General features: G+C 41.4%; 1 protein-coding gene across 1 annotated transcript; it reads left to right on the top strand.

Moving 5' to 3' along the window:
* Positions 1-261: 261 nt before the first annotated feature.
* On the top strand, positions 262-50553 carry smarcc1.L (SWI/SNF related, matrix associated, actin dependent regulator of chromatin, subfamily c, member 1 L homeolog). The gene is given in 29 exon segments (NM_001086863.1): positions 262-778; positions 10272-10391; positions 13314-13399; positions 18300-18381; positions 19316-19408; positions 19526-19595; positions 20865-20934; positions 21987-22062; positions 22416-22541; positions 24825-24937; positions 25273-25397; positions 25818-25877; positions 26295-26332; positions 26587-26708; positions 27528-27599; positions 28228-28341; positions 28423-28576; positions 28678-28791; positions 28905-28964; positions 37134-37392; positions 39285-39446; positions 41299-41369; positions 42669-42780; positions 45009-45148; positions 45773-45907; positions 47066-47354; positions 48805-48951; positions 50306-50316; positions 50319-50553. Coding segments are annotated over 29 exon segments (3681 nt in total). The 5' UTR covers positions 262-277; the 3' UTR covers positions 50478-50553.
* Positions 50554-57882: the final 7329 nt, after the last annotated feature.

Here is a 57882-nt window from a genome sequence, read left to right as displayed (position 1 = left end):
CTGTGGGTCTCGGCATTGTGTGCGGAAGGCGTGGTCAATTAATATGTGGGCGCATCGAAAGGATCGAAATAAAGAGAGTGGGCGTGAAAGAAAGCTATGGGCGTGGTTAACATAAGATTTAGTGCTGTGAGCGACAGGCCTGTTCCCTTGAACATAGCGGAAGAGTGGGCGTGTCTGAGTTGGGGGGTGGGTCCGCAGCGCCGTGTGTTGGGGGAGGGGCTGATCCCGCGCTTGGCCGCAGTTTTCGCCTGAGAGGCGAGTGAGGGGAGTTGTAGCCATGAAACAAAGGCAGGTGGGCCTGGGTCTTCCCGGGGGCTGCAACGGCAGCAATAACGGAGAGGGAAGCGGCGGCAGATTATCCAGCGCGGGTTCGAGGCACAGGAGGAGGCGCCGCCGCGGAGGAGGAGGAGCGGCGGGCGGGGAACGAGAGGACGGAAGCCCGGCGGCTGCAGCACGGGAGCAAATCCAGTCCAGCCGTCAGTACCCGGGGAGCCGCACCAGGGAAGAGACCCGCAGGGAGGCCGAGGAAGAAGACGAGGAGGACGGAGAGGAGGAGGAAGACGAAGGGGACGAGGAAGAGGAGGAGTGTGAGGGAGATTTGCCCGGAGAGGAGGAGGAGGAAGCCAGTCGGGACGCGGACTCCATGGCGGCGGGGGCCTCGGCTCTGAGTCTGGCCCGTAAGAAGGACGGGGGTCCTGCCAGTAAGTTCTGGGACAGCCCCGAAACCGTCTCTCAGCTGGACTCGGTGCGAGTGTGGATCGGCAAACACTATAAGAAGGTGAGGCCTAGTACTAACCGGGGGGAGGGGCTGCACCAGCGACTGTTCCGGCCTTTTCCTCTCAGCGCTGCTCGGCCACGGGGTCATGGGTCATTCACACACTGCTCCTTGCCGGCCACCGTACCCGGGCCTTCTGCTTTCTGCCCTCTACATACAGCAGCTGGGCAATAACTGGGCCCTATACATGCAGCAACTGGGCAACTACTGGGCCTGTACATACAGCAGCTGGGCTTAGTCACACTCAAGGGTTAATGTGGCCTGGGCCTGACACTCCAGCTCTTTGTACTGGGGACACTCGTATATACTGGTCATTCTGTGTGAATGGGAGAGTGTTTGTAAACAATGGGACAGAGCGTGGCACAGGGTGTTGATACCAGACTCTCAGGATGTAACATGTGGCCACTGGCATCCAGGATTCCTCTAGGCAATTTACTGGCTTCTTTGCAACGTTGGGGGAACTTGTAACATTGTAACTAGCCTTGCCACCTTTTCTGGAAAAGAATAGTCTTTCCTATATACTTAACTTTTTTTCCCCTCATAATAACACTGGCATCAACCATCATTTTTACCTGGAAACTTCAAAGGAGGCGGGTACAAGCCTGGGACCCATGAAGTTGTAAAGCCGGAGTCAGATGGTAAAATGTTAAAAAAAAAAAAAAAAAAAAAAAAAAAAAAAAAAAAGCTTACATTTGATTTTTCCAAAAATTAAGAACCAAGGCCTGACACATTTCGTGTCTACCAGGGACACTTAGCGTGTATGAAATGTTCAATGTTCAGACTATGACTATTTAAAAGAGAAATAGCCAATGGGAAGCAAGTAGGCAGTGCTACTAAATGTGTCACTCAAATAAAACATTCAAATCCTAGAACACCCGTGTGTCTAATGAATCCCATGAATTTGAATTTTTTTTTTTTTAGTGACATGTTTAGTAGCACTGCCTACTTGCTAACCATTGGCTATTTTTCTTTTAAATAGTGTGTATGCAATGTTCAGCCTATGCCTAAGTGTCCCTGGTAGACACAAACGCGTCAGGCCTTAGTTTTTTGGAAAAATACAATTTAAGCTTTTTTAATCTATGCCATCTGACTCTGGCTTTAGTACTTTGTGGGTCCCAGGCTTGTGTCAGCCTCTTTTGAAGTCTCCTGGTATTTGCTCCCTTTGCTGAAGGTCTGGGGTGTGTGCACCCAGGCCCACCATGTACAGCTGTAAGATCATTCAACACATCTAAACAAAGCTTATACTGGTTACATATTTGTAAAGCTTGTGTATTTTACATCATTTTTACCTGCCAGGCCAGTAAAACACCAACAAGTTGCAACCCTAATTGTAATTAGGCTTGAGCTAAGGGATATTTGCAATCAAATAATATGGATTTGTTTACTGAGGTCCTGTAAGTCGGGGACCCTTGTCAGAACACATGGTAAAGGTCAGTACAGGATTTAAACAATTGCTTTCAGACCTCCATAACCAAATTCCAGGCAACGTTTCACTGCATAGAAATAAACATATTATTTAAAAGTTGTCTTTCACACAATCACTTTCATTGAAAAACCAGACTCCGTTTCTCCATAAGGGGCATTGCCCACAGTTGTGCACACCAATGCTGGTTACCTGACATTGATACAGTGTGGGTTCCTAGCCAATATCTAGATCAGTGCCATTCAGCTTATTACACGTAGTGGGCTAATTATTTCTCATGTAGCAAGGTTTAAGGGCCATATTAAAGTAAAATCATAACTATGGGGGGGTTGTGGATGCACACCTGAGGCCAATTTCAAAAAGTTTAAAGCCCTGTCTTAATAATTCAAGTAAATATACAAGTGCATGTAATTTTAAGACATGTTTTTTTTGTTACAAAGTTATGATCATAATATTGATAAGCCACCATACCACGTCAAGGTAAAACCCCACATGGTGGTCCCTAACTTATTTATCTTTAGTCATAGTAAAAAAGGAATATTACCTCTCTGTGTAGTAACAATTCTTTATGTAAACATCTCCTGTGCTTTGGTTTCAAACTCGGTGCTAAATCCTCCCGCCACCAACTGCTGAGCGGCTTTTAAGAGGGAGAGACTGCCTTAACCAACGCCCATTTTAGAAAAGTAGAAGTCAGGTGTTGTAGTTAAAAACAAAGTAGAGTGATATGTGCAGTTGCACAATAGTGTGTATACATGTGTAAGTGAAATGTGAAGGTGTGTATGGTAGTGATAAGGGAAAGTGTATGTGTATTTGGGAGTATGTAAGTAAGCATAGAATGAAAGAGTGTAAAGGAGAACTAAATGAATGACACAATAAGTGTGTGTGTGTGTGTACATACACAGAGAGGTAATATACCTTTTTTACTATGACTAAAGATAAATAAGTTAGGGACCACCATGTGGGGTTTTACCTTGACGTGTTATGGTGGCTTATCAATATTATGATTATAACTTTGTAACAAAAAAACCCTGTTTCAAAATTACATGCACTTGCATATTTACTTGAATTATTTAGACAGGGCTTTAAACTTTTTGAAATTGGCCTCAGGTGTGCATCCACAGCCCCCCCCATAGTAAAGTAAAATCATGCCAAAGTAGATAGGGGGACTACAAGAAACTGTCCATATGGACTTATAATTATGTGCTGTCATTTCATACTACATGTTTATATTACAGAGCTGTTGTAAAGGTTACTCTTGGCTTGTTTATGAGTCATTCTCACTGTCTATTCAATTGCAGGATTTTATATGTAGCTATAATAAGGAAACGTAGACGGCAAAGCAGAATTTGGGGTTCACGTTGTTTGCTAATCATACTATTGTAATACATGCCTTAAAAGGGTCATGTAACTTTGTTTTATCACTCACATCACTCTCGTTGTTTAGCCCACAATAAACGTCACCTTCTTACCCTTTCTTCTTTAGGGTGGTGGCACACGCTGCTATTCAGGGAGATTAGTTGCCCAGCGACCAATCTCCTCTTCTTCGGGCGACTAATCTCCCTGAAATGCCTTCCCACCAGCTAGAATGTGAATTGCCGGCAGGATGGCACTCTGATAGATTTGGCTTTCCGAAGTCGCTGGAAGTTTCTTCGTGAAGCAACTTTAGAAAATGAAGCCCTTAAAGGAACAATAACATCAAAAAATGAAAGCGTTTTAAAGTAATACAAATATAAAGCAGTGTTACCCTGCACTGGTAAAACTGCTGTTTGCTTCTGAAACACTATTATAGTTTCTATAAATAATCTGCTGTGTAGCCATGGGGGCAGCCATTCAGAGGTTACACATCAGATAGCAGATAAGCTCTGTAGAACATAATGGTTTATCTGATATCCATTAATTAACCTGTACCATATAGCCTTTTTTAAATTTCTGCCATTGCTACACAGCAGCTTGTTTTTGTGAACTACAGTAGTGTTTTTGAAGCAAACACACCAGTTTTACCAGTGCAAGGCAACCATACATGATATTTTTATTACTTTAAAACAATTTTTTGGTGTTACTGTTCCTTTAAAAGGATCACAGCTTTACTGGGAGACCCTGTGGGCATATTTTGTGAGCAAAGTAGGGATGCACCGGATTAACTATTTTGGATTCTGCCGAACCCCTGAATCGCCAAAGAATTGACTGAATCTGAATCATAATTTGCATATGCAAATTAGGGGTGGCAAGGGGAAAACATTCTTACTTGTTTTGTGACAAAATCACCCGATTTCCCTACCCGCCTCTAATTTACATATGTAAATTCCGATTCGGTTCACCTGGACAAAAGGATTCGGCCAAATTCGTATCCTGCTGAAAAAGGCTGAATCCTGGATTCGGTGCATCCCTAGAGCAAAGGCTGGAGCTGGTGCTAGTAAGGTTGTTGGGAAAGCTTTCATTAACATGGTGTAAACTACAATTATTTTTAAAAATAACAAAAGTAGTTCTCGACACAATAAGCTGACTTTACATGCAAAAAAACTGTTAATTTGGATTTTCCGTTCAGCTAGGATAGGCCAAAATTAGAGACTGCAGATCCTAACCAATGTGCAGCCACATTAGACTTTCAAGAGCCATGCTTTGGTTGTAGGCTTACCATGCTGGAGAACAGAGAGATTGCTATTACTACTATGCCATCCAAGTTGCCCTTTCTATTGGAATTCATGCTCATTTTGCCCAGTTTCATGTAGAACAAAATTTGTGCTTAAAATATACAGTAGAACCCCATTATAATTTTTTTTTTTAGGGGACCAGAAAAAAATGGTGTAAAATCCGGGAAAATATAAAACCAGGGAACGAACGTGAAATCAGTGTATGTAAAATAGAGGTTTCACTGTATTACATTTTTGGAGTATTGTGCAAAATCTTTGACATAAAGTTGTTATTCGCCTTCCAATACTTTTTCCAGTCCAGTTGTTTTCAGATCGTTTGCCAGAAATAAACTTTTTTTTTTTTCCCGATAACTTTTTATTTTCTGTTTGTGACTGAAAATCAGAGGCAGAAATCCAGGTATCTGAAGAGAAGCAACAAATGATACAATTTGTGAATATTTTCCTTGGCTGTAACACAGATCAATAAGTCCGCTCTCATCATTGCACACACAATGTACAAACGTTAAAGGGCTTGTTTACCTTCCAAATTACTAAAGGATAATTTAGATCAGTCTATTTGTAATAGGGATGCACCAAATCCACTATTTTAGATTCAGCCGAACCCCCGAATCCTTAGCGAAAGATTCGGCCGAATACTGAATCCTAATTTTCCTATGCAAATCCTGCATTCGGTGCATCCCTAATTTGTGACCACATTGAAATGTGAAATGTAATTGTCATTCCTGAAGCAGCTCTCAGAAGGGCAAGGGTCACTGACTCTGTAACTGTTCTAATTTGATACATTTAGTTGATACATTTCTTATTTTTGTCCCTGCTGAGCAGAATCCCTGAGTTTCATTAAAGGCAGCTGTTAGAATTGATACAATAGTTGCACGTATACTCCCCATAGAACCTACTGAGAAATGGATCAACTAATAGAGCAAATTGTAACAGAATCTGCACCTGGAACATTGACCTGCGAGACACAAACTAGTGATGTGCGTGTTGCACTGATGTCCATAGGTCGCATGTGTTCTGGTCAATCTCACTGCTCCGTTTGGGTTAAGCCCTTCTGCTGCCCACGACCTGTTTTATAGGTCCCCGCCCCTTTTGTGCCATCATCGGTGGGCACTGTGGGTCTATAAGAGGAGGAGCAGGCAGGTGCCGGTCGAGCTTTTCTCAGCCCTCAAATCACAAACACCAGAGTCATGAACATTTAACTTTGGGAAAATCCGGGGGGGAAAAAAACAGATGGAAAGGCATTGAAAAAAAAAATCTGTATTTCTGGTGAACAATATGAAAACCAAACTGAAAAAAGTCTTTGGAAGGCAAATAACCCCTTTAAAGGAATAGTTCAGTGTGAAAATAAAAACTGTGTAAATAGATAGGCTGTGCAAAATAAAAAGTGTTTCTAATATAGTTAGTTAGCCAAAAATGTAATATATAAAGACTGGAGTGAACAGATGTCTAATAAAACAGCCAGAATCCTACTTCCTGCTTTTCAGCTCTCTAACTCTGAGTTAGTCAGCGACTTGAAGGGGGGCCACATGGGACATTTCTGTTCAGTGAGTTTGTATTTGATCCTCAGCATTCAGCTCAGATTCAAAAGCAACAGATATGACCCATGTGGCCTCCCCTCAAGTCTCTGATTGGTTACTGCCTGGTAACCAGGGCAACCAGTCAGTGTAAACCAAGAAAGCTGAAAAGTAGTGTTCTGACTGACATGTTATACATCAAATCACTCCAGCCTTTATACATTACATTTTTGCCTAACTAACTATATTAGAAACATTTTTTATTTTGCACAGCCTATCTATTTACCCAGTTTTTATTTTTACACTGAACAATTCCTTTAATAAAGGTGAAATATTTGGGATCTTCATCCAATTTATCTGCTTTACTCTTATTATTATTATTATTATTATTATTATTACATAACTAGGGGGCAGATTTATCAAGGGTCGAAGTGAATTCAAGGAATTTTTTGAAGTAAAAAAATTCGAAATTCAAAGTCATTTTTTGGATACTTCGACCATCGAATAGGATACTACGACTTCGTATTTACTTCAACTTCGATTCAAAGTAAAAATCGTTCGGCTATTTGACAATTCGATAATCAAAGTACTGTCTCTTTATAAAAACTTCGACTTCAATACTTCACCAACTTAAACCTGCCGAAGTGCTATGTTGGCCTATGGGGACCTTCTACAAACTTTTTCTAAGTCTTTACACATCGAATAAAAATCCTTCGATCGTACGCTAAAATCGTTTGATTTGAACGATTTACTCGTTCGATCAAACATTTTTTATTCGATTGTAGTATTGCCAAATTTGGTGAAAAAACGTAGAATTCGAAGTTTTGCAATTCGATGGTCGAAGTTTTTTGTACTTCGAAATTCGACCCCTGATAAATCTGCCCCTAGGTGTTGAAATGTCCTGACAGCACTAACAGTTGTACATACAGACCCGATATAAAATCACACCAATTAGAATGAATGGTTTTTGTTACCAATGTGCCGATTTTAATATGTAGTATTGTTCCTTACAATGTTACCCAATAAACATGGCTTTGTTTTTGGAAACACTTTGTACTTTTTAATATATTTTCTTTTCTAAACTACTGTTCTGAACATTTTGAAACAGTTTTTCGGTTTACACTTTTTCTCCTTTTGTTTCTTCTTGGTAATTGTGAGAGTAGGAAGATTAATCCATTCTCGTTGGTTCTTAAATCTCACCTATAATAAACGCATACTTTCCCCAAATCCAGAGATGTGCAGCGGTAAAGGTGGCCATAAATGCAGAGATCCTCTTATTTGGAAAGGTCGCCAAAGAGCGTATCTCTCCCTTATATGCCCACCTTGAGGTGGGCTATATGGGGCTGATCCGATTATGGGCCCTAGGGTCCGGCAATCCGATCACAACAATGAGAATACAGTGGGTCAGACCAATGGCCACAAAAACAAACTGACAAGATTTTTTAACCTCGGCCAGATATCAATCGGCGGGAGCTGGTCAGAGGGCCCCATACACTGCCCAATAAGCTACCGGCAGCTTATATTGACGTGATGGCTCACACTCGGCTCAATGTAGCACAGTCCTGCTGAAGAAGCAAGGGATTTTGAGAGTCTCATTCTCTGCTGCAGGAGAGCAGATTTCTCTTGCATTGTTTCAAGAGTTGGAACTAGCAGTGCAGAAGCACTTTCAACTGCAATTTCATTAACAAAATTAATTAAGGTTAATACTGAATCCAGGCTCTCTGCATTCAGGAGAATACCTGCAAAAAAATGTAGCTTTCTCGTGTCAATGCCAGGGTGGTTGCGGCAAATGGAAAAAAGTGTGTGCCAGTGGCTATGCATGGTTGTGTTTTGCCTGTGCAGACAAGCAGTCTAGGCACTAACTAGGAATATGGAGCCTGCAGAGCAGCTGGGGAGTCTCCATTGACATTTAAATGAAGGGACAATTACAGTGGGTGGCTCGTTGCCTTTGTCCATGGATATTATGTCCAAATGCCAGACTTAGACTAGTAGCCAGGAAGTCTCATAGCCAGAAATTGGTCCCCATTCTGCCTAAATCTTTGTTTCCCTGTCCTCTAGATAGAAGTGAGTTACACTAACCAAGGGCCTTTATTTGTAAAAAATAATTCTACTCCACTTCTGTTTGATCTGCTTACAGAACACAGATTGCAAAACTTTTTTTTCATGCAGACCCTTCATTATTTGTGAATCTGCGTAAGACACATTTTTCTATTTTACAAATGTTTTTATTCTGCTTATAACAATTTTACTAGTAGCAGTACAAAAGTACATTTTACAGTTGATTTTATGGTTTTTTATGTTGAAAAGGTGCATATACACCCTCTGAACTATATATGTGTGTAGAGAGAGAGAGAGAGAGAGAGACCAGGATGCCTTATGCTGAGAGTGTAATGCAGCCCTTTCCTCACTGTGTTTCATTGTAAAGTGAGGAATTCTGGGACTTGAAGTCCCTCTGCTTTCTTTAGTGGGTGGTGCACAAAAGCACAGAACTTCAGGTCCCAGAATGCACCACTGCACAATAGAACAAGATGAGGGTGGGGTTGCTTTGCAGTGAGACTCTATGGGTTGGGAACAGGTAAATATACACATTCACAATCTGTGGAATCTGGTAAGTCTGTATAAAGATAACACATTAACATTTATCTATAGAAGTTCAGACTGTGTTTATGCACATTTTTGACATAAGCCCAACTGAATGAGCTCATTTCAATTGGGCTGTATATTTTGCCTTTAAGGCCACCTGCACAAGACTTTACTAGCATGACACGTGTGATTGTTTGTTATGCTTTTCCAGTCAATCATCCACGTTGATTTGCCATTACATGGTTACAAAATGCTGTATTTTTATATCACTGAAAATACATTTGGGATTTTGCCTTTATATTGTCACGAAACTTCTAATATTTGTATTACTTACAGTGAGGGGTACATTATCCCTTATAATACATGAGTGATACTCAGAGTTCCCTGTATAACTCAGCCTGCAGCCTTGTGCCTTTATATGGTCACAGAACAACCCCTCAGTGACTTCTAATATCCTTATCATTTACAGTAGGGGGTACATTATCCCTTATAATACATGAGTGATACTCAGCGTTCCCCGTATAACTCAGTCTGCAGCCTTGTGTCTTTATATGGTCACAGAACAACCCCTCAGTGACTTCTAATATCCTTATCATTTACAGTAGGGGGTACATTATCCCTTATAATACATGAGTGATACTCAGAGTTCCCTGTATAACTCAGCCTGCAGCCTTGTGCCTTTATATGGTCACAGAACAACCCCTCAGTGACTTCTAATATCCTTATCATTTACAGTAGGGGGTACATTATCCCTTATAATACATGAGTGATACTCAGAGTTCCCTGTATAACTCAGCCTGCAGCCTTGTGTCTTTATATGGGCACAGAACCCCTTCATGACTTCTAATATACTTTATAATTTTCTGTTGGGGGTAGATAATTAGAGAAGGGCCCAGCAGGAATTTTGTTTTTTGGCAATTAACCCTTGCTTCAATTTAACTGTACTTCCAACAGATACATTCAGTATATATATATATATATATATATATTTGTTTATTTTTGTGACGCCTATCCTCCAGGGAGCAGGGCTCACCCAGCCTTGCCATGATACATCCACATCATCGCAGGTACTAAAACCGTTTTTATGTCTGTCCCGAGTAGTTCATGTGACCTCCATGTGCCCCATCCTTGTGTGATTACCGTGCTCTGGGAATCTGTATTGTTTTCTGTGTGATGCATTGGTTATCCCTGTTGTAATGCAAGTAACTTACACCAGTAACTCGTTGTCAGATGTACAAGGTCTAGTACCATTGAATGTCAGAATGTTAGTTTTGTGTGCCTAATCTTACCCCCAAGCCTAATAGCATATGCCTTCTCTGTTACAGTATGTTCAGGCTGATTCCCCTACAAACAAAGCCTTGGCTGCACTGGTATCTCAACTCCTGCAGTTCCAAGAAGATGCTTTTGGAAGACACGTTACCAACCCAGCCTTCACTAAACTACCTGTAAGTACCTCCTGCATAAGCTGCTTGATCCTGCTATCCTGAAGTCCACGATAACATGGACAAATTTACTTGCCGATTTTCACTTCAGAATGCTCCGCCTTACTTTGGGGCAGATTTATCAAGGGTCAAATGCTAAATTTGAATTTGAATTTTCGAGTTTCAAAATTCACACATTTGAATTTTTATTCCTCCACCATGGTCCTAATTTGAATATTCGCCATCTAAAGCCTGCCGAGTTCATGTACAAGTCAATGGCAGAGTTCTGTTGAGCCATTTGGAGATGTTAATAGCCTTCCTGAAATCCAAGGTGTTTTTTTTTTTTTCTGGAAAAAAAACTAAATTTGTATGAATCTAATAAGATTAAAGATTTCGAGTCAGAACTATTCGATCGAATACTAGACATTTGAATTTAATCTTAATTAACCTTCCAATCAAATTGTGATTATATTCAAATTAAAAAAAGATTCACAAGAATTCAAATTCAACCTTTGATAAATGGGCCTCTGACATCAGTCGGTAATTTGTAGTTACTACGCATAATCATCAAAATGCTAAACTTCGTATCGGCAAATGAATGCTGGCATACTTTTGCAAAAGAAAATTTGTCAGCCGAAAGTTTCTTATTGAATTTTCTCTATTGTTACTTTCTTCCAAGCGAAACTTTAAAGGGATACTGTCATGGGAAAAAAATTTTTTTTTTCAAAATTAATCAGTTAATAGTGCTGGTCCAGCAGAATTCTGCACTGAAATCCATTTCTCAAAAGAGCAAACAGACAGCTGTTATCTGGGTACCTTCCCATTGTTCTTTTGTTTGGCTAATGCGGGGGGGGAAAGGGAGGGGGTGATATCACTCCAACTTGCAGTAAAGAGTGATTGAAAGTTTATCAGAGCACAAGTCACATAACTTGGGGCAGCTGGGAAATTGACAATATGTCTAGCCCCATGTCAGATTTCAAAATTGAATATAAAAAAATCTGTTTGCTCTTTTGAGAAATGGATTTCAGTGCAGAATTCTGCTGGAGCAGCACTATTAACTGATTCATTTTGAAAAAAAATTTTTTTCCCATGACAGTATCCCTTTAACATACTTGCGCTTACCGTACGTCAATTTAAATATGGCGGTTACATACAGGTCTTATGTATTTATTAGTAATGGTGAAATATTTATTAGTAATGGTGAAATTGCTTGAAGTGGCCACTTATTATTACACATGGCCAAGGAAGCAAAATGAAGACAGAGATCCTCTATTCTGGACATGAGCCCACCCTAACAACAAACAAATGGGGCATGAGCTTCAATCTCTGAAGTGCCAATAGGAAGGGCACGACACACGTTAGTTTGTACCACTTACCCACTGCCTGTTCTCACTTATTGAGCCAAAATAAAGCCGCGTTTCAAAAGAATTGTGTAGCGACTCCTGAGGGGTGATTGGGCCAGCGCTGATCAGCAATACACAGAGACCATGAGCTTCAAATGGTTAAAAAAAAAAAAGTGTGAAAAGCGTATATTTAAAAGTTTCAGCTTGTGAACATAATCCCACATTGATATATGAAAAAACACCAGCGGTTTATTTTTTTTTATTATTTTTTTTTTTTTTTACTTCTTTTGAAATGCAGGATATGATGTCACTGACATGGGGTTATTTATCAATCAGGCGATTAAATCTCCCGAATCTGCCCGTGTGCCCCTGCCCTTACAGGGGTCACTGACCCCATCTAAAAAACAAATACTCTGTAAGGCTACGAATGTATTGTTATTGTTACTTTTTACTACTCCTCTTTCTATTAGGCTCCTTTCTAATTCATATTCCAGTGCCTGGTTGCTAGGGTAACTTGAATCCTTGCAACCAGACTGCTAAAGCTGCAAACTGCAGAGCTGCTGAATAAAAAACGAAAACTCAACCGCAAATAAAAAATAAAAACGAATTGCAAATTGTCTCAGAATATCACTCTGTACATCCTACTAAAAAATGAACAACCCCTTTAATACATTTTTGTAAATATAATTGCTGTTTCAACCTGTTTTTAAGTCTTTATATTACATTGCGGGTTTTTCGTATTACTGGCACCTTATTATATTTACCTTTGTGCCTTTGGCGCTTAAGTACAGTTTTTCACTTTTTACAAGATACTGGAGTGCTGCTAATTTTTATTGTTCATTAGAATTATATGTGATTATGCAAAACAACAAAAATACTGTTATTTGGGTGCTCAAAACCCTTTGTATTGTCAACTGGGCCACATGGATGTAAAGATACAGGGGCTCATTTATAAACACTGGGCAAATTTGCACCTGCACAGTAATCCATGGCAACCAATCACATGATTGCTTTCATTGTTCAACCTGCAGCTGACTGAAAAAAAACGAAGCGCTGATTGGTTGCTATGGGTTACTGCCCAGGTGCAAATTTGCCCACTGTTTATAAATGAGCCCCACAGTCTCTGGGGTACAGTTCATTGCTCTGTAGAATCAGATTTTGCCCAGCACTTTGGTAGAGATGTTTATTTACATTTAGGGTCGAAGTGAATTTTCGAATTAAAATATTTTTTGGCTACTTCGACCATCAAATTGGCCAAATTCGACACTGATTCGAATTGTGAAAATACTTTGAATATTCGACCACTTGAAGATCGAAGTATTGTCTCTTTAAAAAAAACTTTGACACTTCAAACCTGCCGAATTGCTATGTTAGTTTATGGGGACCTCCTAGAACCTAGAGCCAAAATTTGGCTAAGTTTTAAAAAGTCGACGTTTTTTTACTTTGAAAATCGATCGATTAAATCGTTCGATTTGTACGATCGATCTGACGATTTTACTTCGACCCTTTTGATTTAACTTCGAAATTCGACCCTTGATAAATCTGCCCCTTAGTGGTTTCTATGTGCTCATGCTCTACTCACCACTCGCTTCTCTAATTCCAGGTTAAGTGCTTCATGGATTTCAAAGCAGGTGGAGCTCTATGTCACATACTGGGGGCTGCTTACAAACACAGGAGCGATCAAGGATGGTAAGTGCTTGTGTCTCTGTATTGTCTCTTACAACTTTTGGAGGTAAAAGTAAGTGTTGCTAGACTGGGGAAGTGTTTATGTCAATGAGAGTGTCCATTAATTGAAATAGACAAAATTCTTATACAGATATGGAATCTGTTATCCAGAAACCCGTTAACCAGAAGGCTCCGAATTACAGAAAGGCCGTCTCCCATAGGCTCCAAATAATCAACATTTTTAAGAATGATTTCTCTTTTCTCAACCTTGTACTTGATCCAAACTGAGATAATTAATCCTTATTGGAAGCAAAACAAGTCTATTGTAATGTTTACATGATTTTCTTGCAAGGTATGGAAGTCCAAATTATGGAAAGATCCATTATTCGGAAACCCTCAGGTCCCAAACATTCTAGATAACAGGTCCCATACCTTTATATAGCATTGCATTGTACAGAAAAAATTTAATTGGTTTTGATATGAATACTTTTCAATAACACTCTGGGGGAATGTAATAAAAGTCACGAAGAGAAAAACAATTCGCACCAATAAGAATGAAAATCCACAACCCGCAATGTAATACTGTTCCTTAAACGATTATTGATTTGCGAATTTTAATTGCGCACTCTTAAGAAGTGCTTGAAGGTGTCGTAATCTTTTGGAGCAAACATAACGACTATTTCAGTAAGAAGTTTTATTTACATTTACTGCGCGTTGGTGCAAACAATAAACTTCGCGAAAGGTCTTCCACTGTCGAAATTGGTCGCTAAACAGTTTCCGTTTTCGCAAAAGCTATATTAAATTCGCGCAAAGCAAAATTTGTTTGCGCAAGGGCATAACTTTTCACTTTGCGAATAGTTTTTCCGCTATGGATTCCATAGACTCTGTGGAGAGACATTTGAGTAGAATATGTACCGTATATACTCGTGTATAAGCCGACCCGTGTATAAGCCGAGGTACCTAATTTACCTAAGAAAACTGGAAAAATGTATTGACTCGTGTATAAGCCTAGGGGCCCCATGTCAGATTTCAAAATGTGAATGTGTAAATGTGTAATCATGTTTTATGGCATAGAAATCTATCTAAAACGATTTAAGAGTCAGAACTATTAGCTGGACAATTGCCACTTGTTTTCCCTGTGACCTCCCACCTGTCATGGCTGCTCAGAAGATCAATGAGGTGCTGCACCTAGGAAAGCAGAAAAAAGGTACCGTACGCTCCTTCCGCGGCCCCAACACACCTCCCTCTCCCATAGCGCAGGACTGTCTGTGCCTCTCCCATAGCGCAGGACTGTCTGTGCAGGTCCAGGAGCAGATACGCTCCTTCCGCGGCTCCAACACACCTCCCTCCCCCATAGCGGCCATGGGCGCCGCCATTTTGAGAGCGAACGCCGGCAGGGAAGGACGCGCCGCCCGGAGCTCCTGGACCTGCTCCGGGCGGCGATCACACAGACAGTCCTGCGCTATGGGAGAGGGAGGTGTGTTGGGGCCGCGGAAGGAGCGTATCTGCGGCCGGTGAGGGATTGGCTACTGTTGCTACGGTATGACCCGCGTATAAGCCGAGGTCGAGTTTTTCAGCACATTTTGGGTGCTGAAAAACTCGGCTTATACGCGAGTATATACGGTAGCTTGTTTTCTGTTCTAAATTTGTAACAAAGAGCAGCTCAGAGACCAGTTCAATTAGCACGAGAATTTATTAATCAACCCTGTAGCATCCGCTTATATATCAGCCGAACCTCGATTTCTGCCTGATAATTTGCAATGACCCCTAAGCTTAGCTTCTCAACAGCTGCTCAGAGCCCACTAGGCACTTGCGTGTCACAGGAAGGCCTAACAAAATCCAAGATGGAAAACTACACAAAAAATTAAGGCCTGGATCGTTCCTGCTATAGAGCCGCTGAACCTTTAGGGTAGTGGCATACGGGACGATTAGTCGCCCGTGAATTTTTAAAAGGGAGTTTTGGTGACAAATCGATCGTCTTTCTGCAAGGGGATTTCGGTTTCTGAGTGATTTACATCCCAGTTCCTTAAATAGAGTACCAAAGAAAGTGCTACTAAGTATCCACACACCCGCAAGTTAAATAACCATAATGTATCTATACTTGAAACGTTTGAGGAGTTGCCCAGTGGAAACACTTGTATCAACTGTCTCCACCCTGCAGTCCTCCAGTTAACTGGTTCAGGTGCTTACAAAATTTGCTCACTTTAAAATCCAACTTTTATTGCTCTCATTTAAAAAACAGACCACGCTGCCTGATACACACAACGCTGAAAATCCATTTCAGAGAAGCTGGACCATGTCCATAAAAAAACACACTTTAAAAACATAGGATGAACGAGTGGGGATATTACACAGTGGTAATTCACCAGCCACAAACCATAATGGTATTCCAAAATGAATTAAATTTACTACAAGCCCAATCGCTTCAATATTCAAATTAATCTGTTTTCAGCCATTCTTGTGGCAAAGTATCATACAGATTGCCCACACCTCCCTTCCGTGTTTTCCCCCAGAAATAGCTACCTGGCTATGTTGGGAGCGTGTAGGAGCTGGTCCCCTACCGTCCACCTATGCCTCCCGACGCGTTTCACCGGTTATCCGGCTTCTTCAGGGGCATAAGTGGCTTGCCCCTGAAGAAGCCGGATAACCGGTGAAACGCGTTTTCAGCGTTGTGTGTATCAGGCAGCGTGGTCTGTTTTTTAAATGAGAGCAATAAAAGTTGAATTTTAAAGTGAGCAAATTTTGTAAGCACCTGAACCAGTTAACTGGAGGACTGCAGGGTGGAGACAGTTGATACAAGTGTTTCCACTGGGCAACTCCTCAAACGCTTCAAGTATAGAAGATTTACATCCCAGTGCAACACACTAATTTCAACACCCACACAGGAAACGGAAAAGATCTACCTCCTTAACCTTTACATACCAGAAACGCACTTTCGCAGACATTGCGTGTTGTCTGGAAATGGCGTACACACGTTCTTATATGCTATCGACATGCCGTACTACCTCTTCCTAAAATGTACATGCTAGCGCAGCTACTAGTCTCCCTTTGTGTTTTGCTGTTGTAGATTTCAATACTTCTGAGTGGGCTTGCTATTTCTAATAAATCACTCAAAAAAAAAATGGTCTCTGTGTGTTTTGGGATGACAGGCGATTTCTAGTAGCTTTGTGTGTCAAATAGCTGCCAATTTAAATTGATCTCAGTGATAAGACCAAACACTCTCAAAATCGTGGGCCACTAACCTTAGGTTGGGTCAGTAAGATCCGTATATTATGACTTTTCTAGCCATTTTCATTGTTACTGCTTAGCTCCTTTACAAGAGAAATCAACCTGTTCTGAAAAAACCCGTACCCCCCCCCCCCGATACTCCATACTTACCCCTCGCCGCAGATTCTTCCAGCGAAGTTCCACGCATCCACCTTCCGGCTCCTCTGTAAGCGAGATCGGTATTTCAGCGCATGAGCAGTTTGTCGGTTTGCAGAACTGCGCATGCGCGGAATTACACGGAAATTGCAAATCTCGCAGTCAGCTTACCGAGTACGCAGAAGATGGACGCGTGGAACTTCGCTGGAAGAATCTGCGGCGAGGGGTAAGTACGGAGCATTTCCCCGGGGGTTTAATTAGCCAGGGGGAAGGAGGGAGGGGGGTCTACCTGTGATGGGCGGTACAGGTTTTTTTTTCGGAACAGGTTTATTTCTCCTTTAAAGGGTTTGTTCACCTTCCAAACACTTTTTTCAGTTGAGTTGTTTTCATATTGTTCTCCAGAAATAGATTTTTTTTTTCAATTGCTTTTTATTTTTTTACAGTTCTTCCAAAATCTTAATGTCCCTGTCTCTGGTGTTTAGAGTCTGCGCCTGAAATACTGAGCTGCCAGACTCAAACTGTTACCATTTTGCAACATTTAGTTGATCCATTTCTCAGCAGCATCTCTGGAGTATCAGTAACTATTGTATCAATTCTAACAGCTGCCTGTAATGAAACTCAGGGATTCTGCTCAGCAGGGACAAACATAAGAAATGTATCAATTTAGAACGGTTTACAGGGTCGTCGACCCCCTTTTCACAGAGCTGCTTTTTCACTTCAATATAAGGAAAACAGTCACACATAGAAAATAAAAAGTAATTGGAAAAAGTGTTTATTTCTGGAGAGCTGTGCGAAACCGACTGAACTGAAAAAAGTGTTGGAAGGTGAACAACCCAACCCCCTTTAAAGGAGAAGTAAACCCTAAAAATGAATGTGGCTAAAAAAATCATATTTTATATAGTGAACTTATTGCACGAGGCTAAAGTTTGAGCTTGTCAATAGCAGCAATGATCCAGGACTTCAAACTTGTCACAGGGGGTCACCATCTTGGAAAGTGTCTGTGACACTCACATGCTCAGTGGGCTCTGATTGGCTGTTGAGAAGCTAAGCTTAGGGCTCGTCACTAATTATCCAGCAGAAAATGAGCTTCCCTGGCTGTAATATAAGCTGATGCTACAGGTTTGCTGATTATTAACTTCTGATGCTAATTGCACTGGTTTCTGTGCTGCCATGTAGTAATTATGTGTATTAATTACTAATCGGCCTTATATTGTGACATTTCTATTCTATGTGTACTGTATATTGTGAGTGCCTCCCTAAGCTCAGTAAGTGACAGCAGCACAGAGCATGTGCAGTGAATCAGCAGAAAAGAAGATGGGGAGCTACTGGGGCATCTTTGGAGACACAGATCTTTACTGCTAAAGGGCTGTGGTTGCCTTGGGCTGGTACAGAAGCACAAAACATCATTTACAACCTTTCTAGCTACTTCTTTAGTTAGGCTTTAGTTCTCCTTTAAGGGGCATTATAGGGATCAATTATACATTTAGTCAGGCATACATATATTGCACGACTCTATGCTGAACTGAAGGCTAACCACTTTTGCTTTTCTCTGGAACATCAGGAGAAGATTTGACTTGCAGAATCCCTCCAGGATGGATCGCAACGTAGAAATGTTTATGACCATTGAAAAAACATTGATGCAGGTAATTATGGGTTTTGTGGCATACTAGGTCACTGCTTGCTTGTTATGACTGCAATATCCGTGGCTATGCCAGTCTTGTTACAGTGCTCTGACCAATAAGGGCAGGACTTGAGTTCATCTTGCTCTCGTCACATACACTGTTGAACTTGTGGGGAGTTCTGTGTGTTTCATTGCACAGCAAAATAAGTGTTTTTCAGTCTACCTTATTGGTCTGTACCCACTAACACTGAATGCAGCATGAATTATACCTTTATATAGTTTAATTGTGTAGCTATGGGTTTTGCATAATACGTAGTGAATATTTTACGTAGTAAAATATAAGGATATTATAAGTTACTGAGGATAAAACACAAGGCCGAATGCTAAGTGCTTTTATACGGGTCGTGGAACTCCGAGGTTACTTCTAATATCCTCATATTTTCTAACAAGGGGTACTTTATTTATTATAATACACAAGTTTTAGTGAGTCATGTGACAAATGTCATCACTACTCACCGTTTATAACTGATGACATCACTTGTCAGTGTTTATAAGGATATAATTTACAGGATATTCATGACTTTTGTGTATTATATAGTGAATAAAGTACCCCTCTTGTAAATTATAAGGATATTATAAGTTACCAAGGAGTTTCATGACCATATAAAAGTACGAGGCCGAAGGGAGTGTGTTTTTATACAGGTCATGGAACTCGGAGGTAACTTCTAATATCCTCATATTTTGCAACAGGGGGTCATTTATTTATTATAATACACAAATTTCAGTGAGTCATGTGTCGGAAATGACATCACTAAGCTCCGATTATAACCAATGACAGCACTAAACACCATTTCTAATGATATAATTTACATTTTATTCATGGCTCTTGTGTATTATAATGAAAATTGGAACAAAATGTTAACGTACATGTCGTGTTTCTTATTACTTTTGCCCAGAACAACTGCTTGAGCAGGCCAACAGTCTACCTCGTTCCAGATATTGAACTGAAGTTGGCGAACAAACTGAAAGATATAGTGAAACGTCATCAGGTATTTGACCCTTTCTGGGAAATACTCAAATATTTCCCTAATGTCTAAAAATGTTTAACTTTTCTAACCAAACGTAGCCTGTATTTTTTTTTTACTAGTGTAACTATTTCTCTATAGGGAGCAGTGACAGAAGAGAAGCTAAAGGCCTCCCATCATGTGTACCCTAATCCTACCTCACTGGATGATGGTAAGTGATTATAAATGGCATTGCAAATTGAACTTCTGGAAACAGAGCACTTAAGAATTTATTTTGAATTAGTTTTCTTCTTGTCTCTATTATTAATATCCTTAGCATCTTAGCAGTCATAGATTTTAATTTTGTCTGCTCGTTCAGTGGATGAAGCCTCAAAAATAAATATGTATTTGTTCTACTGCAGAGTAATAACCATATTGTTCTGTTGGAAATTATATAAGGAATTTGGTGTCTGTTTTAAAATATAAGAACATGTGATAAAGAGCGTGGTGCTCGAAACATGTTGATGCAATAAAACACATCTGCAGCTAGCTCTGCTTTGGTCTGGATCTTCCTTCCTTTTTATTTCCTGAAATTTAAGAATATTCAAAGTCAGGATTTGCGTGACCGTATAAATGGTCACAAATGTGTTATACAGGAACTAGCAGGTGATGCCCAATATTTTCATATTTTAGTCTACAAATGTAATTGAATAGCTAAACTTAAGTGACCTCAGCAGGTTGAGGGTTTTTGTTAAGGGCTGGAATATTGCGTTGAAGGGGTTGTTCATCTTGAAGTTAACTTTTAGTATGTTATAGAATGGCCAGTTCTGAGCAACTTTACAGTTGGTCTTCAGTATTTATTTTTTATCATTTTTTAAATTATTTTCCTTCTGATTCTTTCCAGCTTTTAAATGGGGTTCACTGACCCCATCTAAAAAACAAATGCTCTGTAAGTAAATGTATTGTTATTGCTACTTTTCTTTCAATTCAGGCCTCTCCAGTTCATATTCCATATTCAAATCAATGCATGGTTGCTGGGGGAATTGGGCTCTAGCAACAAGATTGCTGAAATTGCAAACTGGAGAGCTGCTGAATACAAAACAAAAACTCAAAAACCACACATAATAAAAAAAAAAGGCCAATTGCAAATTGTTCCAGGATATCACCCTCTACTTTATACTAAAAGTGAACTGAAAGGTGTCAACTATGGGAACATATAACATCCTACCACTCGGCAAACTGTCCAATCTACAGTTCTCCATTTAGTGCAACTACTGGCTGCCTGTGCTAGTTTAAGTCCAAGTTTGTGTGATTTGTAAGTGTAATTTGTGATGTACTTGTTCAGGATATACATTACCCCTTATAATGCACCGCATCAGTATATTTAAAGACCCTCGTGGACAGCTACTACTAATAGTTTAAATGTTCTGCATTTTGAATGAAAGGCAAGCTTGACATCTGACAGATTTGGCTCTGAGACGAATGTGTTTCTAATTTTCAGATGAGTGGTTAAGACCGGTTATGAAAAAGGATAAGCAAGTTCAAGTGCACTGGGGATACTATCCTGATAGGTAATTATCATTTGTATTATTGACGCTTTCCGTTAAACCTAAACACTGTTAAATTCTCCTGTTCTTTTCTCATATTTAGAAGAAAGATTCTGTAAAAAGTCCTATAGTAGTTACAATTGGAACATTATCACCATTTCACACCAAACTAAAACATCAGAGGAATCTTGGCTGCATCTTATAAAAATTTTAATTGTGAGCCCTGCATTGCTCTTTGCTTTTATTCATCCTGTCTGCACTGGCCCGAAAAACACCTCCATCACATTCAAACACACTTTCAAAACTAAGGCACAAAACTAAGGCTCAGCCCCTATTTGATTGGTGCTGCAGATTTCACTTTCAGTGGTACCCAAACTGAGGTGCTTCCCCCACCCAGGGACTTAGAGCAGTGGTCTGGGGGGCAGCTCCAAATGCTTATTTGTTCTTTCTTAGGGATGCACCAAAACAAAGATTCGGCCTTTTTCAGCAGGATTTGGATTTGGCCAAATCCAAGTACCTGGCCGAACCCAATGCACAAATTTCCCCCCAAACATGAAATTCAAAAATTTAACGGTGTGCCTGATTATCTTTCCCCTCCCCCTTAATTTACATATGCAAATTAGGGTTCAATATTCGGCCAAAGCTTTCACAAAGGATTTGGTATTTAGCCGAATCGTAAAAAAATGTATTTTGTGCATCCCTAGTTCTTCTATGTATGCTTGAATGCCAAGCTTTAGGACAGCACTTTGGGACAAATAATTATTTACTTGGAGCTGTGGCTGAATGTACATGAATATACCTGTAACCTTGTTTTGAGCTAAGGGGGGCCCAGAGCAAAGGTCGAATCTCTTAGGGAGGCCTAGAATAAAGACTGGTAAACTTATAATTACACTTGTCTGTAATTGACCCCCCATCCCAACAGCACTAGTCTATATCATTAACTGGAGGAAATTCTGACCTCTGTGCAAAACTAGCTGTTAATACACGTGCGTGCAATGATGAGAGCAGACTTAATGATTTGTGCTGCAGCAATGGAAAATATCCACACATAGGCTCATGTTTGGCTTCTCTTTCAGCTATGATACCTGGATTCCTGCCTCTGATTTAGAAGCAGAAGTGGAAGATGCTCCCATTCCAGAAAAACCATGGAAAGTAAGTAGTAGTTTGATTTTGAACACAAAAAAATGGATTTACTGTATTTCCTCAGTGTTGGGTCCATTTGCAATTTGTTACTAATGTAGTGGTATATTTTGAGTAGACCTTTCCCTACAACCACTATAACCATGTACGCTGTGACAACAACAACAAATTTCCTGTGCAGAAGCATGTATATAAATTTTACTTTATGATGGAAATAGCCGGTACACATAGTTTTTGTAGATGTATTGAAATAAAGGGCAGTTATTAGGCTTTTAACTTAAACCTTTGCTCCAAAATAGACAATAAGGCTGCACTTTCAGCTGTCGCAATAGCTCCATATACTGGAATTAATTTTTTCCTTTCAGGTTCATGCAAAGTGGATCATGGATATGGATGTATTTAATGAATGGATGAACGAGGAAGACTATGAGGTTGATGAAAATAAGAAGGGGGCTAATTTCCGCCAAAGAATTTCATTAAAGAATGAGGAGGTAACTTTCTCCCTTTTCTGTCTCTTTATTGTTCTTAACTGTGTTATGTTTAAAATTCTAAATAAAAAACTTTAAAAAAAAAAAAAGAATGAGGAGGTAATAGGGGGGAAGCGGTTTCTCTGATTTTAACAAACTGTTTTACTTTAAATCTGTACTTAAAGGAAAACTATACCCCCCCAAACAATGTAGGTCTCTATAAAAAGATATTGCATAAAGCAGCTTATATGTAAAACCCTGCTTCATGTAAACAAACCATTTTCATAATATATTTTTCTAGTAGTATGTGCCATTGGATTATCATAAATAGAAAATTGCCATTTTAAAAAATAAGGGCCGCCCCCTGGGATCATACGATTCACTGTACTCACAAACAGACCTAACAAACTATACTTCTTTGGTCACTTGAGCCAATTAACAGACGGAGTTCTGTCTTTTGCTTCAACACCTCTTCCTGTTACAGTTAGAATTGTAGTATTTCTGGTCAGGTGATCTGAGGCAGCACAGAGACCATCACGAAATGGGGGTTCAAGGCAAGAGATGTAAAAGGGCAAGATTTACTTAAATATATATTCCAGTTTGGTGATATTCTTTAATATGCCACTTAATATGATATAAACTATCAGTTGCTTAAGTGTTCATTTTGGGGGTATAGTTTTCCTTTAAGTTTGAGAGACCTTTCCAGGTACAAGCTAATCCCCCAACTTCATCTACTGCTTAAGACAAAGTTCGTTTACAATACTTCAAGATGTAGCTCTGAAACTATCACTAAACATGTTCTGTCCCAGTTGTATTGCATTGAGTTTGAGTTATGTCAAGTGGAACGCCTGACTTCAGTGCAATATACTGCCAGCACTGTTTTATAAGCCATCTCTACTGAGATTTTTATAAAACTTTTTTACTATTAATACTGGCATACTGCACTGAAACTAGGGTTGCCACCTGGCCGGTAAAAATGATGGTTGATCCCAATGTTATTAATATGGAAAAAAGATAAATATATATATATATATATATATAGGAAGGCCAGTATTTTTTCAAGAAAAGGTGATAACCTTAACTGAAACCCTTATTTGGGCTCTTTAAACCTGATTGTCGGGCTGATTTTGTGGCTGAAGGAAGTAGTCAAAACTAGGATGGTTAAGGGTTAAACTTAGTTTGACTTTAACTTTCATCTGTTTTAATCCAGCTTCCAGGCATGAATAATGCATAGTTGAATGGATATGTCCCTCAATGTTTGAAAAAGGGGATAACAGTTTATCTATTCTGGTGAAATTCTTGTGTATGTAAACAGTAATAATTGCAGCAGTGTTTATGCTGGTTGGATTGGGGTCAGTTTAAAGGAGAACTAAAGCCTAACTAAATAAGTAGCTAGAAATGTTGTACATGATGTTTTGTGCTTCTGTACCAGCCCAAGGCAACCACAGCCCTTTAGCAGTAAAGATCTGTGTCTCCAAAGATGCCCCAGTAGCTCCCCATCTTCTTTTCTGCTGATTCACTGCACATGCTCTGTGCTGCTGTCACTTACTGAGTTTAGGGAGCCACTCACAATATACAGTACACATAGAATAGAAATGTCACAATATAAGGCTGATTAGTAATTAATACACATAATTACTACATGGCAGCACAGAAACCAGTGCAATTAGCATCAGAATTTAATAATCAGCAAACCTGTAGCATCAGCTTATATTACAGCCAGGGAAGCTCATTTTCTGATGGATAATTAGTGACGAGCCCTAAGCTTAGCTTCTCAACAGCCAATCAGAGCCCACTGAGCATGTGAGTGTCACAGACACTTTCCAAGATGGTGACCCCCTGTGACAAGTTTGAAGTCCTGGATCATTGCTGCTATTGACAAGCTGAAACTTTAGCCTCGTGCAATAAGTTCACTATATAATATATGGCATTTTTACCCATATTAATTTTTAGGGTTTAGCTCTCCTTTAAATAAGAGTTGTCCATAGAGCAGTGTGTTGCAGTAGTCTGTATGTGATTTGTTCCTCTACTTTAAATTAGTTACACAGCAGCGCACTATGTTAACCCTCTTAATATATTTGCAGATTTTAAATATATTGATCCCTGTACTTTTTTTTATTATTATTATTATTATTATTGTACTGGTGGTATATAAATGACACCCTTAGGCTATGGTACCTTTAGGCAATGAGACAAAATGAGAGGGATTCTGTTACTTGGTACGATTTTTTTTCTTGTGCTGTGTAATTTTGGTACAAAAGATTTCACGGAAATATAAATCAGTAACTTTCTTCTTTGTTACTCTAGGCTGTGCGAAGTCCAGAGAGGAAAGAGCGAAAGGCTGTTGGAAGTGCTAAAAAGAGAAAACGCTCTCCTTCTCCTCCAGCATCTGAATCTAGAAAGAAATCAGGCAAGAAAGGGTATGTATACAAGTTTACTTGCAACTAAGCTTCAAATTGAAGTTCAGTGGCAAAAACTACATGGGATCTTCCTGGCTGCAAGGTGGGATAAAGTGACAGCTGGGGAGAGAAGCAGGTGCATAGTCTGTAATTGTTCTCTTTTTTTTATTATGCTTTGCGGTCTTCTAAACCTCTTGGATTTAGTGACTGTAACTCAATCCTCTGGAAGCATTGTGCCTAATTACAGAATTGATTGTTTTGCTTGCTCTAAAAGCCCTACAGGGACTAAATGCTATTGCTTGTTTTTCCATTATTCCGATTGGTTTGTTATAAATCCTTTACTCTTATTCCATCAGTCCAGGTGGTCTGTATGGTAAGCGGCGAGGACAGAAGGAAGATGATGAGCAGGAGGATCTTACAAAGGATATGGAGGATCCAACCCCAGTCCCAAACATGGAAGAAGTGTTGCTCCCAAAGAATGGTGAGTTGTTGGCACAAATGCTGTGATAGTGTGAGGCACACATACTTGCTCCGTTGAATCTACAGGAGATGGTTTGGCTTCCAATGATTGGTTGGACACAGTTCAACTCCATGCTAAATGCTTAAAACAGAGCACTGATTTGGATTTGTCATTTTGTGTATTTATGTTTAGCTGCTTTTAACTTGGACACCATATCTTCAGATTTGCTATATGTTCTCTAGAGTTTGGCTGGAATTTTGACTCTTCTTCTCCTTGCATCATCACTGCAAGCAAATGGTTCCTTTTATCTATACTGTATGTTGCTACTTGCTGCCTGTGCTGATTGGTTGGTTTTGGGGGGGGGGAGACAAGGTTTATTTACTTTTATGAATAACTCTGAAAGGTTTGAGCTTTATTTTGACCCTTACTTTATCTTTTTAGTAAACCCAAAGAAGGACAGTGAACACACACCTGTAAAGGGAGGAGTGGTTGCAGACCTTGGTTAGTATTTTCTTCATTCTTAAAGTAGTGCTAATTTTGGTCAAGTAAATGTGTGTAAAGCCCCCCCCCCCCTTTTTATTTTTTATTTTTTTTAAATTTGAGATCAAGTGGGCCCTTTGTGCCTCTAGCAAAATCAATTATACACCTAAGATGGCTGTAGAGGTACTTTGGGGTACTTGACAATATGAGATCCATTGCTAAGTCATACCCAGGGCTCCTGCCAGGCCCAGCTCTAGTTACCAGTGCAATACTATAATTCCAGCCACGGTAACTTTCGGAGGATTTCTTGTGTAAAATGAAATTTTTCCCCTTTACTGACATTAGGGGTCACTTGCACTAAGGTGTTTAAGTTAAGATGTAGAGTTGGCACCATTACTTTATCTTGCAGCAAAATGAAACCTTTTTTTCTAATTATAGATGAACAAGAGGAAGAGACGGTTGCTGCTAGTGGAAAGGTAATGTTTCATGTTTTAGATTTCCAAAATACATTAATGTAACATAACCTAAAGTCTTTATACTTTGAGATGGCAAGAAGCACTTTAACTGGATTTAAAGAGCAGGGAGCAGTTATTTAAATGCCTGTTAATGTGAGTTTGGGATGTTTGTTCATACACACAAACATTTGTAAAAATATACTTTGGTAGTTTATATAAAGCACATTTAATATAGGGGTGCAGTCTTTGATTGTCCATTAATCTTACATTTACAGGAAGATGAGGACCCCAGCAGGGGAGATCAGAGCAGAATAATGGACAACGGTGAAGATAATGTGACAGAGCAGACAAACCACATCATCATTCCAAGCTATGCAGCATGGTTCGACTATAACGGGTAAAGCCGTAGGCCTGCTTTTTTTTCCTTCTTTTGATTTAAAACAGGCACGTCAAAATGGTGTGTTTGGATGGCCCCCTTTTCTGCTTCTTTGGGCCCCACAGACTCTCCAATACATTTTCATGTTCTACTCTTACATTGTCCTGTTTTTTGGGTGGTTTTATGTAAATTTGGGTAAAGTAATGTCCAGTATATTAACTACATTTGTGTTTATAGTTCACTTGTAATGGACTAAAAACCAAAGTTTTCTTTTCCCTTTTATATATTACTGTATTTGGATAGCCGGGGACAGTACGTTTGAGCTGCTCGGTTCAGACCTCCATGTTTGAGTTGGACAGAAGTCCCTTTTTCTTGCTTTGTTTTCAGTACGCATAAAAATGACTCCATGTAAAAGTCCTTCTGCTGGCCAGTTCATCAAGGATTGTCTCTGTGCAACCCACCTTCCAGGAAGGCAACATAATTTTCTTTAAAACGGAGCGCAGATCAACGCAAAGTGTGACGTATTGTAGGTTGATGACTGTGGCCTCTAGAGGGAGCTCTTGCTCCAGTTTGATTTTATATACATTTTTCTGGCCAGTAGAGATCAGTGGTTGTCAGACCTTCTCAGTTTTATTATCATTTATTTATATATTGCCAGCAAGTTGCGCATCACTTTACATTATTTTATAGCGAACTGGGCTCTTCAACAAACAATGGTTACAAAGCTATAGTTTGAATGTAAATTGGGTTTATATGGGAATGGCACATAATGCATGGATAGGTAGTACACAGAATCACCTAAACACTGTAGAATGAAAGTATGGTGTGTTTGTTTTTCAGCATTCACGTGATTGAGCGTCGAGCCCTTCCAGAGTTCTTCAATGGAAAGAATAAATCAAAGACACCAGAGATGTGAGTACATTACATTTATTTCATTCATGAACCCCAGTAACGTTTCTGAATTGGAATGTTGTACCCTGCCGCTGCATTTGGCAGCTTATATGTAAATCGTATATGTTTTTCTTTTCCTATGAACACATACATGCCCTAAGGAGTATAACTTAGTATGCTGTATTTGTGTGATAGTCCCTGTCCTGTAAACTGTTGGTGTTAAGTGAGTTTTAGTTCCCATACAGATTGTAATATTACAGGAGTGCCTCTTGACTTCATAACCTGCCCATTTACTAGTTGTCCTGGTGCATCAGGAGATGCTGTTTTCAGAATACAACTGCTTATCTCCTGGAAGATAGAATTACAGGATGATTGTTTGAAACAATCCTGGTTTACATGTCTGGTCAGACAGTATGGTTGAAATTGCCCAAACTGCCCTGTAAAATATGGGCATATATGCCAGCTTTAACCTTGGGCTACCTAGTATGGGATAACTTCAGGGCACAAAAATATACACTCACCCCTAACCGACTTTCATGGTCGGACACCCAGCCATGACCTAGGGCCAGTGGGGGAACACATGCTGTATCGTAACATTTTTGTTTCTGTTGTGTCTGCATGTAACTTGATGTTCCAATTACTCTTCCAGATACCTGGCCTACCGCAACTTTATAATCGACACATACCGGCTGAACCCACAGGAATATCTGACGAGCACAGCTTGCCGGAGGAACCTCAGCGGAGATGTTTGTGCAGTAATGAGGTTAGTTGAAACATTCAGGGGTATTTTTCACAGTTGGCGAATCATGTGGCAGTGCTTGATATGATTTTTGCTCTGTTTTAGGGCGCATGCCTTTCTAGAGCAGTGGGGTCTTGTCAACTACCAGGTGGATGCAGATTCCCGGCCTATGGCTATGGGCCCACCCCCAACTCCTCACTTTAACGTGCTTGCTGATACCCCCTCTGGGCTGGTGCCTCTACATATGAGGACTCCACAGGTAGGAATTTTATTGTGACCGAACTAGCCTGCCTAGAGTGCTGCTACGTGGTAGTGAACTTTGTCGAACGCAGCTCACTTGTATTTATTTTGCCAACGCAGGTACCTCCTGCCCAGCAGATGCTAAATTTCCCTGAAAAAATGAAAGAGAAACCAACAGACCTCCAAAATTTTGGCTTACGAACAGAAATCTATTCAAAGAAGACTTTAGCAAAGGTAGGAAACTTCATTGGCATATTTCTTACTTTGAGACTGGCTCAATGGAAGTGTGTGAGATTGTCTGCTTTGCAAGTCTTGATTTTTGTATATATTTTTTGTTTTGCACCTAGAGTAAATCTGCCAGTGCTGGAAGGGAGTGGACAGAACAGGAAACCCTGCTGCTCCTAGAGGTGAGTTTGGATATTGCATTAACAGTAGACATCTGAAAAACCCTTGAAACATTGGCAAACTATCACTATCATGACAAATGAAACCACGTCAATAGGGTTCATGTAATCTGTATACTTGATGAGTGTACCCTTCTATCGTACAGTGCTAAGGAATGTGTTGCCACTTCAAAATTCTGTTGGTTTTCTTCTGCAGCAGACTTGGTTAACATGCTTTGTGCTTCCCATAGGATTACTTAAGCAGTATGTTTTGAATGTAATATGATCTAGTTCACCATTCTTTCTGTTATGCCTAATATTTGAGGGTATCTGAGGCTGAAAAAAAACTTTTGTGAAAATGAAAATTTATTATAAGATCCCCATAATCCAAGGACAAGCAGTTTGACAAGCTGCAGTTTTAATAAAACAAATTCCTCTCTACCAGGCATTGTTAGTCGCATACTGGATAATTCAGATGGAAGACCGCAGTAAAAGAATAGGAAAGGTTCTTAAAGGGGAACTAAAAAAATGAAAATGTAATCATACTGATGTAAGAAACTTTCTAAATACAATTAAAAATGCTGTACTGTTTCTGAAATAATCAGGGTTACCTTCACTATCCCTCTCTCAGCATCTGTTTTTTCTCAATCTGTCTTCATTCAGGAGTTGGGTGTCTGATGAATGATCCAGTATATCTTATAGGGGGCAATTTTTGCCTAGAAGATGTATTAGAGCTCACTCTATTAAAATCACAAGAAATTCTGTCTCTCTACATGCAGGATTTGTGCAAAAAGAAATTATTTTGTTAGATTTTGTTTGTACTGGAATCAGTTGAGTGAGTTCTAATACATCTGCTAGGAAAGGGAACCCCCCTATAAGATATATTGGTTCATTCTACTGACACCCAACTGCTAAATGAAGAGAGAATGAAGAGAAACAGATGCTGAGAGAGGAATAGTGAATATAAACTTGATTATTTCAGAAATGATGTAGAATTTTTAATTGATTGTATTTAGAAACTTTCTTACTTCAGTATGATGAAGCTCTTTAAATTTTCATTTCCATGATAGTTCCCCTTTAAGAACCTTTCATGTTCTTTTACTGCTGTCTTCCATCTGACTTATCCAGTATGCTACTAACAATACTTGGTAGAGCGGAATTTGTTTTATTAAAACTGCAGGTTGTCCAACTGCTTGTCCTTGGTTTATGGGGAGCTGCTGCATTCTGCCTGATTCCCGTTTAATTTTACTCCTTTTAAAGGCTTCCATTTAATCTGTGCCCCTGCATTTTAAGGCAATGATAATTACACAATGTCCATGACAAGTCTGGGAGACAGTCCAACAATACCATTACTTCCTGTCTGATGCCCGGCTGTTGTGCTGTTGTGATGCTATAGCCAAGCAAAGGCCTACAATCTGCATAGTAACTGGGTTTGTGCAGAAGCTGAAAAGCTTTATCAGCTAATGACCCTGTCACTGAGGCTCTGACAAAAAATCCATTTGTCATGTACACCGTGCCCGGAAACCGTTATACTGGGCTACATGAAAGCAGAGATTTATGTGTGTGAATGTGTATATCATTTTTAAGCAGTGTATATACTTAGAGTGATCTAATTGGAACCATAAGACAATGAACTGCAAGTGTTTGTAAAAGAAAAACAAAACCACCAAGCAGCTGTTTTGCCTGGTTAGGGAGGAGAGGGCATATAAAATTAATTTACCAATTTTAGAGACCCCAACCAATTAACCAATGAAAACCCTAGTTCTTCTGCATGTATGAGGTGCACTGTAGTAGCATCTCCTCTTTATCCCACATACGCATTGGCATCATTCTCCCTTTCTTTTTTTTACTCAAAGAAGTTTTATTAAACAAGCACAGAAAGTAACAGAGAAAATAGACCGCCAGGTCTCAGATACAATTGTTGTGCACAAAAGGGCTTACATTCCAATACTCTGTAAAATGATAGCGTAATCCAGTACCACACTAGATGGCACACATCATACCAGCATACAACAGACTATGCATTGGGTTCGTTTCCCTCCCCACCCATACCAGTCCAATGCCGCCAAAGCACCACATATTTTAAAAGTTGACCTCTTTTGTCCAAGATGGTCCGTTCCAGTTTGGCTAAATCATCCATGGCTTTTATCCATTCCAAGTGAGTCGGGGGTAAAGGGTCCTTCCAGTGCAAAGTGATAAGCCTCCTGGCCTGGAATAAGGCTTTTGTAACAAAGTGCAAAGTACTGGTGTCCAGAGATTCTCCCAGGTCTATAGACAGTAAACAATTCCGTGCATCACCCTTTCCCCAGTCAGGTATTTTAGCGGACAACCAAGAAGTTATACCGACCCAGTACGGTTGGACATTGGGGCAGTCCCACAGTGTATGCAATAACGTAGCAACATTCACTTTACACCTTATACAGTTGGGAGTCGGGGAAAGTTTCATGACAAACAGTCGATGTACAGTATAGTAAGCTCTATGGACTAAATACAATTGCAACAACGAATGTTTATACGAATGTGCCACTATCTTGGGGGTGCCCAGTACCCACTCCCATTGATCATCATGAATAGTACCCAGGTCCCCTTCCCAAGCATCCCTAGCCTTGAGATCTGTGTCAACATATACTGGCTTGCTTAGTTGCTTATATAATGTAGATATTTTCCTTTTGTGAGTAGTTTCCAAGAGAGCATCAACTGTTGGGGAGTTAGCAATCACTATTCCTTTGTCATGGAAAAGTCTAGTCAAAATTACATTCAGCCTATGGTGAGTCAGCCATTGCGTGCTAGGGAGGCCCCTTTCCTCCATCAGACGTGGCATTGATATAATTTGGTCATCATCCCACATGTCGTTTAGGGTGTGTATATTTAGGTCCAGCCAAATTCTGGGGGGGTTCACCATGGCAAGTGCAGGAAAGACTGCGTTATGCCATATAGGGGTTTGTGGGAGATAGGCCACATGGTTCACCATCCTATGCGCCAAATTCAACACATTACCCTGAAGCTCCAGTAGTGGAGAACGGGCCGCTTGTGGCTTCTTGATCAGTACCATGGTCCAGACTGCAGCCGGGTGAGACAGTACCGTGGACCAGAGATAGTGAAGCGGGGGAGATAAGTCCTGATGCATCATTGGTAAAATATGTGTAAGTTGGGAGGCTACATAATAGATATACAAATCTGGAAGTGCCAAACCCCCGCAGTCCCTGGGCCGCATTAGGGTAGTGAGACGCAGCCTCGGCCTAGAGGCGCCCCAAATAAACTTGCCACAGAGGCTGTGTATTCCCTTAAACATTTTTTTGGGAAGAAGGACCGGTGCGTGCCACAATACATACAGCCATTTCGGCAAAATGAACATTTTAATAAGTTGAACCCTCCCCGCAGGGCCTATCGGGAGGGACTCCCATTGCCTGAGTTTAGTTTGGGTCCAATGAACCAGAGGGTCCACGTTAAGCTCTACAAACCTCGATATGGGTAGTGCAACCTGAATGCCCAGATAGGTGATCGAGCTTGCAATTTCCAAAGGGCAGTCAAGAAGGTGTTCACCCTCATTTTGCTTATCAACCAGGAGCAGTACTGACTTGGAGGCATTGGTCTTAAGGCCTGATATAGCACCAAATTTGTCTGTCATTTCGATTAGTTGTCGCAGTGACTGCCCCCTGTCCCCCAGATATACCACCGTGTCATCAGCATAAAGTTGGATTTTTTCCACATGTGAACCGTGCTCAAACCCCCTAATGTGAGGATGAGTCCGAACTGCCTGGGCAAATGGTTCAATCGCCAGGGCAAATAAAAGGGGGGAGAGGGGGCAGCCCTGACGCGTCCCTCTGCTAAGCGCAAAGCTTAATGTACTCAACGAATTGAGTCGTAGGGAGGCAGTAGGGTGCTTGTAAAGGAGTTGTGTCATTCTAATGAAATTAGGTCCAAAGCCAAATGATGCCATAACCTGCCACAGGTAGGGCCATTCTACAGTATCAAACGCCTTGGCAATGTCCAAGGCAGCAACTGCTCTGGTACCCACGTTGTCATGCGGGAGTGAAAGATTGAGATACAACCGCCGGGTGTGCAAACTAGTAGTTTTCCCGGGAATGAACCCGATTTGATCGGGATGAATAATTTGAGTTATGACCTTCCCCAACCTTTTAGCCAATATTTTGGCGTAAATCTTCACATCCGCGGTTAATAGGGATATTGGTCGAAAGGATTCGCATAGCTGCGGGTCCTTTCCTGGTTTGGGGAGTAACACTATAGCAGCATCATACAAGGACTGCGGGAGTTGCCCTAGGACTAAAGCTTCATTAAACACTTTCAGTAGTTGAGGGGCCAAGGTCTTGGCATGCCGTTTGTAAAGTTCAATGGGAAGCCCATCAGAGCCCGCAGCCTTCCCCTGCGGAAAGGAGTCAATGGCTTCCTGAATCTCCAAAAGTGTTATAGCAGAATCAAGAAACTCCTTAAATTCTAGGGAGAGAGTTGGTAGTTTAAGAGAATCTAGAAAAATAACGGTCTCATTCACATTAGCTGTGAGCTTGCTAGCATACAGGTCTTTATAGAACTCCACCAGCATATCTTTAACCATGTCAGGTTCGGTATGGAGAATTCCCTTCTTTAAGGGCCGGTATGGGGGGAGGGGAAGTATGGGACTTAGCAATGTGGGCCAAGAGGCGCCCTGCCTTGTCCCCATATTCATACAGATTCACCTTGCTAAAATAGTGTTTATTTAACGCCTTCGACTGTAGGTCTTGCGCATACCTTTCTTGCGCTTCCTGTAGCTTCTTAAGATTGTCTGGGGAGGGGAGTGTGACGGCCTGGCTCTCACATTCTAGCACCTTTTCCTCCAGCACCTGGGTAGCTTTCTTGGACTGCTTTTTGTACTCAGCAATTTCCGAAATAATGGAATTCCTAATAAGCGTCTTAAAGGAGTCCCAAAGGGGAAGCATTACCTCACAGTCACCATTCAATGACAAGAAATCTTTCATGATTCCCTCTACCTGCTTGTAATTATCCAAAATGTTTAACCACATCGGATGAACGGAGGGTCGAGGCCGCTCCAATTTATGTGGCAATTCTAACCTGAGCTGCATAGGGGAGTGGTCAGAAATACCCCTGGGGAGATAACCGCTGGATCTGATAAACGGAAGTACCTTAGTATTGATAAAGGCCATGTCTATGCGCGAGAGGGCCTGGTGAGAAGCCGTATAGCAAGAGAATAACGTTTTACCAGGGTTGGCCACTCTCCATATGTCAATCAGCGCCATGGAGTCTATAAGTTTAGTTAGGCGAGTAGAAGTAGGTGGAGACCTGTCAGTGTGTTTCCACAGTCTGTCTAAGTCAGGAGACATGACTTCGTTGAAGTCGCCAGCAGCAATAACTAAGGCATGCGGATATTTGGTTAAGTGGTCAGCCAGGGAGTGCAAGGCAGTCGGATCAAAGGGAGGAGGGATGTATATATTGGCCAGGAGAATCTCACAGTTGTATATATACCCATGTATTAAAAGGAATCTACCCTTTGGGTCCGATTTAATGCTGTCAAATCTAAACGGGACTGATTTACCTATCAGCGTAGTCACCCCCGCAGAGTGTGTAGAATAGCAGGCGTGGTACGCCCAACCAACCCAAGGCCTCCTCAGTGCCAATACCTTAGACCCTATCAAGTGCGTTTCTTGTAAGAAGGCAATGGACGTGTTATGCCTTTTCAAGCAGTCCATGACCAGCCTACGCTTTATGGGACAGTTTAAACCCCTCACATTCCAGCTAGTGATATTCATAGCCATCCTCCCGCAAAAATTGTAGTAAGCCTGAGTATACAATCTGCACAATATTCAGAAACATAGCATTCCTTTGAGTAAAACATTTAAATGCAAAAACAATAGTAGCAACTTTGTGCAATAACTGTGCACTACTTAACACCCCAACCAGAGTAATTCCCCCCACCCCTTCTAGCACCACCGTGTCGGCAGGTAGAACTATACCCATAACATCACAATGTTAACTTTAGATTAGGGGACAGTCAAGCCACGCCGTGAGCAACGGCAGGAAAATTCTGCATCAGCAATAAAGGCCGAGGCCAAAGAATGAGAAAAAAAAAAAGGAACTGTAGTATTCAATGTGCTCCATTCTTGATCCGCCGCAGACCCAATGGTCTAAACATAATAGCCCACGATCCACTGGGGGCCCCATTCCGCAGGTTGCGTAGAGGATAGTGCCGCACATGCCAGGTCATGCCCCGAACAATAAGAGTGGTATCTCGGCCACCCAAAGGGCAACAACGGGCACAAGTGTAGAGCTCCGGGCATTCCACCGCCTCACCCCCGAGGCCGAATACTCATAGTGACACAGGAAGGGACCCCCTGGGCAAGAAAAAAAATCATTGTAATCCACAGTACTTACATGGGCCTGGAGAACCAGTCGAGCGGCCCACATCCCGACTATGTCGGGCTACGCATGGGCTCCCTGCGCGTCCAGCCAGTGGTTCAGCTCTTGAGGCGATGTAAAGAAGTAGGTGCGGCCGTCTGCCTGCACGCGTAGTCTAGCCGGGTACAGCATTGCATAGGTGTAACCCGCTGTTTTCAGACGAGTTTTCCCGCTTTGGAATCCAGCCCTTTGACGCTGCACCTCCATTGAGTAATCCGCGTAGATGGAAATCGTGGCAGCCTGGAATTTCAGGGGGGACTGTACTCGCGCCAAGGAAAGTATTTTGTCCCGGTCTCGAGCATTCAGCAGCTTTGCAATCATAGGCCTCGGGGGTGCACCCGGAGGAGGCTGCCTAGTTGGTATACGGTGTGCCCTCTCAACCACGAAGGAGGCGGAAAGGTGTTCCGCTCCGAAGATATCCCTTAGCCATGTTTCAATAAAGGTTTCCGCTGCTGATCCCTCAGCCTGCTCCGGAAAGCCTATGAACCGCAGATTGCTCCGGCGAAGCCGGTTCTCTAAGTCATCAGACTTTCTATGGCAGTCCTCGATGATTTTCCTCACCGCCTGGTACTGCTCAGGTAATTCTCTACAGGAATCCTCCAGCGTACTTACTCGGGACTCGACCGCCGTCGTTCTTTCCCTCAGTTTTTGCATGTCCTGCTTGATGATCGACAGGTCAATTTTGATCTCATCAGTTTTTGTATTAATAAGCGTGGTACAAGCCTCATTCGCCGATCGTATCTCCGACATTATGTCTCTCAACGTCGGTTCCGCCGAGGATTCCTGAGAGTCAGACATCGAGCCATTACTGTCATCTGGTTGTACAGCTGGCGCGCTAGGGCGCGAGGCAGGTCCTTTGGCCTTTTGGGCCTTGCCGCCGCCATCTTGCGGAGACTCGCGGGCAAATTTTTCTAAGCGGTTAGTCACCTCCGACGCCCGTTTTTGTGCCCGATTTTGGCCCATTAGTAATCTCTGTGGCAGGGCCTCCTCTGTGGGTTCCTCCAGCTCACCAAAGTTACCAGAATAGTGGGTTCAGCAGGGTTATTAGCTGGGTCTGCAGCGGAGCTCAAGAGTGTGCGTGCTTTCACATCAGTGACCAGACCACGCCCCCCCATCATTCTCCCTTTCTCTTATGTTCCAACATATCCCTTCTCCGTACAGGTTAAAAGGGAGATTAATGGGGTAGGGGAAACCAGTTTAAAGGGGTTGTTCACCTTTAAATGAACTGTTAGTATGATGTAGAGAGGGATATTCTGAGACAATTTGCAATTGGTTTTCATTTTTTATTATTTGTGGTTTTTGACTTATTTAGCTTTTTATTCAGCAGTTTGCAATTTCAGCAGTCTGGTTGCTAGAGTCCAAATTCCCCTAGCAACCATGCACCGATTTGAATAAGAGACTGGAATATGAATAGGAAAGGCCTGAATAGAAAGATGAGGAATAAAAAGTAACAATACATTTGTAGCCTTAAAGAGCATTTGCATTTTAGATTGGGTCAGTGAGCCCCATTTGAAAGCTAGAAAGAGTCAGAAGAAAAATAATAAAAAAAAAATGAAGACTAATTGAAATGTTGCTTAGAATTGGCCGTTCTACAGCATACTAAAAGTTAATTTAAAGATGAACCACTCCTTTAATATACAGTTTGGGAAACTGCTACATTTCAGTTTAGAATAATGCTATTTAAAGGAATATTGTTCCCTATATTGTAAAATATGTTATTTTTTTTGTTGGGACATAAGGAATTTTTCTCCCACCTTCCAGTATGTCTAACTATACTCTTTCCAGGCCCTCGAGATGTACAAAGATGATTGGAACAAAGTGTCTGAGCACGTTGGAAGTCGGACTCAGGATGAATGCATCCTTCACTTCCTTAGGCTCCCTATTGAAGATCCCTATCTGGAGAATTCGGATTCCTCTCTGGGACCCCTGGCCTACCAGCCTGTTCCATTCAGCCAGTCGGGCAACCCTGTTATGAGTACTGTGGCCTTCCTGGCATCTGTTGTGGACCCAAGAGTTGCAGCAGCTGCTGCTAAAGCTGCTTTAGGTACATTATGTTTATTGCATAGCTGCTGAGTGCTTGGATTAATCACAGTGCGGCAAGATCAGTCCCATACTTAATGTTCGTGGGAAGAAATCTTTCTACTATGCATTACACCATCTCTTAAAGGCGCTAGTCACCTTTACGTTAACTTTTAGTATGATGTAGAGAGTGATATTCTGAGTGATATTCTAATTTGCAATTGACTTTCATTTTTTATTATTTGTGTTTTTTTACTTATTTAGCTTTTTATTCAGCAGCTCTCCAGTTTGCAATTTCAGCCATCTGGTTGCTAGGGTCCAAATTATCCAAGCAACCATACATGGATTTGAATAAGAGACTGGAATATGAATAGGAGAGATACTGAATAGAACGAGTAATAAAAAAAAAAAAGTAGCAATAACAACACATTGTTAGCCTTACAGAGCATTTGTTTTTAACATGGGGTCAGTGACCCCCATTTGAAAGTGGGAAAAAGTCAGAAGTAGAAGGCAAATCATTTAAAAATTTGCTTTAGAATTAGCCATTCTTTAACGTATCTAAAGTTACTTTAACGAGGTTGTTCACCTTCAAACACTTTTCCTGTTCAGTTGCTTTCAAATTGTTCCCCAGAAATAGACTTTTTTTCAGTTACTCCAAAATCTAAGTTTAATGTCCCTGTCTCTGATATTTCATTCTGGCAGCTCAGTAATTCTGATGCAGATTCTGAACTGTTACAATTTTGCAACATTTAGTTGACACATTTCTGGAGTATTAGCAACTATTGTATCAATTCTAAAGGCTGCCTTTAATAAAATTCAGGAATTCTGCTCAGCAGAGACAAACAAACATAAGAAATGGATCAACTAAATGTATCCATTTAGAACAGTTAAGAGGGTCGACGACCCTTCTCCCACAGCTGCTTTAGAAGGTGAAAAACTACACTTTACTCTTCAATATTAGAAAAACAGTCACACGTAGAAAGTAGTTGGAAAAAGTAATTACTTCTATTGAACTATCTGAAACCAACTGAACTGAAAAAAGTGTTAGAAGGTGAACAACCCTTTAAAGTCTTAAGGTGTCGCCAAACGAGCGGATCTCCCTCCGATATGCCCACCTTGAGGTGGACAATATTGTGCTGATCCGATTGTGGGCCCTAGGTCATCGAATTCGTTGATGCGGTCCCGCGATCCTAACGATGCCTAACGGGCGGTCGGATCGCGGGACCGCATCAACGAATAGATGCGGCCGCGATCCGACGGGATTTTTTGTCGCATCCAATAGAGATCTGGCCGACTTTCGGCCAGATCTCGATCGGTGAAGCCCGTCGGGGGGCCCCATACAAGGGCCAATAAGCTGCGGACACGGTCTGTCGGCAGCTTTTATTGGCCCGTGTATGGTCACCTTTACACCGAGCAGCAGCTGTGTAGCAGTTAACTACCTTTTTATTAACCCCTTTCATCTGCCACGAATCTCTGATTCCTATTGTCTCATCATCATCCATATCAGGGATCCCCAACCTTTTAAACCCGTGAGCAACATTCAGAAGTAAAAGGGGTTGGGGAGCAACACTAGCATGAAAAATGTTCTTGGGGTGCAAAATAAGTGATGTGATAGGCGATTTGGTAGCCCGTATGTGGATTGTCAACCTACATTGAGGCTCTGTTTGGCAGTGCACTTGGTTTTATACAACCAAAACTTGCCTCCAAGCCTGGAATTAAAAAATAATCACCTGCTTTGAGGCCACTGGGAGCAACACCCAAGGGGTTGGAGAGCAACATGTTGCTCACGGGCTACTGGTTGGGGATCACTGATCCATATCCATTTAGCATATATTACTAGTGTGGTTGTGCCACACATTTCACAACGTTTTGTGTCGTACCCCCATGTTGAATCTCTGATTTAACTTGTACCAACAGAGGAGTTTTCAAGAGTACGAGAGGAGGTGCCACTGGAGCTGGTGGAGGCTCACATTAAAAAGGTGCAAGAAGCAGCCAAAGCCCTTGGGAAAGTGGATCCAACCTATGGTCTGGAAAACAGCTGTATAGCCGGCACTGGGTCGGAGGAGCCAGAGAAGCCTGGTAAGTTGTGGCACAAAATTGTCTTGTGAAAACACCTCTTTGATTGTACTGTTGCTGCAATAAAAGCCTCAGCATTTATTACTGTACTGTTAATACCGATTATCATATAGTACACCTATTTAGATTTGTTATCCAGAGGAATTCTAGTAAAACAAAACTACATGCTCCATTAAACCCATTTACATATGTCTGTGAAGGTTTTCTATATCATGCATATACGTTCTCAATTCAGAATGACTTGTACAAAGATCATGCTGGACTGGAATTATTTACTCTGGAATCTTTCTGCAATCCAGGATATTTAACACAAGAAATGTCTTACAGCAAGTCCAGTTGATTTGACTTCTTACTATAGATAACTTTTACACTATTTACACTTTTTCATACACGGGTGTGCTCCTGCAGTTACACTATCTGGCCAGTGGAGTCAGCCTTGTACTACACAAATAGGCAGCTGGACAGCCATTTGGCAGGAAATAGCATAGAGATTGTATTTGTGATATGTATGTTCAGTGCCACTTGCCACTGGATATATGCATAGTGTGTCAGCAAGTACAGAGAATTTGTGTGTTGACTTTCATTATGGCAGCTGAGATTCTAGCTATCTGTATAACAGAACATTCTGTCCCAGTGGCTGCGCAGATACTGTCTGATCCCCATTGTAAGCAGCAGTCCTGTCCTGCTTTATGGCAGCTGAGATTCTAGCTATCTGTATAACAGAGCATTCTGTCCCAGTGGCTGCACAGATCCTATCTGATCCCCATTGTAAGCAGCAGTCCTGTCCTGCTTTATGGCAGCTGAGATTCTAGCTATCTGTATAACAGAACATTCTGTCCCAGTGGCTGCGCAGATACTGTCTGATCCCCATTGTAAGCAGCAGTCCTGCCCTGCTTTATGGCAGCTGAGATTCTAGCTATCTGTATAACAGAGCATTCTGTCCCAGTGGCTGCACAGATCCTATCTGATCCCCATTGTAAGCAGCAGCCCTGTCCTGCTTTTTGGCAGCTGAATTTCTGGTTAAGTTTGTCTTTGCGCATTTGCTTTTGCAGTCTTCTGAAGGATTTTGGGATTGCTCTCCTATATAAGCTTCTGTGAGTGATTTATGCACAGTGGTTTGCTTAAACCCCTTCACATAGACATTCCCATAATAACTCTAAATCAAACTTGACAGCTACAGATATCTGGCTCTTAAATACATGGTTCTCTCTTCTTTGTACGAATTTAATTTGTCTGATGGAGGATTCTTTTTCTGTTGCACATTATTATAAAAGATCCATACATGCTCTTAAGTCCCAGCTTTGGTTGGATTTCCTCATGGAAGGCGATTACCCTTTTGCTGTGTTAAAGGGTTTGTTCACCTTTAAATAAATGTTAGTATGATTCAGAGAGATATTCTGTGACAATTTGTAATTGGTTTTCATTTTGGTTTTTGACTTATTAAGCCTTTTATTCAGCAGCTCTCCGGTTTGCAATTTCAGCAATCTGGTTACTAGGGTCAAATTACCCTAGCAACCATGCATTGATTTGTATAAGAGACTGGAATATTAATAGGAGAGGTCTGAATAGAAAGATGAGTAATCAAAGTTGCAATAATAAAATTGTAGTTTACAGAGCTTGTGTTTAAGAAAGGGTCCGTGACCCCCATTTGAAAGCTGGAAAGAGTCAGAAAAATAAGGCAATTAAAACTACAAAAAACGAAATAATTAAGACCAAATGGAAAGTTGCTTAGAATTGACCATTCTATTACATATTAAACATTTACTTAAATGTGAACCACCCCTTTAAAGTTTTTAAAGGCATTGTTATGGCAATTTACTTAAAATTGGGCTAACTCTGAACTGTTTGTTCTCAGCAGCCGAAGCCCCTGAAGAGGAGAAGATGGAGACTGAAACAGCTGAACCCGCACAGCAAGAGAAAGTGAACGTAAGTCATGTGGGATCTACAGGTTAGGAAATCTAGTTATGGGGCGGGTTAGTTCCCCTCTCCTAAATCTTTCCATTCTTGTGGCATTTATACATGGCATATTTATTAATATTTATTAAATATTTATTTATTAATACTTGTTGAAAAAAAGAGAGAAAAAGGATTTCCCCCGTTAACAAAAAAGAAAGGAAACCAAACAAACGGTTGATACCATTTTAGTGTAATTTTGAGGGGGGTTCTCTTGCCTTTTAAAAGGACTTTGGCCAAATGATTAGATAGACTATACGGGACTTCTCCACTCACTTCATTTCTTTTTTCCTGTCTTCTCCACGGAATCAGAGTGACCTAAAAAATATAATTCTTAAATAAACTGATGAATTTGAAACTAACAACTTGATTAGCACTGTGGCACTTTTTAATTGGAATATAAGGTTATTAAATTAACCCCTTTGGGTAAAGTTCGTGTAGTACTGGGAATGAATTAGTAGCTAATCTACATAAATACGAATTTATTTATCAATTTTATTTATTCACAAATTAAATTAGCACAGAAGCACTTTATGAAGTTAGTTGTAAGCCTCATCAAAGGGTAGTTAATTTATTTATTGCACTGGCACTTTGTAGAAGTGATCTTTCTGGTGGGAATAAGGAATAAATAAGCACTTTATTGCTGAGTATTGGTTCTCGGTGGTTTCCTTTCTTTTTTGTTAACTGGGGATATCCTTTTTCTTTTTGCAACAAATCTTACCATACTGACACGTCAGATTCCCCCCTTTTTATTTAATTAAAAACATTTGTTGTTAGATTAATTTCCCCTTTAATTTAATATTTATTAATACTATAAGGGTCAACATTCAAAGCATGGCAGAGATTTTTATTGCACTTTCTCTCCCCTTGTATCTTACTAAACATTGTACACAGGGATATTTGCAAAGCAATGTTGAATTCAATGTGCCTTTTTCAACCTGACATGCTAGATCTCTCCTAAACAGCTGCCATTGAGTTCTGCTGCCTGGCTATTGCATGTTATAATGCAAAAATCACCTGCATGTTCTTTATTCCTAACCTAACACCAGGCCCAAAATGTGTTCATTGTAACTTATTATGTCTTAAATGCTGTTCCTTGTAGGTCACTTTCTGCCTCTTATAAGAGCAGTGTTCTAATAGAAAAAAGCAAACTCTTCCATAGTTGTCTAGCGCTGGCCTACCATGTGTTTGTCAGAGCCCATATCGCCTTACATCTTGTGTGTTTGATAGGATTTAGTGCAAAGATATAATTTTCCCTGTGTGCGTTGACAGAACGAGGTTAAAACTGAAAAGGAAAGTGAAGCGGAGGCCAATGAGAAACCAGAAGCGGAGAAGAAGCCTGTGGAAGAAGATGCTGAGCCTGCAGATAAAGAGAAAGCACCAGGTAATTGGAGACTTCATGCTCTCGCTTTTAGGGGTTCATTGTGCCCTTGCAATCTAAATGTTTCTCAAGCAAACACACCAGTTTTACCAGTGCAGGACAACACTGCATTCATTACTTTAAAGGATAAGTAAACCTTAAAAATAAGTGTAAAATTGATGAGGGTGCTATTCTAAGCACGTTTGCAATGAACATTAATTTTTTTAAAACAATTAGAAAACTTTCTCAAAGCTTTCCTAAGCAGAAGAACATCAGAGCAGCCTCTTTCTTTCTCCTGACAACTTCCTTGACTACTTGCTGGTCAGACTGGTGGGAAACTGACCAGCAGGTGGCTCTGTTGTAACAAAATTCATTCATATTAACAGTACATGTACCCCTTAATATCTTGGAATTAAAAAAAAATAAAATAAACGAATGTACATTGCAAAAGTGCTTAAATAGTCCCCTCATCACTTCATTTACTTATTTTTAAGGTTTATTTATTCTTTAAAACCTGAGCATGTTTATATGAACACATTTAGGAACCTCTCTCTGATACTTTGCTAGGTCAGACCTCAGATTTCCTGTTTTGATCCTGGGCTGCTCTCTTTCCTATGGTCAGGCTTGGACACAACTAATAAAGTGGAAAGATATGTTCCTGCTTCCCCATCTCTGTGGGCCCATTAACCTGATTAATACTGCCTGTGTAAAACCCATTTTAATTCAAAACCAAAATGATTCTCTGTATATCCTGCTCCTTACTCGTCTACCAGAGACAGGGTTCCATTGCTGTTGATAATCATTGTGGGCTCAAAATGTCCTGACTCTTAAGGGCCAGTGGCCTGAATGTTTGTTCCTGTTAGTAGCTAGTTCCCGTTAACCGTCTACTTCCAGGCCTGTGTTATGCCTAAGCTAAGTGAGTTGTGTCTCCTAAATAAATAAAACAAATTATTCCATGGGCAAGTTGCTGGGTTTCATTCAGTACTTTTACATCACTTTGTTGCTTTCATGGCAGCTTATTTTTTGTTAGGGATACAAATATAACAGTAGAAAGGAGGCCATGAAAGCCTTGAGGTTATTTGGAAAAATAGCATAAATGATGGGTTGTAGACTGCAGCTCTGGCTTATTTTCTAAGCATGCTTTCTGCAGTCCTTGGAAGTGTTAAGCCGATTTCACTGAGTACCGTATATACTCGAGTATAAGCCGACCCGAGTATAAGCCGAGGTACCTAATTTTACCTACGAAAACTGTGAAAACGTATTGACTCTAGTATAAGCCTAGACACAACTACAGCCCTGTCTCCCAGCAGCGCACATTCTGCCAAAGCGACCCCCCCCCCAGCGATCAACCGGACTTCTTTGCAAAGTTGATGGTGACAGAGAATTGCCAAACGGATTATTGTGTGCATTGTCCCACTGTCCCACTACCATGTGCAGAGGGTGCTGTGTGATATTGCCATCACTGTTAATCTTCCATATAACCAACAGATGGTGCTGTGTGATATTGCCATCACTGTTAATCTTCCATATAACCAACAGAGGGCGCTGTGTGATATTGCCATCACTGTTAATCTTTCGTATAACCAACAGAGGGCGCTGTGTGATATTGCAGTCACTGTTATTCTTCCATATAACCAACAGAGGGTGCACTGTTATTCTTTCATATAACCAACAGAGGGCGCTGTGTGATATTGCAGTCACTGTTATTCTTTCATACAACTAACAGAGGGCGCTGTGTGATATTGCAGTCACTGTTATTCTTTCATATAACCAACAGAGGGCGCACTGTTATTCTTTCATACAACCAACAGATGGCGCTGTGTGATATTGCAGTCACTGTTATTCTTTCATATAACCAACAGAGGGCGCTGTGTGATATTGCAGTCACTGTTATTCTTCCATATAACCAACAGAGGGCACACTGTTATTCTTTCATACAACCAACAGATGGCGCTGTGTGATATTGCAGTCACTGTTATTCTTTCATATAACCAACAGATGGCGCTGTGTGATATTGCAGTCACTGTTATTCTTTCAAATAACCAACAGAGGGCGTTGTGGGATATTGCAGTCTCTCCCCAAGTGAACTGTTGGTATAGGAATGATTAAAAGTGACTGCAATCTCAGCTATTCGGGTCTGGTACCGCTGACCCGAGTATAAGCCGAGGTAGACTTTTTCAGCACATTTTGGATGCTGAAAAACTCGGCTTATACTCGGGTATATACGTAACTGTGGTTTTCCTTTACCTCAGAGGAAGACACTGAAGACAAAGAGAATGAATCCGCGAAGGAAGTCGACCCTGCAAAGAAGAAAGCAGAGAATGATCTCTCCGAGGCTAATGTTGCAATGGCTGCGGCTGCTGCTTTGGCTTCTGCAGCTACAAAGGCAAAGGTTGGTTCTCTCAATTCTGTGTACATTTATCCCCATACTAATTTCTGGCCTGCTTATGTCTGGCACAAACCAGTGCTGGATTTTTATCTCCCTGACCTGTTTCATTTTAAAGGAGAAGGAAAGTTACAGAGGCAGTTTATTGCCAATAGATTAGCCACAATGCTGCAAGCTATAACACTGTATTTGTTCTTTAGAATGCTTTACCATACCTTTTAAACTGCTCTCTGTTTGTTTAAGATAGCAGCTTGGTTTGACATCACTTCCTGCCTGAGTCTCTACCTGCTCACTCCGCTCTGGGCTCAGATTACAGGAGGGAGAGAGAGGAGCAAACTGAGCATGCTCAAGCCCTAGCCCTGGAAGTTTAAGCTGAAAACAGGAAGTCTGATACAGAAGCCCATGAGTACACAATAGAAGGAAAGAAATGCTGTTGATTTTGACAGAGGACTCAGAGCAGCATTACTTTGAGGGTTTACTGATGTATTTATATACACCTTTCTGATAAAGCTTACTTAATTTTAGCCTTTCCTTCTCCTTTAACATTAAATACACACTATGTTTTAATAATAATGCCCGACTTATTAGCTAGAATACCTCCTAAGTGGCATCTTTCTGGCCTTTCCACAGCATCTGGCAGCAGTGGAAGAACGCAAGATCAAGTCTCTGGTGGCTTTGTTGGTAGAAACTCAGATGAAGAAGCTAGAGATCAAGCTGAGGCATTTTGAAGAACTTGAGACCATCATGGACAGAGAAAAGGAAGCAGTAAGTATTGGTGGTGGATTCCCATAGTCTGCCTTATATATATTTACTCTTGGGCTCACAGCAGCTTGGCTGAACCTTTAATTACTCGCCCTGTTGCACAGTCCTAGGGTTGTATTGTAACGTTTGCCCTGCTTCTAGTAACCCAGGGCAGCCAATCAGTTCTTTCTTTTGCTGTTGGTCGAAATACTATTTATTTCCAGTCTCTCTTGCCTCAATAATATAAGAACACTCCAGTTGCATTGTCTGTATATAACTCAACCAGAGGTGGTTCTGTGTCAACTCTCTGTTTTCTGCATTGTTGTTCAACTGGACATCTACTCCCTTTCTATGTGTCCCATAAGGATAGGCCAACTTGAATGGGAGAGGCTGCCCCATCTTTTTGTGTAGCTGGTTACCCTCTACTTTTAGACAAGAATAACTGCTCTTTACCCGCAGAATTGTGTAGTAGGCTTGGCAGCTGCCATCTTTAGCCGCAAGCTGTGTCTGGCTCCCTGGCATTGATTGTTGGCAATGCCTGCCAGACAGCCTGGCCAATCCTGCCTTTCAGTGGGGGACCCTTGAATTAAAATAGCTAGTAGGAGGGTTTAGTTTTCCGTTAAGACAACCAAGTCTATATCTTTTGGACGAGCCGAGAATCGCTGCTTTGGTCAAACTTTTAACAGGATGCGACGTGTTCTCTGTTGTTGTACATGCCCTCATGACCCCTTCTTTATTTTTAGAAATGCCCAGAAGATGCTGATCTGTGGTGCTGCATTAGTTGTCATGCCATGGATTCATTTAGACAAGCTGCAGTCATTCTGCCATGTCACTTTCATCCAACGAATATTGTGCTGTACCCTCTGGGCAGAGTTTGGGTTTGGCTGAGACAATGTCTGTACTGAATGAGGCAGCCCAGCACACTGGGGAGAGACGTATCACTTCTGCTTGTATTCAAGGGACATTAGGAACCTGACTTATGGCCTCTCATGAGATAAACAGCCAGTGGGTGCATTTCACTCATTACTTTCATGTGGGGTGTTGCACAAACGAGGTCTGCTAGACTGTCTCAGTGTAAGAAAGATGGACACTGAGCTTTTAGGCTCAAACTGAATCTATAAATTGGTATATGTAATGCCTTTTTGTGTGTCTCTGCTTAACCAATCACCTTCTTTCTTGCAGCTGGAACAACAGAGGCAACAGCTTCTTAATGAGCGCCAGAACTTTCACATGGAACAGCTGAAATATGCTGAGATGAGAGCCAGACAGCAACTGGAACAGCAGCAGCAGCAGCAGCAGCAACAACAACAACACAGCCAGAACACTCAACTCCAAGGGGGGCCTGCAGGGTCCAATATGGGGCATATAGGAGCCCCTAATCTTCCTGGAATGATGGGGCACCAAGCACAGCAGCAGCCTCCCCCTTATGGGGTTCACCAGCAGATGCCTCCTCCTCACCCCTCACAGCCAGGCAAGGGTATTTCTTTTCCTGTAGAACGGAGGAGCAGCTGTATTTTATCTGACATATTTGCCCTTCAGATATTCTCAGTGGATCTGATATTAAGGCTCAAGCAGTGAAAATGTTTAATATTTTTTCTCAGTCTGTAAGGTCTGAGCATCCAAAAGCAGTGGATCTGTGTGTATAGATTTTCATGTGAGAAGGTTTTATATTATAAATTCCAAGTCCATACGGGCAAATGCTTTTGTTTAAAAAAATGTGGCTATGGTTATACTGCCCACTCCTACTCTGCATCCACACTGGATATTCACAGTTGCCAGGGAGTTCCATTGACATATTAATGCGTGTTTAAATCTAAACACCGATTATAACCAATTACATCACTAAACATTATTACAGCTTATTCACAGTCCCTCTTAGTGATGTGTGGGTTGACTAATATTCGACCCTAACCCGATCTGACAGAACCCGCCCTGCTCTGATGTCATGGAACGGGGTGGGACATGCCAGCGGCAGTATATAAAAAGGCACTCGCAGAGGTAGAAGTGGGGCAGTAGAATGTCACAGGTGGGATGGAAGGAGGCCTGCGGCTAGAGAACATCATGCGGAAATTGGCCCACACATCACTAGTTTTTGTGTATTACACCCAAAAAACTGTCAGGTTTCTTGCCTGGCCTGAGCCCTATAGACTGAAATTACTCCAAGGGATTCCTCACTTCCTCACAATTTGTCACAAAACCCGCTTGTAGCTTCATCCTTACCTGTACCATCATTGTTCTCTGGGAGTCAAGGGAGTCTGTGGCTAGTCAGCAAGAGAACAATGAGCGTATAGGCAAAGCTATAGGGTTAAAGAATTAGGTGCCTGCAGAGAGCCACTCATAGAGAGCCATCTTTTAACATGATAAATGCTAATTATTGAGGCATATGAGAGATTTCTGATAAACGAGGGTCGTCCTTAGTGCATGTCATAATTCCTTTGGATCTTGCTTTGCCTCATGAAGTTCCTAATGAGTGCACTGGGCCGTGTGTGATGGCCGCTTGCCCCGGGCAGTGTTTGTGCTGCTGTAACACTTCAACGCTCCCGTCCTCTCAGTGAGGAAAACTCAGCATGACAGGCACTTGATTTCTCGCAGCAGAGTATTTGGCTTTTTTTATACTGCGGCTTTGCTGCTTCCTGGGTGAAAAAAAATGATGAAAAAGCTGCACTGCACAGGTCCTGCTCGACTTCCGATATGAAACATGGAGGGTATTAAACTTGTATTGCCTGTAATAGGCATTTTTCAGCCCAAAAATGTGTTTGAACTAAAAAAAAACAAAAAAACATTGTGCCCCATGAGCTTCACTCTCTTCACCCATTTATCGTCATGTACATGTGCACTCTGCTTTGCTTTTTGTCTTGTGCAGCAACTGTGGGCAATGACTTCCCAAGCATGAAGTATAATATCAGCTCTAACTTTTACAGGTCAGATGCCAGGGCCAAGTTCCATGATGACTGGACCTCCCATGCCAGGCCGCATGATGCCCAATATTCATCCACCTCCTTCTGGTATGCCCAATATGCCTGGCACTATGATGGGATCACGCCCACCCATGGCACCTAACGGCATGTGTAAGCTTCACTCATTTCTAACTCTGGCAGTGTAACACATCCACAGCTGCTTCTGCTCACTCCTTCTGCCCTCGCTGCTTAGCTGAACCGCTTCCATTTTTATTAACCCTTCATAACATCTCTAAATATCATTCATGTTGTGTGTAGCTGTGTAGTGTATAGCGGCAATTCCTCATTCTCATGTATGAAACCATCCATAACACAAACCTCAGTACAACTAGTTGCATTACTCATGCATATCAGCCATCCTGTCTGCAACTGACAATAGCCTTCGAGTGCTGAGAAGCAGCTCAAATTGCCCTGGCACACGCTTAAAGAATAACTAAACCCTAAAAATGAATGGCTAAAAATGGCATATTTTATATAGTGAACTTATTGCACGAGGCTAACCTTTCAGCTTGTCAATAGCAGCAATGATCCAGGACTTCAAACTTGTCACAGGGGGTCACCATCTTGGAAAGTGTCTGTGACACTCACATGCTCAGTGGGCTCTGATTGGCTGTTGAGAAGCTAAGCTTAGGGCTCGTCACTAATTATCCAGCAGAAAATGAGCTTCCCTGGCTGTAATATAAGCTGATGCTACAGGTTTGCTGATTATTCAATTCTGATGCTAATTGCACTGGTTTCTGTGCTGCCATGTAGTAATTATGTGTATTAATTACTAATCAGCCTTATATTGTGACATTTCTATTCTATGTGTACTGTATATTGTGAGTGGGTCCCTAAGCTCAGTAAGTGACAGCAGCACAGAGCATGTGAATCAGTGAATCAGCAGAAAAGAAGATGGGGAGCTACTGGGGCATCTTTGGAGACACAGATCTTTACTGCTAAAGGGCTGTGGTTGCCTTGGGCTGGTACAGAAGCACAAAACATCATGCACAACATTTCTACCTACTTCTTTAGTTAGGCTTTAGTTCTCCTTTAACACATTTACAGAGAACCGAAAAACAAAATGTTACCCATGAAAGAAAATATCAGTGCAAACAACTTCCCGCTATACAATCATTCCTCATTCTCACTGGTTAGAAAGTTACACATCAATGTCATTAAATTGGTACCAGGGAAGAGGAGAGTATGGTAATGTAAGATGGAGCCTTGGCTGGAGAAGAGCCGGTTCTCTGCTACATTGGTTCAAGAGTCAGAAACAGCAGTTCAGACAATAAATGGGGTGCGTCCCTCCGCCTAACTCTGCAGTTTTCATCCCGCCAGTTTAAACGCTGGGACCTGGCAGCACCTTTGTTATGAAAGGGAGGCACAAGAGAACTCTTCTGGATGCAGCATCGTTGGGATCCCAGGAGGATTATGATACTTTTTATTTGCTGAATGTTAAACGTGTTTGGTTATTATCTTTCAGATCCCGGCCCCCCACAACCACCGCAGCAGCCGCCTCCCCCTACGGATGGACAGACTCCTCCTCCCACGGCAACTCCGGCCTCGGCCGCACCATAGATAAACCACTCACCCGAGTACTTTTAACCCTGCAAAGGAGATCGACCCCGACTGACTCTGTTTTTGTATTTGAGTGATTGTGTTTTTATACCGTCTCCCTCTGTGTAATCTCATTATTTGCCCAATTAAATGCGCAACTTCTTCATCCACAAATATATTCCTTTTATTCTGTTTCCTTAACCTCTCGGGTATTTATAGGGGCGGACAGAGCTCGCGGCCGTTCTTATTTCTGGGAGTCTGGACAGTTTGTTTTTCTTGATTGGGATTGCCCCCCCTAATGATGTAATGAGCCATTAACCCTTTCTTTGTTGGGTTATTTTAATAGACCCGTTGAACATTCCCAGTCCCTGCAGATTTCTCTTTGTTCTACATTCTTTCCTGTCTTTTTGATGATTGTGATGTCAAGTGGGGCCGAGCTTGCTCTTTACCTGACTCTGATTTATGGTACTTAAGCAGTTCTGAACTACAAATCCCAGCATCCTTTAACACTAAAGCTTGGGATGCTGTGGTATCTGTACTGCTCCAGATAAAAGCTCTCTCCTGAATACAGTAGGGGGGGGGGTTCAGTTTAGGATCTAGTTTCTACTTGTAAGACTACTCATGCGGTTGGGTTTAGAGGCGCTCGCTGTGTGTCCAATTGGGCAGTTCAGTACGGGGCGTGTCTGTTAGTCTGAAATCTACCTCTGCTATTGGCTGTGGAAGCTTCAACCTTTCTCTGTGGCTTTTCAGGGGTGAGGGTGAATATTTTGAGAATCGAACCAGAACCAGTGCAGCGTTGTTTCACTAAAGGATTCTGCACTTTGTTCTGTGTTTTTTTTCTTATACTGTTGGCAGATTTGTCCTTTAAAAATGATTTAAAAATGGTAGTCTGCAGATCTCTGTTTTCCTATAGGAACCATTGTACTGTAGGGAGAGCCCCCATAACAGTCTCCTCCACTCTTCTCCCTTTGCTTTTGATCTTTCAGTTGGCCAATGACTGTATTGATCAGCTCCTACCCACAATGCATTCTGCCGCTGGCTTTCCATGTAAAGCTGCCCCCTGCTGTTTGAGACATAAATCGCCTTTTTTTAACTTGGGGACCTGCTGATTAACCCGAATCCTGCCCAGTTTTGTTTATATGTTAACCTGTTACACGTCTCTCTGCTCCAGATAAATTGTACATGAGCTCTTGCTTCTTAGTCGCCCGGATTTGTCAAATAAAATGTGGTTTCTTTTGTAGAAAGAACTTCATGCCTTTTGTCGTTTTTTTTTTTTTTATCTATTATAAAGGGTAAGTGTTTCCAGTAAAACTTTGACCATGCCTTTTGCATGTGGAATTAATCTCTGTACTGCTCTATATTATAGGACTTCGCTTACTCCTGCAGCCATTGTGTCCTGGCCTTGTGCTATGTATGTATATATATATGTATGTGTGTGTATATATATATATGTGTGTGTATATAGATATATATATATATATATATATATATATATGTATATAGAGATATAGAGAGAGATATAGAGAGAGAGAGATATAGAGAGAGAGATATATAGAGAGAGAGATATAGAGAGAGAGATATAGAGAGAGAGAGATATATAGAGAGAGAGATATATAGAGAGAGAGATATATAGAGAGAGAGATATATAGAGAGAGAGATATATAGAGAGAGAGATATATAGAGAGAGAGATATATAGAGAGAGAGATATATAGAGAGAGAGATATATAGAGAGAGAGATATATAGAGAGAGAGATATAGATAGATGGATGTGCTGGGGGCAAGCAAGGCCCCATAATTTACCCTTAATTCCAAGTATTTGTTGGTGGGGCTCCCCACAGCTTGGGTGCCTTCTATATTATGTGCTGTATTTCCTTGCTAGTAGGAACAAAGGGTCGCCCTCGCACTCCGAAGTGGGAACTCCCAGTGCACAATGGAAGAGGTATCGGTCACCGCAAACCAACATGGAAGAGAGTGAATTCACCGGCACACAGGGTAATGCTAACAGGACAAGCTCTTGCTGTTTATTGTGTGATGCAACGTTTTGGGGAGAACCCCTTAATCAATTTACAGATCACACAACATTTTAAGGATTACCAATTAACTCAATATGTTGGAGTACAAGCAAGTGCATGTCAAAGGGGTTAATTAGAATTACAGTAAACTGTGAAAAGGACCAATAGGAATCCACACGGGGGAATTCACAAAACTGCAGAGACCATTTTTGAAGTAAAAGTGATGGTAAACTGGAGTAAAATACTTTCTCCATATTCACAAACAGAAATCCGTCTAAATTCAGACTCAACCGCCACTTTTCATTATTTTTAGTGAAAGAAAGACGGTTTTAGGTCGTCTTCCAAACGACCTAAAAATGGTGCAAACATGACATTTTAAACGACAATTTCTCCCAACATTTTAAAAATGGAGTAAAGCTCAGTAGAACTCTTCAATTCTAAAATTGCCAATCTTCATTTCATCCCTCTTGTAGGTGCCCCAAAAGAATTCTCATATTAATAGGGATCAGCATTTTATAGTCAGGGCACTAGTTTCTGTCTAAACCTCATTAATATAACACTGATTAAACAAAATAAGTGTATTTTAAACAATTTGATATGTAAAAAGTTTTTAACTCACACTTGTATTCTTTTACTAGTTTTAGCTGAATGAATGAGGCAATATTAGCAAACAAACAGTAAAGTCTCCCAGCATTTTATTTTAGTTTCAGCAGCACAGAGACAATTGACCTAAGATAATAAAACCTATTTCTGATGCAAATCCCTTTATTATGCAAAATAGAATTTCTTGTATTTAGACCCTTCTATCTTGTCACAGAATTGGAATTACACAAACATTTGGGCAGATTTATAAAGCCCAGGTTACACTGAAATAAAATGATGTAAAATTTTTCTATGTAAAATAAACCCCCTCCCCCAAAAATTCCAATTTGATGGCTGACTGACAGGTGTATTAAGGGTTAAAGACAACTGTCTTTACAATGTTGCGCAAAAGATAAAATCTGAAAAGTGTCCGTTTAAAAGACAAATTCATAAAAGTGGAGATCGAGGTTTGTGAATTTGCTGGGAAATCCGACACTTATTATCTTTTATTTTGTCTCGGGATCACCACTTTTGTGAATTCCCCACATCGTTTTTAGAGTAGTAAATGTCCATGTGGAAAAACTGGATCCGGTTTGAAACGCCAAAATTGTCCAACAAAGTAACGACCTAAAAGTTAAACTTTAATTAGAAACAAATTGAAACCAATTGCAGCAAAGTTGCTCTTAGGCAGAATATCTGTCCCTGAATCCATTGCAACAAGCAGATTATCTAGAAAAAAGGAAGAATTTACACATTAAAGAGACAATGTTGTTACAGAAAACATGTCCTGTTAATTTCTTCGTTTAACCCTTTTGGGTATTGTGAGGGATCTGCAATCTTGGCTCTCCAGCTGTTAAGGAACTACAAGTCCCACAATGCAATGAATGAGTAATGAAGGAGTCTAAAGGCAAATGGATTGTGGGACTTGTAGTTCCTTAACAGCTGGAGAGCCAAGATTTCGGCGCCATCCAATGCGCTGGTTCAAGTCGCATGCAATGGAAATAAGGTAAGTGAACGCATTGTCGGATGAAGTCGCAGCGTTGATATGACGTGACACGACTGTCTGATTCAGATGCTGCACTCTGCGACTTCATCAGACAGTCGAATCAGATCAACGCTGCGACTTCATCCGACATTTCTGTCTTACCTTATTTCTGTTGCACGCGATTTGTTGCTGGCATTTTGTTGCAGCGCGTCGGATTGTGCCGAAAACGTCCGTGTAGTCCTACCCTTAAAGCCAAATCCAGTAACTCTCTCTGCAGTAATGTTCTTTTTTCATTCAACACCATGTTTAAAGGTAGCCTTTTCAAGGATCTGCCATCTAAGTGGTGATACGTGATGTATTTAACTAATAAAGATTACACTATTTAAGATCACTATTTCCCACTTTATTAACGCATGCCTGAGTGGATGGAGGCAAGGGATGGTACTTGGGGGGAATAGTAGACTTTTGGGCTGTGTATATTGGCTGGTCAGGCAGAGCACTGAGCACTACAGAAAGGTTCCTGTAAAGCAGCGGAGTGCATGGGGCAGTCTGGCAATGAATGGGTTAATGCTGGCTATTGATGTGCAGTATTGGGTTCAGATCACCATCAAACAGGCTGCACAACTCCCTGTCTCTTAGTCATTCACAGCCAGGGCACAAGGGGAATCGGACAGAAAGGCATCACTGTCTCACTGTGGGTAGAAATGTTTGTCTAGTGAACTCTCCTTCCATGGAGGGAGACTTATAAGGGGCACCAGTATAGAATGGAGGAGATATCATCATCATCATCATCATCACTATAGGAAAGGTTCATTTGCTGGAAGGTGAGTAATGGGACATGCAGAACGATGTTGCATTTAATGCATCTCTAATATCTGAATCCTGTGCCCAACAGCAAGTCTGTATATGAACTGCCAGGGCCAGAGGAACAAACCCCTTTTATAATGATATAAAAGGGGTGGCTAGTATGTTATAGAATGGCTAATTATAAATAACGTCTAAATTGGCCTTAATTGTTTTTCATTTTATAGTTTTAATTTACTTTCCAGCTTTCAAATGAAGGTCGCCGACCCCATCTAGGAAACATTCTCTGTAAGGCAACACATTTATTGTTATTGCTACTTTTTATTAGTCGTCTTTCTATTCAGTCCCTCTCCTATTCATATTCCAGTCTCTTATTCAAATCAGTGCATGGTTGCTAGGGGAATTTGGACCCTAGCAACCAAATAGCTGAAATCGCAAACTGGAGAGCTGCTGAATAAAAAGCATACGCCATACTAAAAGTTAATATAAAGCTAAACAACCTTTTTGAAAGACCAGGAAACACAATGGCCAGTGATGAGTCTCCATAGCCCAATATTATTGCTCCTGTGTGATGTACGGATCTGTGGAACCCATTAAGGGACCTGCTCTCTGATAGGCCAGCCTTCTCCCCTTCTTTCCAATTTTATTTAGCAGTCTGGATCAGGCAATAGAGTCCTATGGATTTAAGGTTGGATGTTTGGTCCCTGTTGTGATGGGCAGGGCCGGGGAATTGAGCAATGAGAATTATATAAGAGACCACTAGGTGGCGCAATGTCTCCCTCCTGTGTAACTCCCTGCTGCATCTTCACACAACTATGTAATTAGATCATGTGTATATTATATTATACATATATATTATCCTGGGGCAGTGCCCTCAGTCCTTTCCACAAAACCAAATGTGCTTCACATCTGTGGCACAGGGACCAGGCTCTTTTGGGCTCTGGAGTAGTGGGAAAAAGATGGGGTGTCCCTGGCAGCTCCCTGTGATTACAGAATGGGGTCTCTTTGGCCTTCATGCATGTCCGACTAGTATTTTGGGGCTGCATCTTGCTTACAGTTTACTGTGCCCCTGCATTTTACTCTGCCCTATATCTGCAATTTCATTAGCAAGTTTTTTTAAGTTAAATGGAGGGACCCAACTAAAACTCTAACCCAAGGGTCCCCACTATTAGAATTGTGGCCTGGGCACTGGGATAAGGATCAGATTAATATATCCCCCCCCCATTCACCCAACCAGGCCCAGTGACATTAAATACGTGTGAGCTCTTTCTAATCTTATCCACTACTAGAAAGTGTCACTAATGTACAGCAACACCCCGACCTGTGATCTCACCAGCACCCACACCCCTAATTATATCTGTGATACTGTATGTGCCTTCTCTCCCTACATACTCTTAACTATATCTGTAACCTTCTTATGAGCGAAGGGGGCCCAGTCTGAAGGTCAGTTAGGGGGAGATTTGGGGTGAGTGCTTATTTGTACCCTGGGTACCTCTGGAACTATAGCAGGGTGATACCCCAATGTTTCTATATATCTGTAACCTTGTTATGAGCTAAGGGGGCCCAGTCTGAAGGTCAGTTAGGGTGAGATTTGGGGTGAGTGATTATTTGTACCCTGGGTACCCCTGGAACTATAGCAGGGTGACACCCCAGTGTTTCTATATATCTGTAACCTTGTTATGAGCTAAGGGGGCCCAGTCTGAAGGTCAGTTAGGGGGAGATTTGGGGTGAGTGTTTATTTGTACCCTGGGTACCTCTGGAACTATAGCAGGGTGACACCCCAATGTTTCTATATATCTGTAACCTTGTTATGAGCTAAGGGGGCCCAGTCTGAAGGTCAGTTAGGGGGAGATTTGGGGTGAGTGATTATTTGTACCCTGGGTACCCCTGGAACTATAGCAGGGTGACACCCCAATGTTTCTATATATCTGTAACCTTGTTATGAGCTAAGGGGGCCCAGTCTGAAGGTCAGTTAGGGGGAGATTTGGGGTGAGTGTTTATTTGTACCCTGGGTACCTCTGGAACTATAGCAGGGTGACACCCCAATGTTTCTATATATCTGTAACCTTGTTATGAGCTAAGGGGGCCCAGTCTGAAGGTCAGTTAGGGGGAGATTTGGGGTGAGTGATTATTTGTACCCTGGGTACCCCTGGAACTATAGCAGGGTGACACCCCAATGTTTCTATATATCTGTAACCTTGTTATGAGCTAAGGGGGCCCAGTCTGAAGGTCAGTTAGGGGGAGATTTGGGGTGAGTGTTTATTTGTACCCTGGGTACCCCTGGAACTATAGCAGGGTGATACCCCAATGTTTCTATATATCTGTAACCTTGTTATGAGCTAAGGGGGCCCAGTCTGAAGGTCAGTTAGGGGGAGATTTGGGGTGAGTGCTTATTTGTGCCCTGGGTACCCCTGGAACTATATCAGGGTGACTGTTACCCCAATGTTTAGATATATCTGTAACCTTGTTATGAGCTAAGGGGGCCCAGTCTGAAGATCAGTTAGGGGGAGATTTGGGGTGAGTGCTTATTTGTACCCTGGGAATCTAAGAGCTTACACTCTGTGCAGGGTTGATCCTGAGGCAGAAGCCCCAACCAGCTAGGGTTGCCACCTGGCCGGTATTTTCACCTAGCCGATAAAATACCAGCCATGGCCGGGGTGGTATTACCATTTCCATCAATGTATTAGCCGGTAAATTTGTAATCCCGATTGTTCCACCCCTGGCCTGCCTCAGATCAGCCCCTCTCCCCTACTCACCCAATCCAAGGGCACAGTCCTTCCTGGTCATAACCCCGCCCCCAGACCGCCACAACCCTGCCCCTCTGTGGCCCGCCTCCACCCTTACATCACGGGCCGGTAGGGCCAGATCGAAATGGTGGCAACCCTAGCCCCCAACACTGCCCCCCCTTTTGCTTCATGCTTAAAACTTTAGCATCAGAGCAGGCCAAAGTGGTGCACATGAGTCAATGAGTGTTATATATATATATATATATTGCTCTCTGCTCTAGTGGAGTCAAATTTATGGTTTAAAAACTGGAAGTTTGGCTCTTAAAGTTACAGCAAGTGCCTTTTTGCTGCTCCTTGTGACTGGCCCTCACTGCAGCCCGTGGCAAGAGTCTC

Source organism: Xenopus laevis, chromosome 6L, assembly GCF_017654675.1.
Source record: "Xenopus laevis strain J_2021 chromosome 6L, Xenopus_laevis_v10.1, whole genome shotgun sequence".
NCBI classification, from domain to species: Eukaryota; Metazoa; Chordata; class Amphibia; order Anura; family Pipidae; genus Xenopus; species Xenopus laevis.
Note: the sequence above shows the minus strand (reverse complement) of the source record. Positions and strands in the feature narration are given on the sequence as shown.